The sequence below is a fragment of the Coregonus lavaretus genome (genome assembly GCF_964263955.1).
Source record: "Coregonus lavaretus genome assembly, chromosome: 28".
Taxonomy (NCBI): domain Eukaryota; kingdom Metazoa; phylum Chordata; class Actinopteri; order Salmoniformes; family Salmonidae; genus Coregonus; species Coregonus lavaretus.
Genome location: NC_140015.1, coordinates 16,532,104 through 16,592,709, shown reverse-complemented (window position 1 = coordinate 16,592,709; position 60,606 = coordinate 16,532,104). Strand labels below are relative to the sequence as shown.

At 43.9% G+C, this 60,606-nt stretch overlaps 4 protein-coding genes across 5 annotated transcripts; all 4 read left to right on the top strand.

Moving 5' to 3' along the window:
* Positions 1-11,765: 11,765 nt before the first annotated feature.
* On the top strand, positions 11,766-14,286 carry LOC311104370 (vascular cell adhesion protein 1-like). Its single transcript, XM_084146186.1, has 6 exons — positions 11,766-11,915; positions 12,495-12,761; positions 12,918-13,250; positions 13,371-13,622; positions 13,739-13,786; positions 14,199-14,286. Exons 1-4 carry the CDS (start codon positions 11,864-11,866, stop codon positions 13,619-13,621), a joined length of 903 nt encoding a protein of 300 aa, XP_084002312.1. The 5' UTR covers positions 11,766-11,863; the 3' UTR covers position 13,622; positions 13,739-13,786; positions 14,199-14,286.
* A 412-nt stretch (positions 14,287-14,698) lies between these two features.
* LOC311104369 (hsp90 co-chaperone Cdc37-like) lies at positions 14,699-17,596 on the top strand. The gene is made up of 8 exons (XM_084146185.1): positions 14,699-15,041; positions 15,317-15,598; positions 15,715-15,820; positions 15,922-16,037; positions 16,421-16,543; positions 16,653-16,835; positions 16,961-17,032; positions 17,215-17,596. Exons 1-8 carry the CDS (start codon positions 14,931-14,933, stop codon positions 17,353-17,355), a joined length of 1,134 nt encoding a protein of 377 aa, XP_084002311.1. The 5' UTR covers positions 14,699-14,930; the 3' UTR covers positions 17,356-17,596.
* Positions 17,597-18,293: 697 nt separating this feature from the next.
* Positions 18,294-30,495, top strand: LOC311104368 (non-receptor tyrosine-protein kinase TYK2-like). The gene is made up of 24 exons (XM_084146184.1): positions 18,294-18,387; positions 19,000-19,202; positions 20,749-20,872; positions 21,772-21,904; positions 22,067-22,230; positions 22,445-22,820; positions 22,954-23,139; positions 23,381-23,538; positions 23,609-23,726; positions 23,863-24,046; positions 24,209-24,327; positions 24,567-24,740; positions 25,026-25,113; positions 25,383-25,510; positions 25,741-25,876; positions 26,258-26,409; positions 26,532-26,682; positions 26,788-26,879; positions 27,023-27,215; positions 27,453-27,571; positions 28,907-29,079; positions 29,196-29,313; positions 29,473-29,583; positions 29,674-30,495. Exons 2-24 carry the CDS (start codon positions 19,025-19,027, stop codon positions 29,812-29,814), a joined length of 3,516 nt encoding a protein of 1,171 aa, XP_084002310.1. The 5' UTR covers positions 18,294-18,387; positions 19,000-19,024; the 3' UTR covers positions 29,815-30,495.
* A 2,386-nt stretch (positions 30,496-32,881) lies between these two features.
* Positions 32,882-50,520, top strand: LOC311103938 (ribonucleoprotein PTB-binding 1-like). 2 transcript variants are annotated; one of them, XM_084145569.1, is made up of 14 exons: positions 32,882-33,200; positions 34,865-34,931; positions 35,145-35,614; positions 37,084-37,275; positions 37,389-37,509; positions 38,141-38,241; positions 38,776-38,854; positions 44,261-44,448; positions 44,578-44,662; positions 44,782-44,921; positions 45,395-45,466; positions 47,247-47,390; positions 48,202-48,261; positions 48,374-50,520. In XM_084145569.1, the coding sequence occupies exons 1-14, from the start codon at positions 32,892-32,894 to the stop codon at positions 48,518-48,520; spliced, it is 2,175 nt and encodes a 724-aa protein (XP_084001695.1). In that variant the 5' UTR covers positions 32,882-32,891; the 3' UTR covers positions 48,521-50,520. The 2 variants fall into 2 exon arrangements, with proteins under 2 accessions (XP_084001695.1, XP_084001696.1); XM_084145570.1 differs by lacking the exon at positions 48,202-48,261.
* The last annotated feature ends 10,086 nt before the right edge of the window (positions 50,521-60,606 follow it).

The window sequence follows — 60,606 nt, the reverse complement described above, 5'->3', positions numbered from 1 at the left end:
TAAAATGTAACTTGTGAAAAATATATCAAATATTTCAATAGGCCTTTTGTTTAGAAAAACAATCATATCCTTAGGCCTAATGAATTATAGAAGAGACCTGAAAACGCACTAATGTGTTAATTTCAAAGAATCTATCTCATAAGATTTGTTGTGTGATTTGCAGAACTTTATTTTTCTTGTATGTTGCTCATATGAGGAATCTACAGGATTTCAAAACAGCTGGTCATCATTCTGATCTTGCACAACAGTTCCTTTGCGACGCGCCCCTTGGGATCTCCGTCATCCCCGATGAAACAACGGAAGCCCATTCATTTTCATTGAAGGAAGCGAAGTGGTAGGGGCGAACATTGGGCGACGCGAGCGTGGAGACGGAGCGTGAACAGGGCGGGACCAAAATTGGGGAAAGTCTGTATATCCATAATCTTTGGGAAAGTTGAAATATTGAACTTTTGTCGCTTACGCGACATCGTCTTGCTATTGACCAATCGAATCTCACTATGGTTTCCAGCCCGTACTGGATTGGCTGTTGATAGCACCACCATGAGGGCGATGATTCAGGGTTGCCATGTTCGAAATGTTTGTACAATTGGGCTACTTTGAAAACGATGTCGCGGATGAAAATGTAGCCTATTGGTTGCGGGTTTTTGGGCTACTTCTATGTTACATTGCGGCCGCCATGGCATTTTTCTTAAAAATAACTTACTGTGACCTGCTGCTGCTGAATATCTGGCAGTGGGTGAGTGAGTTATGGGGAGGGGAGGGGAGGGGAGGGCCAGAGGGGTTGTGTGTGTGTTGAGACTGGGCGCAGCAGCTGAGTCACGTGAGTGAGAGTAGCGACAGCAGCACGCACATCTTCACAACTTTTTAGCAGTTGTAGGTAGGCTATTTAGATTGTCATTATGGAGACCTATTTACAACCCTTTTTCTATAAAACATTAACGCGCTAGAACAGAACAGATGCGCATCAAGCAATAACGGCGACAAACCCCAGGAAAACAACTTTAGGCGGTCTAGAGCGCATTAGATAAATTCGCTAGGTGGTTTAAACTGCATTCTAATGTCGATTTTGCTTATGGAAAACCATAGTAAGCGAAGGGTTTTACGCATGCTCAGTGGACATTTTAAATGGAAGTTATGGAACTCCCTCGCGTGCTTCTATTAAGGGGAAAAGACCACAATGAAACTGGCATTACATTTGGAAAATGATATCCTACATTTGTATCTGTTGGCCATCAAGTAGCCTATTAATTTCTATGCCTATGTAGGATACTGTAGCCTACCATTTGATACAATTACTATATCACTGGAGTCATTGCAAATCAATTTGTGACACTTGTGTAGCCTTCCTGGAGTTGGCAAACGGTTTTAATAAATAGCCTATAACGTCAGTTTATTGTTGTTGTAGCCTTGTGTTATTATGTAATTATTAATGGGCATGTTTAGTTAATGAAATGGGAAGTTATCAATTGTGATCATGGTCACAGTTCTATCGCAATTGCCGATCAGCTGTTATTAGAATGCATTAGACTGAAGGTAACAGTCAGTCAGATTAGGATACAGGTAAAAAAAAAAAAATCAGTTCATATCCTTATTATTAAGAATCAGTGATTGAAATGACGACCCCATCCTCACTAGCCTATTCCAGTAGAGCAACAGAAGCACTTCTTACCTCGAAATCGCCTCGCTATTCATGTTGAATAAATTAGTCTGTCAATTTGAACTAAGCAAGCTGCTAAATCGTTCATTTTACATCTTGCCTAGGTTACTTTAGGCTATCTGAAATTAGATGTAGGTCTATCAGGGGATATAGGCTACCTGCATCTAGTTAACCAAACCATGTCAAAATTGAATTACAATCATGAACCCAGATTTTAGTCAGTAGGCCTAGCTTATTGAAATGACAAGTCAATCTCGCAAATAAGCCATTTATAACGGTTTGTAGTCTTAACGTCTGGCACATAATAGTCACAATTGCCAGAAAATTGCCTAACATTACTTTTTTTAAGTGGGTGGTTTGAGCTCTGAATGCTGATTGGCTGAAAGCTGTTGTATATCAGACCATATACCACAGGTATGACAAAAAAATGACTTTTTTGAACAGTGAGAGACAGAATAACAACAAAAAAATCCAGAAAAACGCATGTCAAAAATGTTATAAGTTGATTTGCATTTTAATGAGGGAAATAAGTATTTGACCCCCTTTCAATCAGAAAGATTTCTGGCTCCCAGGTGTCTTTTATAAAGGTAACGAGCTGAGATTAGGAGCACACTCTTAAAGGGAGTGCTCCTAATCTCAGCTTGTTACCTTTATAAAAGACACCTGTCCACAGAAGCAATCAATCAATCAGATTCCAAACTCTCCACCATGGCCAAGACCAAAGAGCTCTCCAAGGATGTCAGGGACAAGATTGTAGACCTACACAAGGCTGGAATGGGCTACAAGACCAACGCCAAGCAGCTTGGTGAGAAGGTGACAACAGTTGGTGCGATTATTCACAAATGGAAGAAACACAAAATAACTGTCAATCTCCCTCTGCCTGGTCCTCCATGCAAGATCTCACCTCGTGGAGTTGCAGTGATCATGAGAACGGTGAGGAATCAGCCCAGAACTACACGGGAGGATCTTGTCAATGATCTCAAGGCAGCTGGGACCATAGTCACCAAGAAAACAATTGGTAACACACTACGCCGTGAAGGACTGAAATCCTGCAGCGCCTGCAAGGTCCCCCTGCTCAAGAAAGCACATATACAGTGGGGAGAACAAGAAATTTGATACACTGCCAATTTTGCAGGTTTTCCTACTTACAAAGCATGTAGAGGTCTGCAATTTTGATCATAGGTACACTTCAACTGTGAGAGACGGAATCTAAAACAAAAATCCAGAAAATCACATTGTATGATTTTTAAGTAATTAATTTGCATTTTATTGCTTGACATAAGTATTTGATCACCTACCAACCAGTAAGAATTCCGGCTCTCACAGACCTGTTAGTTTTTCTTTAAGGTGCCCTCTTGTTCTCCACTCATTACCTGTTTTAACTGCACCTGTTTGAACTCGTTACCTGTATAAAAGACACCTGTCCACACACTCAAACCTCTCCACAATGGCCAAGACCAGAGAGCTGTGTAAGGACATCAGGGATAAAATTGTAGACCTGCACAAGGCTGGGATGGGCTACAGGACAATAGGCAAGCAGCTTGGTGAGAAGGCAACAACTGTTTGCGCAATTATTAGAAAATGGAAGAAGTTCAAGATGACGGTCAATCACCCTCGGTCTGGGGCTCCATGCAAGATCTCACCTCGTGGGGCATCAATGATCATAAGGAAGGTGAGGGATCAGCCCAGAACTACACGGCAGGACCTGGTCAATGACCTGAAGAGAGCTGGGACCACAGTCTCAAAGAAAACCATTAGTAACACACTACGCCGTCATGGATTAAAATCCTGCAGCGCACGCAAGGTCCCCCTGCTCAAGCCAGCGCATGTCCAGGCCCATCTGAAGTTTGCCAATGACCATCTGGATGATCCAGAGGAGGAATGGGAGAAGGTCATGTGGTCTGATGAGACAAAAAAAATAGCTTTTTGGTCTAAACTCCACTCGCCGTGTTTGGAGGAAGAAGAAGGATGAGTACAACCCCAAGAACACCATCCCAACCGTGAAGCATGGAGGTGGAAACATCATTCTTTGGGATGCTTTTCTGCAAAGGGGACAGGACGACTGCACCGTATTGAGGGGAGGATGGATGGGGCCATGTATCGCGAGATCTTGGCCATCAACCGCCTTCCCTCAGTAAGAGCATTGAAGATGGGTCGTGGCTGGGTCTTCCAGCATGACAACGACCCGAAACACACAGCCAGGGCAACTAAGGAGTGGTTCCGTAAGAAGCATCTCAAGGTCCTGGAGTGGCCTAGCCAGTCTCCAGACCTGAACCCAATAGAAAATCTTTGGAGGAGCTGAAAGTCTGTATTGCCCAGCGACAGCCCCGAAACCTGAAGGATCTGGAGAAGGTCTGTATGGAGGAGTGGGCCAAAATCCCTACTGCTGTGTGTGCAAACCTGGTCAAGACCTACAGGAAATGTATGATCTCTGTAATTGCAAACAAAGGTTTCTGTACCAAATATTAAGTTCTGCTTTTCTGATGTATCAAATACTTATGTCATGCAATAAAATGCAAATTAATTACTTAAAAATCATACAATGTGATTTTCTGGATTTTTGTACCTCTACATGCTTTGTAAGTAGGAAGACCTGCAAAATCGGCAGTGTATCAAATTTCTCGTCTGAAGTTTGCCAATGAACATCTGAATGATTCAGAGGATAACTGGGTGAAAGTGTTGTGGTCAGATGAGACCAAAATGGAGCTCTTTGGCATCAACTCAACTTGCCGTGTTTGGAGGAATGCTGCCTATGACCCCAAGAACACCATCCCCACCGTCAAACATGGAGGTGGAAACATTATGCTTTAGGGGTGTTTTTCTGCTAAGGGGACAGGACAACTTCACAGCATCAAAGGAATGAAGGACGGGGCCATGTACCGTCAAATCTTGGGTGAGAACCTCCTTCTCTCAGCCAGGACATTGAAAATGGGTCATGGATGGATATTCCAGCATGACAATGACCAAAACACACGGCCAGTGGCTCAAGAAGAGGCACATTAATGTCCTGGAGTGGCCTAGCCAGTCTCCAGACCTTAATCCCATAGAAAATCTGTGGAGGGAGCTGAAGGTTCGAGTTGCCAAACGTCAGCCTCGAATCCTTCATGACTTGGAGAAGATCTGCAAAGAGGAGTGGGACAAAATCCCTCCTGAGATGTGTGCAAACCTGGTGGCCAACTACAAGAAACGTCTGACCTCTGTGATTGCCAACAAGGGTTTTGCCACCAAGTACTAAGTCATGTTTTGCAGAGGGGTCAAATACTTATTTCCCTCATTAAAATGCAAATCAATTTTTAACATGTGTTTTTCTGGATTTTTTTGTTGTTATTCTGTCTCTCACTGTTGAAATAAACCTACCATTAAAATTATGGACTGATAATTTCTTTTTCTGTGGGCAAACGTACAAAATCAGCAGGCGATCAAACACTTTTTTCCCTCACTGTACTTTTTTGTTGAACTACAGATGTTTGCTGTTCGTATTACCGTGTGAATATTACATTGTTTAAACAACTCAATTACTATTTAATTGTATTTTCTAGGATTGATGATAAACTTTCTGGAAGTCATAGTAAACTTGTTTTTGACTATTTGAAGTCCAAGTCCAATCTCTCCCACTGAATCAATATGTCTCTGATCAAGAAAGATATCTGATCAAGAAAGATCTCTATTGGTGGGTGTGGTAGATTCATTTTGAAGAATAGAAATTGTTTCTCTCGAATTTGGTCCCTAAGAGCAGTGGTTCCCAAACTGTGGGGCGCACCCCCCTTGGGGTCAGCAGGGAGGGTTTTTGAGGAACTCAGTCCAGCTTTCAATTTAAGCTTGAAAGTTGTAATAGTAGAATGCACAAGGTGCAATTTCAAAATTGGGTACTGTATCATCAGTTTCTCTTGTCATGTCAGTCATTTCATAGGTGGTAAAAGTCTGGATGGATATTGTCTTTGTCGGCATAGTAACAACCCCCCACCTCGCGAGTCGCGAACCATATGACCCCAAATTGCTCACTCTCCTCTTGTTGGCAGAAATAACATTTATCATGTTTTAAGCGAATTTACCCAAAATTCTACATATTTTGCCATGGGCAGAGAAAAAAATTGTGCAGTTTTAAAGCAAATTTCCTGCAATTCTACACATTTTGCAATGTCTTAAATGTGTTCATATGATACCTGAGTGAGTCAACAAAATCAATGGAGGCCCCCATGGGCACATATTCTGGCTGTTACGAACCCCGTGGCTTTAAACGTCTAGGGTGGATGGAGAAGAGACCCGTAACATAATTCATGCAAATTAGAATCGTGACATGGAACAGTGAGAACAAAAACTACACGACAACCATAAACTACCGTCAAACATATAAGGTTTATTTTTAAACACACGGTAAAGGTTTAGGAAAAAGGGCTGAGCAGGACCCAAGAAATGAAACAATGGTGTAAAACACCCCTAAACTGATCTTGCCTGCCTCAAGAACCGCTAAGCTACTGCTAATCATACAAAAGTACAGTGGGTGGTCCGCTCAGGTCTAACTAGTGTTTTTAGACAGTTTTCTTCCTAAGGGTAATGTACGCCCAAGGGCAACTTGCTTAAATTCCCCTTTTCCCAGAAACACACAAAGTTACCAAACAGAGTAACCAGCAAATGAGTGAGTACACAAAACACCACAGTATCCATACTCACATACGAAAAGTAGTCTAACAAAGTTACCAAACAGAGTAACCAGCAACTTAGTGAGTAAACAAAACACAGGACACCACAGTATCCATACTCACATACAGAAATCGTCTCCCTAACAACAAACACAACTGACCAGCTTTTAAACAATGGGATGTGTGATTGAAAAACCAGAAACAGTTGGTGCAATGCAGAGGAATATTCACTGATTGGTCCACCTTAGCAATCAGCAGACACCCCAACGACCACCAATCAGGAACATACAGGACACCTGTGATTAGGGCAGAAGGAGAGGAAGAACACAAAAAGACACAGGATACCTGTATCCGTAACACTGGCCATGATAACTACAAGCTGGTTAGCCTGACATACCTACCTAGCTAACATGGGCTAGTTGATCAACTGTACATTTCTGACATGTTATAAATAGCTCTCTAATGTCTGTCAGTGAATGACATAACAAGATAAAAACTTCCCATGCACTACCAAATTTCGAAATTGCACCTTGTGCATTCTACTGTTACAACTCTCAACCACATTAATAAATTGAAAGCCCGACTGATTTTTTTTTATTACCCATGTCAGCTAAGGTTTTATTGCTAGGTTTCTTGCCCCATAGATTTTGATGTAATGTTTAATCACTTAAATATCACATAAATACACATTGGACATGGCAAAATGTATTGAATTGCAAAAAAATTAGCTTTAAAAATGATAAATTGTCTCTGCACCTCATGACAAAATGTGTAGAATTGCAGGAAATAAGCTTTAAACCTGCAAGATTTTCTCTTCGCCAACAAGAGGGGTGTGAACAGTTTGTGTCATGAACAGTGCTTTTGCCCATAGAAATAGACGTGGCGCATGCACAGGGGGGTGCAGGATGTTCCACAATGCTGGAAGGGGTCTGAGTGCAAAAGTTTGGGAACCCCTGCCTTAGAGCACTATCAATATTAAAAGTTTGAATCATTTACTCCATTGTTCCTGACTTGACTGAGTGACACTGTGTCCTTTTTTTTGCAGAATCAATAGGCAAATTTCGCTTACCCTCTGATAGAGAAAAGTATGGCCACTTCAAACGTTCAGTTTTGCATAGTCAAACCAGTTGTCTTGGCCAGCAGAGAGATTGTAATACAAACCAGCAAAAATACTAGCACATATATGTTTATTGACAGACATTGCTTTGTTATGTCAGTGCTATTTTATGGTTGCATGTAATCATTGCCATGTTGCTCACATGTCATGTGGTCTGACCGGTAGGCAGGCCTACACATGCCTCCTCTCCTCTTGTGCTCAACCCTCCCAGAGTGGTGGTGAGATATGGAGACTCAGTCTCAGTCAACTGCAGCACATCATCCACAGACCACGAGGGGATGGGCTGGGAGGCCACATACGGAGGTACAGGTTTAGAACAAGCTGTCAACATTGTCATCTGGACTGTGGATAACCTTACTGATTGGACAATAGAACCTAAATGCTACATGACCCTCACTAACAGCGACCAACCCATAGAAGTGCTTCCAGTCATTCTTTACAGTGAGTATTTTCCTCCTTGTGAATGTGAAAGTTATGTTTCTGTTTAACCGTATATCAGCATTGAGGGTTTTTTACCTTGTTGACCTCCTCTACAGAGACTCCAGACAGCATCTCCATCTCTCCTCTGAACCACTCTGGTCCCATGGTGGAGGGGACAGAGTACCAGCTGCAGTGTGACATACAGAACATCGCTCCTCTACAGAACCTGGTTGTGAAGTGGTACAAAGGGAATCAGACCCCCCAACCTATTCCAGACCTGAAGCTGAGACCCTGGACATCAGAGTGGGGGAGAAAACCACCTTAAATGGCACGGCTACTGGAAGGCCCACTCCTCTGTACAGTTGGCAGTCTTCAGATGTCCAAGAAGCTCTTTTCCCCGCCTCCTCCGAGCTCCCAGGAACCTACACCTGCACTGCCTCCAATCTGATAGGCAAGAACAGCAAGACATTCACTGTGAATCCCAAACCTAAAGGTAGGATCATGTTTCTAATTAGTACCTAGTCTTATCTTTCTCACAAATGCTTCTATTCTCTCCTTCTACCCTTCCCTCTTCCCTTCTCGTTCCCCCCTTCACTCACTCACTAGTGGCATTCATGTTACCCTTTACCTGAATGAGATTGTGTCCATTGGTAAGGGTACATCATCAGGTAACCACAAGTACTTTGTTACTTTGCAATTATTACATTGTAACTACACTGTACATATGAAACTAGCTACCATGGAAATAGGTTTTTCAGTCCACTTAATGTAAAGTGGGACCCAATTTTCCCATACCATGAATATGTGTTACTTTCTTAATATTTCCCAAATAGACTACTCTGAGAAATATCTCCTTTGACAGTATATTTAAATGTCTAATATTGCCAATTTGCTCCTGTTTCTCCAGGCAGTCGTGGAACCACTGCAGGGATAGTACTGGGCGTGCTGGCTTCCTTTGCTCTAGTGTCTGTCAGTGTGTTGCATCACAAACAAATAAACTCTGCTGTTGCTGGGGCTGAGGAGCTTGGGATGGTCAGCTGATCAAACCCTCATTAACCACACCCTCTTCCCACAGGGAACATTCTATGCCATTTTAGGATCGGGCCTGGGCCTGGCCTTGCTGGTCGGGATTGGCTATTTCTTTGTCAAACAGACAGCAGGTCCCAACTCCATCATCTGAGCAGGCCAGAGGAAGAGCAATTCTATCGCCAGTCTGACCAGCAGGACTTCCTCAACAGACACTCTATGAATAATAATGGTTGCTTATTTAATTATTTGTTGTTTTGAATGTGGCTTGTGCTGTGTCTGTGTAAGCATGTGGCGCGACACTACAAAGCATTCATTCACAGGCATGTGTGTCCTGTTTTATTATTTGTTTTATAATCAAGCATACCTGAATGTAGTTTCTCTTCTCACAGCAACTGTGTCTCTGTCACGGAGGTAAAGCGGCTGTGAAAAGAGACTAGCCTGATCGCTGTAGTCTGATGACAGCACCAAGTGACCTTATGTGACTGTACAGTGAGAAATGAGCCATGCAATGCATCACTTCCTATCTAATGCTTTTTTTTAGTTATTGCTCTAAATTGGTGGTACCAGAGCATTTTAACTGATTAAGTTCGCTATTCCAAGAGCCACAGGCAGCATCTCTCCTCATTATCTCTGCCCACACTCTTCCACTTTATTTCTCTCTTTTACCATCACAGCACCCTTGATTCTCAGTATTGTCAGTATGCTTGATGATAGCATTAATCATTGATCTTTCACTTTCTCAACCTATATCTGTGGACCATAGGGAAGCGAACATCCAAACCGTCATGATCCCCATGGACAGTCTCCTGCACACAGGCTCAGGGCTGTGAAGACAGAAAGTCCACTAATGTTTTTTATCTATCTCAGGTGAATAGGCTACACAGTCATATCTCACCATAGCTGGCTCACATGGTACTTTAAGATGTTGCAATACTGTGTGTTACTTGAAACAATGCCCTGAGATGATGATGTTACTTGCCACTTCTTTCTGTTTTGACAAGAGTGCAGTGGCACAGTCCTTCAATCATCACATTCATGCTAGATATTTCAAGGTATGATTACAGTGTAAAGCGCAAGGTATGTTCAGTTCACGTTGCGCAGGGCTGGAATAGCATTGGTGCAGTTGGAAATGGTGCTTGTAAGGTGCACACAACACTATTTGAGTTGCACTATTGTAAATTAGCTTTTTACATGTAATGTTTGTGTATTGTGTCACTAACTAATTATGTGTTTATTGTCCATTTCATTTCAGCACTGAATGTTGTTATATGCTCTCTTTAACAGTCACTTACAGTCATGCTCTACATTATTTAGACATTTTGGTCAGCTTGCTTATGTTTATATGACCTCTGTGATGTATGTGAGGGTTTCCATCTGACTGCTCTTCCGTTCAGACATTTAGTTCTCTCTTCGGAATGCTGATACTGTCAGGCTCAGCATTGAGATTCCGTTTCATGCAGTGTTCTACTGCAACCTATTTAGGTGAGAATGATGCTGTCTTTAATTTCCCTTTTCAATAGGGCTGTAACATTGGTTGAAAGTGTTGAATCGACAATGTAGGTGATGTTTACCATGCATACACAGCATTCACTGTCAAACATCAACCAGCTATACTCATTGAGTTAAAGTTTTGAAATAATCAGTCTTTCACTGTGACATGTTCCTCTACTGTTTTTTGTATGCCATTGTGAACCTTTCTCTCACTGTAGCAGTGACACTTCCATACTAGTCAGTGCAAACTAAGGTCAATGTGAAGCAAAGCATGAAAGTCCATCTGTTATCCTGTCTAAGGTGGCTCATATAAATACTTCCTTTTTCAGAATTGAGTGTGTGTCTTTTTGTGTCACTCGGGTTCTGCTTCATCCTGGTGAAGGGGACTTCTGCCTTGCCAAGAAACACTTTGTGTGTGCAGCCTGACTGTTGCTATAACAACCTGGCTGCAGTGTTGACAATTTGCCAGCACATTTAGTTCTGGAGCAAAAACATTTTATATTATACACACATGATAATTTTCTGAAACAAGTGTACTGTACTGTACTTCCACAGCAAACAGAAATGCACAACATAGCAAAACAAAAGAGAGTAGACATACTGTAGACACTGAGGATTGGCAGCTGTGCCTTCTATAAATACACCCAATAAGCATCCAATTACTGAGCAATGTTTCTGGCACCCCAATCACGGCCGGTGCTGTTGTGCAGTGGTGGTACATTCTGATCACAGCGTGAGGCCTACACACTACATGCCGGACAACTCAAGTCCAACAATCAAACCTGCTGAGTCTTGACAAAGCATGGGGTCTCCAAGCAGCGCGCGTATGGGAATCAAACATGCCTGCAGAAAATAGTAAAACTGCAGTGTGAGTTCTCTCAAACCACTTATGTATATCAAACCACAGTCACCCAGGAACTGTTTAGTTTCAGGCAAGTTAACACAGGTCATTGGGGTTTAATTTCAGATAAAATAACTGAAAATTGTAACTGTAGCACCCTTCTGAAGTCATGGAATTTTATATGGGCATTTTCTAAAAACAGAAAAGAGATGTCATCTGAATAGCTTGGGGTTGTGCTGCTGTAACAATACATGACAGCGAACAGAACTACAGAAGATCTAGGCTGAGATTCTAGGAGTAGGAATACATTTTGGGGTGAAATATATAATGGGTCTGACATATCAACTCTCATTGAACATGAAAATACAGATTCTAACTAAATCACAAATAGATGATTAAAGGAAGAATTTCCCCTGTGGGATGTAGGCCTAATGAGTTACCATTGAGGAGGTCTGGCCTTGATGTCTGTCAAACTTCCTTAGCCCCCTCTTCTCCCCCTCGGGGCCCTGCAGTCAGACACAGACTACGGTATGAGAGCCCTCGTTTGGTGAGGGAGGGCTTTTGTTTGTAATCACAGTTCACTTTGGAGTTGCCAAGCAGGACCAAGTCGGAATTCCACTCGCCTTTCAACTCCGACCATAGTGGACCTCAGCAAAGTCTGCAAAAAGATGGAAAACTACTTTCTAAAATGGATACTAACCTTTTGCATGTTCTGCACTGGTAAGATGTTGTAAGAGACAACATTTTATTATTCATAAGATAGGCTTATTCTCTGTGTTGTGCAATGCTTTTATTTGGAGTCGAGGATAATGGGACATCTGCAGTAGAGGACTTTGTATCAACGAGTTTGTAGTTTGAAGACGTTTTTGGTAATAGAATTGGTCATAAATTGTTTTAAAGCTCTTTGGCAAAATACTCTTATATAATATTGCATATATGAGTGTGTGAATTATTTACCTGTACTTTGTCCACTGAAATTAAACGTGCACCCCAGAGATGATGGCAAAGTGGAACCTGCATCCCACCCAATCTTATATCCACAGTGATACAAACCGAACATAAACACCTGCTAAAGTCACACAATCAAATCACTGCAAGCAACATTATCTTTGTATCTGTAAATGTTATTTTATTGAACAAATATGAATGTTGTGGATAGGCCAGCAATAATATAACTTTCTAATTTTATTATGAGATGATCATGATGATGATGAAAAAGATTGTGACAACGATGATGATGCTGATGAAGACGATGTAATAATGATGATGATGGTGATGATGATATTGTCCATGTCTCAGTGTCAAGTGAAGGATGCTCTCTGGAGATGAAACCCTCCAGGGTGGTGGTGGGGTTTGGGGAGCCTGTGTCTGTCAGCTGTGAGGCGTCTCGCCCGGTGCGTGTCCTAGGCTGGGAGTCAGCCATCGGGTCAGCACACACCCAACAGGACCGTGCTGTCCAATGGAAGGTGGACAGTCTGATCGACTGGATCGAGGAGCCTATCTGCTATGGAGTCTTCTTCACTGCACCCAGACAGTGTGAGGAGAAACTCAACCTCATCCTTTACAGTGAGTCAACCTGGCCTAAATAAAGCTGCCTTAAAGGCAGAGCATGGGTGCTGTACATGCATCAGACCATATTTCATAATGATTCATTATGTTTGTGGCGACTGCTACTACATGTACATGTTGTGCTTGACACACTAACCAGCTGATCTTTCACAGAGACTCCAGACAGCGTCACTATCAGCTCAGCGAACCACACTGGTCCCATGTCGGAGGGGAAAGAGTACCAGCTGCTCTGTGATGTCCAGAACATCGCCCCCGTTCAGTACCTCACCCTGAGGTGGTACAGAGGGCAGACTGAAGTTTACAACCACTCTTTCTCTGACCTGACCCCTGCCTCCCCTGTCCAAGTATCCTCCATCCTCCTGATCACCCCAACCAAAGCTGATAACGGAGCTCAGTACAAGTGTGTGGCTCAGTTGGACTTGGGACCAGAGGGACCACAACCGTCTCCTTCAGTGACATCAGAGCCTCTCAACGTCTCTGTGAACTGTGAGTCTATCCACTCAACCCAACCATTAATAGTTTCATGAGAAACAATGAAATACAATTGTGTTTGTGTATTTGTTTATTTGCAATATCCATCCCTTTCCCTTCTACTTATTTTCTCAGACCCCCCATCCTTCCTCAGTCCTGAGGCTGAGACCCTGCACATTGGAGTGGGGGATGAAATCACATTAAACTGCACGGCTACAGGAAGCCCCAGTCCTGTGTACAGCTGGCAGTCTTCAGATCCCAAAGAGAAGATGGAGGACCAACCTGTTCTTACCTCCTCCACCTTGCTCCCAGGGACCTACACCTGCATTTCCTCTAATAAGATTGGCAAGAAGAGTAAGCAGTTCATCATCAAGACTAAGTCTTAAGGTAGGAGGACACAATGAAGGGAGCATTGTTAAATGCAAACATTTAGTGGACTGAGCTAGCACTCCTTCCCATCACACTTGTTATAGAAGCCATTGTTCTTATTTGATTTTTCTAAGGTATGTAATGTGAGGAGTCTCTTGAAGGTACAAAGGGCCACATTGGAGGTATGTCACTTTAATAACTCTACCTACATGTACATCTTACCTCAATTACCTCGACTAACTGGTGCCCCCGCACATTTACTCTGTGCCAGTACCCCCTGTATATAGCCTCGCTATTGTTATTTTACTGCTGCTCTTTAAATATTTGTTACTTTTATTTTTTTCTATTTTTTTCTATTTTTTTTTAGGTATTCTTTCTTAAAACTGTATTGTTGGTTAAGGGCTTGTAAGTAAGCATTTCACTGTAAGGTCTACACCTGTTGTATTCGGTGCATGTGACAAATACAATTTGATTTGATGTGACTTTTCCCCGCAGTGGAGTGTTGGCTTTAAAAAACAAAAGTCCAAATTTGGGGGATTAGCAGAGGGAAGATATTGTCTGTCTCTAATATCAATTTGCACTGTTTTGTTACAGGTGTCAGAGAGCGTCATCAATGTCAGCCAGACCATCACATAGAAAAAGAAGAATCGCCTTACATTTTTAAAGACTTTGGTCATGTAGTAGTTTATAGTAGCATATTATTGTGTTATGATTGATTCTTGTTGTTATTGCAACATAACGTATACTTTGATGTGTTTAAATATATATGTAGGGTATACGGTTCACTTTCAGAGTGGAGAACCCTAGAACGCGAGGTAGTGTGAATAGTTATACACTCCATGAATAAGCTATCCATTAACTTTATTTTGGAAATCTACATTGTTGTTAATGTTCTTTCTCTCTTTTTTACGTGTCATAATAACACTAATAAAATGACAAATGTAAATGTCTATGGTCAGTTGGTTTTATTATTATCAATGATGGTAGGCTATTATTATTATATCTACAAAATAATATTTATATTTCTTTTAAATTATAAAATACTTATGCCTCACCCACATGCGTTTGCCTTGACGTTCTTCAATGACGAGTTTACGTAGAGACGTGGAAGACGTCTGAACGGAAACTTCCAGGGTTTCCTCCTTAGCTAGCGCTACATTGTTGTTCAGCAATAGTAAATATATTAGCTACCGATATAATTTCTAACAAGGTTTGAAGTTAGCTAGTTACGTTGTAATTGGCTATCATTAGACTCACATCTGTTATTATCACGTTAACGTGCTCTTGCTGCAAGCAAATTTTTAGCCTGCTAGCTAGGTAGCTAGAATGACAAGTAGGATAGACTACAGCGTGTGGGACCACATTGAGGTTTCAGATGATGAAGATGACACGCATCCAAACATCGATACACCCAGCCTTTTCAAATGGAGACACGAGGTAACGTTATGTCGATTAGAGTGATGCATTTGATAGCTAACGTTACTTGGTCTCTGTAAGTTAGCTAGTTATCACATTATTAGCTAGCTTGCTAGGTTTGCAGATGATGTAGCTAGCAAATAGCTAGCTACGTTATGTAAACAGCCTGCTATCGCTGATAAACGCAATGGAAAGTTTACATAACGTTTGTCACAACATTTGGCGTTATGTGTTGTATAGCTAGTTATCCTCGATGAGGTCCCTTTGTCCTGACCCCTCTCCCCACCATCTACTAGGCGCGTGTGGAAAGAATGGAGCAGTTCATAAAGGCTGGTGAGGACCTGGAGAAGGGGCTGGCTGAATCTAAGCGCAAGTTGACTGAAGCACAGAAGAAGACAAAGAATCTGGCCAGTTCAGCCACGGACGATGCCAAAGCCGAGCTGAGCAAGGCACAGGCCGAGGAGAAGAGGCTGAAGAAGGAGGAGCGAGACTGGGAGAAGAAACTGGAGGACCACCGGCGGGAAGAGAAGAAGATGCCATGGAACGTGGACACACTCTGCAAGGAGGGCTTCAGCAAGGTGGGTTTAGTGTGTGGAACCACTGGTGCTCCCTGGCTGCAGGTGATGGTTATTTGCTGATGCCACTTGACTTACCCCACTCACACTCTCTCTGTCCTTCTCTCTGTCTCTCCTAGAGCGTTATGAACGTTAAGCCAGATGTGAAGGAGGAGACCGAGGAGCAGAAAGAGCAGAAACACAAGACCTTTGTGGAGAAGTATGAGAAAGAGATCAAACACTTTGGTGAGAGTCATTACCCCATTCTTTGTTGTCCCCATTCTTTGTTGTCCCCGTTCTTTGTGAGGTGTTGTCATGGCCATGTTCTCTGTTGTCTGTGTTGTCAGGTATGATGAAACGCTGGGACGACAGCCAGAAGTACCTATCAGACAACCCTCACCTGGTGTGTGAGGAGACGGCCAACTACCTAGTCATCATGTGCATTGACCTGGAGGTGGAGGAGGTGAGAGCAGGACCGTAATACTACAAACCTCACCACTAATAACCCATTAGGGCTTTCATCCACTATACATTCCCCCTGAGGACACTCATCAGGGTCATGTTCAGTAGGGCACAAGGTAGCAAAACGTTTTGAAACAAAGCTATAGTGTTTCTTGTTGGACAAGTCCAGGTAGTCCTTCCCTGTTTCAGTAAATTTTCTTACGTTTGGTGCATAATCCTGGTGTAGAGAAGGTTATAAAAGTAGGTCAGTAAGTGATCGTCTGATCCTCTTTATTTGCCCAAAAATACCTCAGTACGAAGTACACATGCAGTTGCCTGTTCTTGATACAGATGAGCATACACAAGGCTTAACGTCAGTGTCCTGTTGATGTTTTCCCCCTGTAGAAGAAAGCTCTGATGGAGCAGGTGGCCCACCAGACCATAGTGATGCAGTTCATCCTGGAGCTGGCTAAGAGCCTAAAGGTGGATCCCCGCGGCTGCTTCCGTCAGTTCTTCGCCAAGATAAAGGTTTGTTTGGTTGTGACTAAGTGTGTCTGTGTGTAAAGGTAATACATTTCCCACTTGCACTCAATAGCAAAGCATATAGACCAACAACGGTTACATTTCCCTCTCTCAGACTGCAGATCAGCAGTATCAGGATGCCTTCAACGATGAGCTGGAGTCCTTTAAGGAGAGGGTGCGCGGCAGGGCCAAGATCCGCATCGAGAGGGCCATGAAGGAGTACGAAGAGGAGGAGAGACAGAAACGCCTGGGGCCCGGAGGACTGGACCCTGCCGAGGTGTATGAGTCCCTACCTGAGGTACAGGACATCTACTGCTGCACCTCCTCCTTCATTTAGCACCATCCTTACATCATAATCATCATCCCTACGTCTGTTTTTGGTTTTGCAAGTTAAAGAAGCCATTTATTTTGTCCTGTTTGTAGGAGATGCAGAAATGTTTTGACGAGAAGGACATTGCCATGTTGCAGACTGTCATCACTAAGCTGGACCCAACGGTAGGTTACAAAACCAAATCCATTGCTGTGTTTCTTATGTTATATTGTCTTCCACATGCTCGGGGCAAGCATATGACAACATACATTGTACTACAAATGTAAAGGCACACTCAATAGTGACATAAAACCTCCTGGAGTTGTTATAAACTGGTGCTCTGAATGTTGTTGTTCCCACCCCTCAGGAGGCTAAGGTCCACATGAAGAGATGCATTGACTCTGGCCTCTGGGTCCCTAACTCACGGGCAGACGAGGGAGACGACAAGGAGGAAGACGCTACTTATGAAGAGCTGAATAAGGAGATGGGCGAACAGAAGATAGAATGATTGACATTAATTGACTTTACGATGATGATATTTTCATCTATGTAGTCATTACTTCTATTGCTACTCCCAATGTTTTGTCATGAATTTGTCCTTAACGCTTTGGAACAATGTAACCTCTCTGTGGTGATGTCCACTCTTTGTGGACAACAATATCACACCAATATCACTTGCTGAATGCTTTTCTTTTTTTAAACATAATTATTGCTTGGGCCTTATTAGTAAAGCTGTATTCTTAAACTTGTGTGTGCCTGTACATAGTCTCTTTGTGTGTGTGTCTGCCTGTACACTGTGTGTTTGTGTGTGTGTGTGTGTGTGTGTTAGCCAGCCAATCTGTTGTCTACCTTGTATCTGTGTGCTTTCAGTTGCTGGGGAACATTGTTTCTCTTTTTTATTCAATAGTCTCACTACAGGTTCTGCATGTATAGGGATACGCACGGCAGGATTTGAGTTCTTGATGTGATAGAATTATACATAGTGCTGTAACGTGATGGTATGTAATGCATACTCTTTTGGTATAGCCTAGTACCTGAGATTGAAATGGGATCATATCAAAATGTGACATATTTTGAATTGCGGTGTACTGGCCCCTTACGAGCTTTTTGCTAATTGGTTTCTCCTTCACTTGACCAGCAGGTGTCGCCTCACATCACCTTTTACGTTGATGGGAGAATCACTTTTATTAGTATTTGCTATTAAAAATAACACTGATGTGGTGTACATGAGTCAGTATAGGGTGTTCTTGAATTTTGATTTATTTGAAACATTGTAAGATCGTTTCACCTGTCTTCCATTGCATAATAATGCTAAGTGCAACATCTATCCTACAAGCCAACTGTAGTACAGCTGGTTCAATGGGGGTGGCCAAACGTGGCTTTCAGTGTTTTCGTCTCGTAGCTGATTTCTCTATCTATGCGCTTCACGGGATTACGTGGGAGTAGGGGAAATACGCATTAGGAAATCATACGAAGACTGGACTTCGGTTCAACCTGCATTGGGTTTTCTAACTACACGTTTTAGAGACGCAACTAAATGGTAAGAAACCTATAGTTTGACAAATGTGCAGTACAATTTACAAATCCCCTTGTTTATTCCAGCATTGGCGGATAAAGCATAGGAAGTGGGCTTTATGTCTCTGGCTTACAATTGTTTACAGTACACGGTAGGCTATATGCCACTATATCCGTAAGAAATCAGTTCGATGACACAGTGATTCATGTATTGGTGAGAATAAATTGTGGAAACATTGGATAAATCATATCCAGATTTTCATGTCATGTTATCGTTTCAATTGCGTCTTTACTGATGTTCATGTGCAATACCCGGAAGGCCTTACTAGAAAATATTCTCCGAATATGGTAATGTTGCTGATAAATTACATGGTAACAAATCTATTTGATCCAGATGTGCTTACTTGCTACAATAAGGCTATGTTTTTTAATGAGATGCCAGAATTCATTGTAATTTCAATACGTTTTTTATATATACAAAACCCATGTATAAAGTATAAAACATATGTCTTTCATTGTTATCTACTTTCCTTTTCAATGAGTGATTCTGCACTGCAAGACACTGTATTGGATTACTGTTTGTGGTAAGTGCTAGATTACAGTGAAATACCTTTCTCTTACTTCCAACCTGTGACAGGTGTAGTGACCCAGCCTGGTCCACGATGTCTCGAAGTGGCCGCTCCAAGAGGACAAGGTCATCCACAGGCCAGTGTGAGCCTCCTCAGGGACCAGGCGTCCATGTCTATCTGTTCTGGACCAAGGGAGGGGAGCGCTATCTGACCCACACAGAGGGCAAGGTGACAGCTGAGGAGCTTTCTATCTCTGCAGCACAGACTGTGGGTAAGAGCAAGTGCCATTTATTTTTCTAATGAAACAGATACAATATTTTGTGCGAGTATTGAGAAGGAATTTAGGGCTCTCAGGTTAGCTGTGTGGTGTTCTGTTTCCTCATGTTTGAGGACATTGGCAGCCTGGCACATAAGGGTGTATGTGGGTTGATGACCCCAGGCATCTGGGTTGCACAGTGCATTCGGAATGTATTCAGAACCCTTCACTTTTTCCACATTTTGTTACGTTCAGCCTTATTCTAAAATGATTTAAATAGTTTATTTTCTTCATCAATCTACACACAATACCCCATAATGACAAATCAAAAACAGGTTTTGAGAAATGTTTGCAAATGTATTACAAATAAAAAAACGGAAATATCACATTTACATAAGGATTCAGACTCTTTACTTTGTTGAAGCACCTTTTGGCAGCGATTACAGCCTCAAGTCTTCTTGGGTATGAGGCTACAGGCTTGGCACACCTGTATTCTTCTCTGCAGATCCTCTCAAGCTCTGTCAGGTTGGATGGGGAGCGTTGCTGAACAGCTATTTTCAGGTCTCTCCAGAGATGTTCGATCGGGTTCAGGTCCGGTCTCTGGATGGGCCACTCAAGGACATTCAGAGACTTGTCCTGAAGCCACTCCTGCGTTGTCTTGGCTGTGTGCTTAGAGTCGTTGTCCTGTTGGAAGATGAACCTTCAACCCAGTCGGAGGTCCTGAGCACTCTGGAGCAGGTTTTCATCAAGGATCTCTCTGTACTTTGCTCCGTTCATCTTTCCGTCGATCCTGACTAGTCTCCCAGTCTCTGCCGCTGAAAAACATCCCCAAAGCATGATGCTGCCACCACCATGCTTCACCGTAGGGATGTTATTTGCCAGGTAATGAGCGGTGCCTGGTTTCCTCCAGACGTGACACTTGGCATTCAGGCCAAAGAGTTCAATTTTGGTTTCATCAGAACAGAGAATCTTGTTTCTCATGGTCTGAGAGTCCTTTAGGTGCCCTTTGGCAAACTCCAAGCGGGTTGACGTGCCTTTTACTGAGGAGTGGCTTCCGTCTGGCCACTCTACCATAAAGGCCTGATTGGTGCTGAAGAGATGGTTATCCTTCTGGAAAGTTCTCCCATTTCCATAGAGGAACTCAAGAGCTCTGTCAGAGTGACCATCGGGTTCTTGGTCACCTCCCTGACCAAGGCCCTTATGAATTTACCACATGTGGACTCCAATCAAGTTGTAGAAACATCTCAAGGATGATCAATGGAAACAAGATGCACCTGAGCTCAATTTTCGAGTCTCATAGAAAAGGGTATGAATACTTATGTAAATTAGGTATTTCTGGGGTTTTTTACATTAGCAAAAATGTTTAAAAACCTGTTTTCACTTTGTCATTATGGGGTATTGTGTGTAGATTGATGAGGAAAATAAACTATTTAATCCACTTTAGAATAAGGCTATAAAGTAACAAAATACGGAAAGGAGTCTGAATACTTTTCGAATGCACTTTATGTCATTGAAAGGGTTTATCCAAGGTGTGTGTAACCTACATATCTGTCCCCCCTAGGTATCACTCCACTGTGCCATGTTCTGTTTTCCCTATATGACCCTGAATCCCACTGCTGGTACAGTCCAAACCATTTCTTCAACCCAGAAGAGAAGACAAGCCTGACACTCCATTATCGCATGAGGTTAGTTAGTGTGTGTGTGTGTGTAAAAAAGGCTGTCCTGCTCCCCTCTCTACCTACATTTCCCACAGTCCCTTCAGTTTCCCTTGAGTCCCGTTAGTTTGGCTGTTCAGCATACCTTCGTTATCCCTCACCCATCATAGCCCTGCCATTCCCAACCAATCAGAGCGATTGGAAAGGCGCATCTGGACACTGCACCCACCCACTCAGGTCAGAGTGTTATCGTTGTCCGAAGAAAGAAGACGCATATTTCTGATGACTATTTTTATTGTGGACAGTAACCTGAATGTGGTGCGTGCATTGCGAAATAACCACAAATCATTTGGAGTAACACAAGTACTATTCCACCAAGATTCACTCCCAGTCAAGATTCATGTTATATTACCAAAAGTGGGTGTGTGCTTAATGTGTGTTTCTCTCTTTATCTATAATTGTTACTATGGTGTGAACGGGAAATACAATTGGCAGTGGTGTAAAGTAACTAAGTAGTCGTGTGTGGCTCAGTTAGTAGAGCATGGCGCTTGCAACGCCAGGGTTGTGTGTTCGATTCCCACTGGGGACCGGAATTGAAAATGTGTGCACTCACTACTGTAAGTCGCTCTGGATAAGAGCGTCTGCTAAATGACTGAAATGAAATGTAATGAAAAGGAAATAAAAACCCTGAAAAGAGAAGCATCAGCATTGTTCTCACCGGACCCAAATCCCAGTCAGCATAATTGTACTAGCAGGTGAGAGCATTCACAGCCGACCGCTCAGACGGGCGAGGGCATACCAGCCAACCGTTTTTATAGTGTGTGTTTGTGTGAAAGAGTGTTAGTATCGGTCTGTATGGGGAGACTATGCACTGTATGCTTTTACGTACAGGCATATTTCTATAGGGGATTTTCTCTTTCTGTTCCCAGGTTTTACTTTCGGAATTGGCATGGGTTGAGTGAGAAGGAGCCGTCAGTGCTGCGATATGACCCACAGTCAGGGACAGGGCACGAGGGTTCACCTCTACTGGAAATGCCCTCCCTGGAATACCTCTTCTCCCAGGTGAGTTTCAGAATGAGGCGTGGTTTATCCCAAATGTGTTTGTATTCATATATTCCTGTGGAAGTGTACATTCACATAACAATCCTGTGTCACACTTACATTTTCATATTGTGAACATGTGTAAGAAAAAGTAATAAGTCATTTCCTTTTTGTTTCTCTTAGGCAAAGTTTGATTTTGTGAATGATGTCGTGCCGATGGAGGATGCTCAGGGAAAGGAAGAATTGAGTCGCTTTAAGAATGAGAGTCTGGGGATGGCTGTGCTGCACCTCTCTCACCAGGCCCTGCACTCAGGCTGCACGCTACAGGAAGTGGCCAAGTCCGTCAGGTAAGCCATGAGTCAGAGTGGATGGGTGCATTGCTTCAGGAAGGGCTTTGACAAGGTTTCAGACATTACAAGGTTTCAGACATTACTGAGGCTGTGTTCAAAATGTCACCTTATTCACTATCAAAAGTAGTGCACTATATAGGGAATCTAGTTCCATTACAAACGCAGCCTTAATGTTTTGTATTACTTCCATATTCCCCTTGTCATACTGTAGCTTCCTGCGCTGCATTCCGAGATCCTTCTCCAAACACATAGCGAGGGACAACTTCCTGACCAAGATCCGTATCCGGCGTGTGTTTGCTGACTTTGTGAGGAACTTCCAGGAGCACACTGTGGACGTAGGACGCCTGGGCTCCCAGGAGGTCATGTATAAATACCTGTCTACTCTGGAGCACCTAGCCCCCCACTTCGGCACTGAGACCTTCCTCGCGGCCCACCTGGAGCTGAGGCAGGACGGGAGCGGCTCCTACCTCACCACCAGCCACGCCCACGGGGCCTCTGACCCTGAGAACTTTGGCCCTCAGGCCACGCATGAAGTCATGGTGTCTGGTACCAAGGGGATTCAGTGGAGGAAGATCACTGTGCAGAAGGTATGTCTGTCTGTCCCATTGGATGTCTATCAGGCTCTTTTGACTTCTAATTAGAACTGTGAGTTTTGCCTTTGTGTGTTTCTCGTAGTATGCCTTCTTTGGGATGTTCTGTAACTTTGTCTATCCATTCTAGGCTCAGGCCAACAGTTACTTTGGGAATGATTACTTAGGGAATCGGAAAAGTGTGAAGCAATCGCTCCTCCAGCAAGAACCCAAATCCTTCGACACATGGACGTCTTTCTGCGACTTCCCTGAAATCTCCCACATCGCCATCACTGGAGCCAACGTCAGCATCATTAAACAGGACAACTTCTCTATGGTTAGAGCACCTGCCTCTCAACTGCTTTCTGTTGGGCCCCAATTTTATCTTGAAATATACACACTTAACTCAAGATTTATACAAAATCCTGAGTCAAGTGTTCAGATCTCAAGTTAGGTTTGGGTGTGTGTGTGAAGTTGCATCTTACTATATGATGTATGTCTATATGGAAGCGGGGTATCTGACTGTGAAATGTGTGTAGGTGGTGTTTTCTGGGGATGATATGTTTATATGTGTGTAGGAGGTTGAAATGATGTCCAGCCTGGAGGCTCTGTCTTTCGTCTCTCTCCTGGACGGGTACTTCCGGCTCACTGCAGACGCACACCACTACCTGTGTCACGAGGTGGCTCCGCCCAGAGTAGTGCTCAGTGCCACCAATGGCCTCCATGGACCAATGAAGTGAGTAACACACACACACACATACACACACTGCCCTGGCTCCCACTACAATTCTGACTGTCTTTTTCAGTGATGACTTTGTGCTGCAGAGACTGAGGAAGGAAGCAGTTGAAGAGGGAGCCTTTCTTGTGCGCTGGAGCGTCCTCGACTACCACCGCATCATATTAGCTGTTCTAAACAAGAGTCAGGTAAAAGTGCCTCCACATCAAACCCTGAAGGATGGGGAACATGGCAAATGTAGGGTAAAAAAATATAAAAGCAATACAATGTCATTAGAAGTTATATATTTGGATGCATGTGTGTGTCTTTGCTGGCCTCCTATAGAATGGACAAGCTGCAATCCACAAGCAGTTCAGGATCCTGCAGAGGGGTTCAGTGTTTTCTCTGGAAGGCTGGGACCGAGAGTTCTCCACTGTCAAGGAGCTCACCGACAGCCTCAAGACCTTTGTGCTCAAGTCTGGCACAGACAATTTCACTGTGAAGAAATGCTGCCTACCCCGACCTGCAGGTTAGTTTTTGTGTGATGTGTGTTTTATAGATGTGCATTGGTGCTGTGCTAACTTAAAACAGCTCAACATATGTACAGAGATGTTATTCTGTAAGGGAGTGTTGTATTGTGTGTCCATGTTTTCCTGTACTGTATTTGAACGAGTGTTTGTGTGTGCTGTAGAACTGTCCAACCTCTTGGTGATGAGGCAGGGTGCGGACCAGTGTGTTCAGCCTGACTCTGTGGCCCTCTGTCTGACTCAGCTGAGGTTCCATCAGATCAAAGAAAAGGAGATCACCCAGGTGAGAGAGAGAGAGCATTCTTCTCTTCTATATATCTCTCTGCCCTCCTTTGTGTATGTTTCACCTGGGTTATATTCAGTAGGGCACACCGTAGCGAAACAATTTGCAACGGTACCTCCCAGTTTCACTTAATTTCAAGACATTTTTCCCTACTGAACACTGATGCACTTCTCTATCTTTGTCCAGGTTGTACCCAGTACTTCTAAAATGTCTGTATGTCTGTTTGTCCCTGTGCTCAGGAGCAGCATCTGGGCCGTGGGACCAGGACCAACATATACTCGGGCATTCTGTTGGTGTGGGGCGGAGCGGAGGATGAGGATGAGGAGGACAAGTGGAACAACAACCTTACTGATTGCAAAGGGATCCGAGTGGTTCTTAAGATCTTGGACCAGAGCCACAAGGACATAGCATTAGTGAGTTACCATTACTGTATCATTGCCAGCTCATTATCCTCTTATAAGCATTTATCGCGTGATGAGTAACCTTACCTGAGACCTGAAGACTTTAGCTCTGTCAAATAATGCCTGGGCTTTAGCTCTGTGCGATAACACCATCCCACGTTCCAATTCAGTTTGCCACTATCACGCAACGGTTTCTTATGGACCTTGTTGTTTCTAAACTACCGTTTTCACCAATTCAACTCTGTTGAATGTGAACCTTTGTTTACAATGTCCTTCCTCTTTCCTGTCCTCTCGTAGGCGTTCTTTGAAACAGCCAGTCTGATGAGCCAAGTATCTCACAGTCACCTGGTCTTTGTACACGGAGTGTCTGTCAAAGGATCTGAGAGTAAGTCACCATGCCACTACTCAACCTCACACTTCCTCATTCAGCTGTGCAACTTCCTTCTTCAGCGCTGACACTTCCCTCTCAGAAGGTGAATTGTATTGGTTGTTTGAATTACAAGGCAACTGTACTGGTGTACAGTACAACCACAAGTCCGACTCTCAGCCAAACCATAGCCCTTTAATTAGACTCAATACATTGACGTTACGGTCATCTGTAACAGTAAGTGGTGTGATCCTTGATAATAATTCTTGTCTTTGACCTGTCTGCAGACATCATGGTGGAGGAGTTTGTGGAGTTTGGGCCTCTGGATGTGTTCCTGCGAAGGGAAAGGGCGCTGGTCACTCCTCAGTGGAAATTTACTGTAGCCAAACAGCTGGCCAGTGCCTTGAGCTACCTCGTAAGTCAGCCTGATACCCTCACATCACAAAAAACTACCATTATTCCTAACTCATTATATGAAACAATTATATTTTAGGGTGTTGGGGTATCCTGTCTTCTGTGATAGCCCCTCCATTTCAAACTCCAAACCCTTGTGTCTATAGTTAATTTATTGCCAACCCTTATCTCCCACTGTTGAGTGTCCTTAATGTACTGTATGTTGTAACCCCTACCACCTGGTTACTGCAGGAGACTAAACAACTGGTACATGGTAACGTCTGTGCCAAAAACATTCTGGTGGCTCGCCGTGGTCTGGAGCAGGGCACCTTTCCCTTCATCAAGCTGAGCGATCCAGGCATCGCCCTCAACGTGCTGTCCAGAGAAGGTTAGTTCCTACCTGACCAATAAAACAGTTAGTTCCTACCAGACCACTTCCATGTTGGGCAACACTACATGACAAATAGAATCTCTCCACAGTGAGTTATTTTATTTTGGCTACTCTTGATTTCCGTCTCTGGTGGTTTTGCTTGCTCTTCATTCTTTTAGATCAGATTGAGTCACAGGAAGCCCTGCGCAAATCACTTCCTGGTTGCTGTGAGGCCCATTTCCTGTTGTCTTGCACTTGTCATCATATTGACACTTTGCACGAAGGCTTTAGAGGTCATGTTGTTTGTGCTGTGAGACCATGTGATTCATGTAGCTACAGAATGTAGTGGTATTATATAGCCGAGCCTGGTCTGAGTTAGGCTGTCTGTGTGCTCTACAGAGCGTGTCGAGCGAATCCCATGGATCGCCCCGGAGTGTGTGCCAAGCGGTGCCCCCATCGGCCGCGCTGCCGACCAGTGGAGCTTTGGTGCCACACTGCTGGAGATCTGCAACAATGGAGATTTGCCCATGAGTGGCAGCACACTCACTGAGGTACCTACAGCCCTATCATCACTGCCCTCCAATTCTCCTCCTCTAATCATAACTAATTTATCTGCCATCCTCTTGCCATGCCTGTGATTCATGCTGACCCCTGACCTCTCTCCTGCCAACAGAAAGAGCGTTTCTACGAGACGCGGAGTCGCCTCACCGAGCCCTCGTCACAGGAACTGGCCAGCTTCATTAGCATGTGTTTGACCTACGAACCCCGGGAGAGGCCGTCCTTCCGCACTGTGCTTCGAGAGCTCACTGAGCTACAGATCAAGAGTATGTCCTCTCCTTTTATTCAGTTTCCTCTTCTGTCTTTAGATTGACCACATTTTAGTGATTGATTACTGTTGCTTTAATATTGCTGTCCTGGTTTCTGATCAGATCCTGACATATCCCCCCTGGAGTCTCTCCCGGACTTTGACCCGAACGTTTTCCTAAAACGCTACTTGAAAAAGATCCGGGACTTAGGAGAGGTGAGTTAATTTCCCCGCAGAACAACATGACTCTTATAAACCTTCTTCTGTTGTACTTTGTGATCTACTAGCTTTATGTAAAACAGTATTCCCTGGCCTCCCTCTAACTGAGAGAATGCTTTGTGCTCTCTCTCTGTCTCCAGGGTCACTTTGGGAAGGTGATGCTCTATGTGTATGACCCAGCCAACGACGGGACAGGGGACTATGTGGCAGTGAAGGCCCTGAAGCATGAGGGAGGCAGCCATCTCCATGAAGGCTGGATGAAGGAGATTGAGATCCTCAAGTCTCTTTACCACAGCAACATAGTCAAGTACAAAGGCTGCTGCTCTGAGCTGGGTGAGTAGCATGTGATCCAGTCAAGCTCACCTGTCTGTCATCCACCTGATGTATATGACCAGCAGTCTCATTTTCATACAATGCTTGTTTATTACGTTTCTTGCTTGGCTCCTTCCTACGTATTACATGTTCATGTGTGGGGGTTTCCAGCATCTGTTCACATATACAGTAAACATGTGTAGGGTAGCATCTGTATGTATGAGTGTAAATGCCTGTTTTGTTGTTGTCTCTCCACAGGAGGGCAGATGGTACAGCTGATTATGGAGTACCTACCCCTGGGCAGCCTCAGAGAGTACCTACTCAAACACCGCCTGGGCGTGGCTCACAGCCTCCTCTTTGCACAGCAGATCTGCCAGGTGAGACAAGAGCACTGCATGGGGGGCTGGTAATATAAAGATATACAGTGCTATGAAAAAGTATTTGCCCCCTTTCTAATTTTCTCTACTTTTGCATATTTGTGATACTGAATGTTATCAGATCTTCAACCAAAACCTAATATTAGATAAAGGGAACGTAAGTGAATAAATAACACTACAATTACATATTTATTTAATAAACAAAGTTATGCAACACCCAATTCTTACTGTGGAATGCAGTGTTTGGTTTTCGCCAGGCATAATGGGACCCATCTCATCCAAAAAGTTGACTCAAGTTTGCCAAAAAGCACCTGGATGATCATCAAGACTCTTGGAAGAACGTTCTATGGACAGATTATTCAAAAGTATAACTTTTTGGACAACATGGTTCCAGTAATGCCTGGCGAAAACCAAACTCTGCATTCCACAGTAAGAATATCATACCAAAGGTCAAGCATGGTGGTGGTGGTGTGATGGTTTGGGGATGCTTTGCTGCCTCAGGACCTGGACGACTTGCCTTACTAGAAGGAACCATGAATTCTGCTCTGTATCAGAGAATTCTACAGGAGAATGTCAGACCATCCGTCTGTGAGCTGAAGCTGAAGCGCAGCTGGGTCATGCAGCAAGACAATGATCCAAAACACACAATCAAGTCTACATGAAAATTGCTAAAAAGCAACAAATTGGACGTTTTGGAATGGCCTAGTCAAAGTCCAGACCTAATCCCAATTGAGATGTTGTGGCAGGACTTGAAACGAGCAGTTCATGCTTGAAAACCCACACGTCACTGAGTTAAAGCAGTTCTGCATGGAAGAGTGGGCCAAAATTCCTCCACAGCGACGTGAGAGACTGATCAACAACTACAGGAAGCATTTGGTTGGAGTCATTGCAGCTAAAGGTGGCACAACCAGTTATTGAGTGTAAGGGGGCAATTACTTTTTCACACAGGGGAATTGGGTGTTGCATAACTTTGTTCATGAAATAAATATGTAATTGTTGTGTTATTTGTTCACTTATGTTCCCTTTATCTAATATTAGGTTTTGCTTGAAGATCTGATAACATTCAGTATCACAAATATGCAAAAGAAGAGAAAATTAGAAAGGGGGCAAATACTTTTTCATAGCACTGTACGTAATCTAGATTCCTTCTAATGTTCTGTTTAGTTCTATGGCTGGTATACTGTTTGGGTTCAATTTGAAGATTTGCTATCCAATATTGGAATATTGTTTTATACAGCAAAGGATGAAAGTACTGTATTTTCTTCTCTAACCACCACTCTCTTTGGCCTTGGCCTCCCTCATCTCTCCTCCTGCTGTTTTTCCTCTCCTTTTAAGGGGATGGATTACCTGCACTCCAGGCGATACATCCACCGGGACTTGGCTGCCCGGAACGTACTGGTGGAAAATGAGCATCTGGTGAAGATTGGGGACTTTGGCTTGACCAAATACATCCCAGAGGGAGATGTTTACTACCGTGTGCGTGAGGATGGAGACAGCCCTGTGTACTGGTGAGTCCTGGAGCCATTGAGCAATTACTTCCCTGCTGGGCTCTTGGCTGCTAATTTAGAGTCCAGATGTGTGCATTAAAAAGGTGTCTTACAGTAACCTTTGACTAATTCTACAGGTATGCGATTGAGTGTCTGAAGGAGAGCAAGTTTTCCTTCTCTTCAGACATTTGGTCCTTTGGCGTGACACTCTATGAGGTCCTGACCCACTGTGACAATCGTCAGAGCCCTCCAGCGGTACGAAACCACACCCTCTGTCTCTCTCAACCAGCTCAGTCTAAATCTGCATGATCCATTTAATCAAGGCCACCAACCCTTTACATAATAGTGATGCAGTCAGTGTGTGGTTTGGTGAGTATTTATTGTGACGTGTGCGTTTGTATGTGTTTTTTATAGAAGTTCATTCAGATGATGGGGAACGTGCAGGGTCAGATGACGGTGATGGTGCTGATCAAGCTGCTGGAGAAACACAATAGGTTGCCCTGCCCCCGAGACTGTCCTCCTGAGGTAAAGCATACAGCTAAACACTCACACAGTCTTCATTATTTCTGTAGGCCAAATGCACCTAGGGAAATGAACATGTCTTGTTTTCAACAGGTGCACATGTTGATGCAGCAGTGTTGGGACTTTGACCCCGCGAGAAGGCCATCTTTCAAATCCCTCATTGAGACCATTGAAGCGATTCGCAAGACATATGAACGGCAACCCAATGTGCAGCTGGCCCAAATTAGCCAATGATAACCTTACTTTTCCACAGGCCAGCTGGCCTTACTCCTGTATACCTCAGCACTTTGCTACATAACTCTACTCTAGAGTCTACACCACACCCTGCATTCTTCTCTACACCACAGTGCCCTCTGTCTGTTTTGAAGGAATATACTGCTCTATGTATTAATAAATGAGAACTCAGATTTTTAGTCATTCTCATCCATTCATTCATATAGATGACCCCTTAGTGATGGCACAAACCTTGTCTTATGTTGATGCGACAGATTATTATTTTTTAGGTGTGAAATTCCCTGAATGGCAGCCATAGTGCTGTCTCGGGAGTAGAAACGGGTCAATGTTCCATGACTGATCCAATTAGGTTCTACATTTTAGCCAGAGTTGGAGGATCCCATTCATATAAAATATTTACTATCCAGAACAGGAGAGGCGCTGTCATTCCACATGATTTGTCATTCATAATGTTCATATGATTAATATAACACTGCAATTGAGGCATGTATATTACCAACAGTTTCTTTATTTCTTTATTGGTGTAAATATAAAACATGTATTGTTTTTTATTGTATCATATCATGTCTTTCCTTATGTTTGTATGTATTACATGTTTGAGTGGGTGAATGCTGAAAATTAAGCATCTGTATCACTCCGATCAATGACTGTTTAATAAATTTGACCAAAGCCCAAAAAATGCAGGATGTGAATTGTTAGTTCATCATTTGTAACACTTTCACCTAATGTAAATGACCCATTTGTGTATTTATTCAGAAAAAGAGGGTTGAGTGCAAAGCAAATCAAATCAAATCAAATTGTATTGGTCACATGCGCCGAATACAACAGGTGCAGACATTACAGTGAAATGCTTACTTACAGCCCTTAACCAACAGTGCATTTATTTTAAACAAAAAAAGTAAGAATAAAACAACAACAAAAAAAAGTGTTGAGAAAAAAAAGAGCAGAAGTAAAACAAAGTGACAGCAGGGAGGCTATATATACAGGGGGGTACCGTTGCAGAGTCAATGTGCGTGGGCACCGGCTAGTTGAGGTAGTTGAGGTAATATGTACATGTGGGTAGAGTTAAAGTGACTATGCATAAATACTTAACAGAGTAGCAGCAGCGTAAAAAGGATGGGGTGGGGGGGCAGTGCAAATAGTCCGGGTAGCCATGATTAGCTGTTCAGGAGTCTTATGGCTTGGGGGTAGAAGCTGCTGAGAAGTCTCTTGGACCTAGACTTGGCACTCCGGTACCGCTTGCCATGCGGTAGCAGAGAGAACAGTCTATGACTAGGGTGGCTGGAGTCTGACAATTTTGAGGGCCTTCCTCTGACACCGCCTGGTATAGAGGTCCTGGATGGCAGGAAGCTTTGCCCCAGTGATGTACTGGGCCGTACGCACTACCCTCTGTAGTGCCTTGCGGTCGGAGGCCAAGCAGTTGCCATACCAGGCGGTGATGCAACCAGTCAGGATGCTCTCGATGGTGCAGCTGTAGAATTTTTTGAGGATCTGAGGACCCATGCCAAATCTTTTTAGTCTCCTGAGGGGGAATAGGCTTTGTCGTGCCCTCTTCACGACTGTCTTGGTGTGTTTGGACCATGATAGTTCGTTGGTGATGTGGACACCAAGGAACTTGAAGCTCTCAACCTGTTCCACTACAGCCCCGTCGATGAGAATGGGGGCGTGCTCAGTCCTATTTTTTTTCCTGTAGTCCACAATCATCTCCTTTGTCTTGGTCACGTTGAGGGAGAGGTTGTTGTCCTGGCACCACACGGCCAGATCTCTGACCTCCTCCCTATAGGCTGTCTCATCGTTGTCGATGATCAGGCCTACCACTGTTGTGTCGTCGGCAAACTTAATGATGGTGTTGGAGTCGTGCCTGGCCATGCAGTCATGGGTGAACAGAGAGTACAGGAGGGGACTGAGCACGCACCCCTGAGGGGCCCCCGTGTTGAGGATCAGTGTGGCAGATGTGTTGTTACCTACCCTTACCACCTGGGGGCGGCCCGTCAGGAAGTCCAGGATCCAGTTGCAGAGGGAGGTGTTTAGTCCCAGGATCCTTAGCTTAGTGATGAGCTTAGAGGGCACTATGGTGTTGAATGCTGAGCTGTAGTCAATGAATAGCATTCTCACGTAGGTGTTCCTCTTGTCCAGGTGGGAAAGGGCAGTGTGGAGTGCGATAGAGATTGCATCATCAGTGGATCTGTTGGGGCGGTATGCAAATTGGAGTGGGTCTAGGGTTTCTGGGATAATGCTGTTGATGTGAGCCATGACCAGCCTTTCAAAGCACTTCATGGCTACAGACGTCAGTGCTACGGGTCGGTAGTCATTTAGGCAGGTTATCTTAGAGTCTTTGGGCACGGGGACTATGGTGGTCTGCTTGAAACATGTTGGTATTACAGACTCAGTCAGGGACATGTTGAAAATGTCAGTGAAGACACTTGCCAGTTGGTCAGCACATGCTCGGAGTACACGTCCTGGTAATCCGTCCGGCCCTGCGGCCCTGTGAATGTTGACCTGCTTAAAAGTCTTACTCACATCGGCTACGGAGAGCGTGATCACATAGTCATCCGGAACAGCTGGTGCTCTCATGCATGCAAAGGGAGGTCCTCTTCTGTTTTTCAACTTCAACAAACTGCCTACTCAGATGTGGTATGATAAACATGCAAAGGTCCAGTGTGCCTTGAGGCGAAAGATAATTAGATTTTAGGCCTATATATTTTCCCAAATAGTTGTTTTTCCAAAATAAAATATATTTTCCTCTGTCAATCAGGGACATACACAGCTGAATGTAATGAAAATACCTCAACTTCAATTGAATCAGAAATTATATAGTGATTTTCTCCATATTTTCATACCGGTAATAAAAGTATATGTACTGGATCATGTGGGTTTGTTGAAGTTGCAGTGGGCGTCACTAGTTTTGATTTATGACAGGCAAGCTACAGTACAACCACCCGTTCATGACGTAGACGTGGTATAAAAAAATGCATCCTCTCGTCCAATTAGAAACCGAGTTGCGCCCATGTGTGTATTGTTTAAACTGCTCAAATCTGACGGTGTTGTCAGTTTCAGAAAACTTCCAAGCAAAAGTAATGGCGGCCGTTAGCGCAGCTGCCAGAGAAGAAAACCCAAATGCAGGGCCCATATTCGCTAGCCGTCCACTTCACGAAAACTATGACCCCGCTGTCGAACACGAGAATTGGGTATCCAGAGACCCCGAACTCGAGCCCAGTGATGGGGATACATCAACACTGGACAACGAGTGTCAGCGAAGGGTCGATGAAGAGTTGACGACGCTTAGCCCTGAAGAGATTGAGAGTCGCTTGGACAGAACTCGTCGAGAGTTTTACAATCGCCGTAAAATCATAATTAAAAACCTGCCATCCGATGTTAGCAATCAGGTAAGTTTGCTAAACTTTTTTAGTTTTCACTAACGTTAGGAAGCTAACGCTGGTCAACTCGGCTAGGGGTGAACGTTCGCTAGTTGGTATAGTAGTAATTTCATCACATGCCAAATCCAGGTTAACCTAATAAATAAATAAAAAATAATTAACTTGCCATGAAATTGAAATCTAGCTATATTACCAGTAATTTAACTGAGTTCGCTGGCTTTTGGTGATGTCTATATCTAGTTAACTAGCTTATCTTAACGTTAGTTTGTTAGCTGCTAGGAAACTATGCTAGCTAACTTGCATGTTCATGATTTGCTACCTAATTGTCGTTCCTAATTATGTCGCGAATATATTTAGGGATTTATGAGGTCTCAAAGTATCTGGTACGTGGTAGGTGATGTTTGGTTGTTAATCACGCCCTGGCTGCAATTGCCCACTCATCATCATCACTACGCGTGGTTGATGGACAGGCAATGCTAGTCGCTAACGTTAGCAACACTTTTTGTTTTGTTTTGACCAGGAATTGTCAGACTATGGATTGACAAACATTGTATGTGAATTGTTCAAAAGTCTGTTGTCGTTAACAGATTTTCAGTTAATTTCCCTAATTGAAACATAAGCTTCATGGCCCTGTAACATTTGCACACAAAAAAAGTTGTTGGAACATGCTTGACTCGTGGGGAACTGTGGCCTGTGCGCGTGTCATTGTTTGCGTGGGTGCATATTGGGAGTTCGAGATTGGAACGTGAGTTGCAGTGACAAAAGGTTGAAGATGTAGAGACAACGTAGCCGCTTTCAGAAAATGCTAGACAGCATTGCGATTAGTTTGTGGAACTGGCAAAGCATTGTTGAACATTTCGCTTTGTTTTTGTTTCATATTAGCAAAGACACCTGTTTGTAAGCAAGACAATCATCCGAAGTTGTTTTGCTCAATAATGATGAGAATGTAGGTACCACAGATGGTGTATAATCAAATCTTGTTGTTGTGGAAAGCGCTTAACAATGTCACACTATCCCCAATTGGAAATTTAAAAAAACGAATCGCAACATGCCTCGACCCCAAATTAATGGAAAAGATGGTCAGTGAATAAAAGTCGACATGTAGATGGAGCAACACAACAGATGGCTTTATCTTAGGGATGTTCACACATCACGTTAGTTTGTCATGTTTTCAAGTGATTGGTGTCTAACACTTCGTTTTAGGCATAATTTATGCCTACAATTCTACAACACACCATTGTATGGTTAAAAGTAGACCTTTAATAATCTGGGCATATCATGTGTATTTTTTAAAAGTGGTCTGTGGTAGTTGAAGAATAACCCATTAATTTCTTGTAATGGTATTAATTTAGCAGTGGAGGGTGCCACTGCTAAATCGTTGCTGCCATGCCAACAAATATGATGAAATCACAAAAATTAAAACTAGACAGGGAGAATCTAAAATAACAAATGTCATGGCATGGGGCCCCCCATTGATTTTGTTATGTTTGAGTCACTCATATGGCATAAGAACACTACATAAGCCCTGGCAAAATGTGTTGAATTGCAGGAAATTCGCTTCAAAACAGCAAAATTGTCTCTGTGGCCATTTAAAAATGATGGCTGGAGAATGCTGCTGAAATAAATCCTAGGGGAAACACTGATTGTAGCTAACCACACTTTCTCCCTTTCAGGAGGTACATGAGCTGTTGAGCAACTATGACTTGAAGTACTGCTTTGTGGACAAATACAAGGGAACAGGTAGGTTAAAAAACAGACTAAAATGTAAATCACAGTAAGACTAATTGGTGTCAGCACTGCAGCAGGCTCTCTCACAGACCTAGGCAAACAGATTCCTCTACTCTCTTCCTACTTTGAGCTTGTCTCGCTCTCCCTCTGTGTGAATGTAACCTTCCACATAGTCCATTACAAGGTCTTAGCTCATGTTCTCTCCCTCTCCCCTTCTCCCCCCAGCCTTCGTCACACTGCTGAACGGGGAGCAGGCACAATGTGCCATCAAAGAGTTCCACCAGCACGTTCTGCGGGAGCGGGAGATCTCTGTGCAGCTGCAGCCCACCGACGCTCTGCTGTGCATCGCCAACCTGCCCCACGCCTTCACCCAGCAGCAGTTTGAGGAGCTGGTGAGACCCTTTGGCAACCTGGAGCGCTGCTTCCTGGTCCACAGCGCCTCCACTGGCCACTCAAAGGGCTATGGCTTCGTCGAGTACATGAAGAAGGACTCTGCAGCCAGGGCCAAGTCTGAGCTGCTGGGGAAGCAGCTGGGCTCCAGGATGCTGTACGTCCACTGGACTGAGGTGGGCTCCCTCACCTACCCCCTGCTGCACTCCAGGTGTCTCTGTGTAGACCGTCTGCCCCCCAGCCTGCTGACCGCCCAGGACCTCCGCAATGCCCTGGCCGACACGCACACACCCATCTTCTGCCAGGTTGGTCACATGCGGGCAAACAGGAACTCCAATGCCCTCTCTCACAAAAACACAATTTTGCTGTTTTAAAGCTAATTTCCTGCAATTCTACACATTTCGCCATTGGGCAGAGAGAACATTGGCAGTTTCAGAGCTAAATTCTTGCAATTATACACTTTGCTATTGCTAATGCCTTGTTCTTATGCTATCTGGGTGACTCAAACATTATAACAAAATCAATGGGGGGCCAATGCCATGACATTTTTGGAATTTTAGATTGTCCCTGACTGTCATTTTTTACTTAGGTGATTTGTTAGTTCTCAAATAACTTATTTAAAAATATATTGCGCCATTATCTTGTCTACGTACTTTATCTGGTTTTAGTCATTTTTAAGTTTACACTGAAAATGTTTTACCATCCTGAATTATTGTTATTATTCTTATAGAAAAACGTTTTTTAATGAATTTAATTTTTTGCAGTGGCGGGCCAAGGTTTAATGGCAGTGCACCACTGCTATGTGCATGTAGTAGAAACACTGCAACTGCTTTTGGTTTACACTGAGCAAGTGTGTTTGACACATCTGTTGAATGTAGTGTTTGAGGTAGCTGTGCTACAAGGTTCAGTTGGTTGTGTTATCATGAAACATGGGGCATCTGTAGTGATGAAAGGGTCTTGGGCAGTTCACATAAAGGAGGTGGATATAGATTGAGTATTTTTCTATGAAGCTGGCTTTCAGCCCTCACCTTTGACCTGCTTTTCCTGTGGCCACTCTGTTTCTATAGCAATGAGCATTGCTGGTTTCTATGGTGACGACCACCTGACTCTCCCAGGTGGTGTCAGTCAGCAGGCCTCTGGCCCTACAGGCCTTTCTGGAATGAGACAGAGCAGTGTCCTTTTGGCACCACACATACACACTCACACAGTCATTCATATACCTATAGGGCACAGTAGTTCGCGGTCTGGCAAAAAGCTGTTGCGTAATAGTGTGAGGTGAGGCAATTTTTAACTATTGGCCAGGTTGGAGATCTGGAATATGAAGCTCATTATTTTTTCATAGCTCACTTGGTCTTGATAAACAAGGGATACATTGTTCATTGCCTTCTTGTAGTTAGACAAACTGGAGAGAATTGATTGGTCATTGCTTTTAAACATTGAGACTCCGGAAGTAGTTGTTCCAAACTGGAGAGAGAATATTCCAGAATGCCTCTGGGCATGATTCAGTTTAATCCCACCTACTATCTCTACCATCTTTTCAAATACTCCTTTCTACTAATTGCTGTAAGAAATGTTTTGTATCATAGTGTGTGTGGATGGTGTTTTTAACACTGTCAAGATGTTTATTACAGCATTCTTCTATATGTGTAAACATATTTAAATGTATAATTAAGTGAATGTAGTTGATTTGGCAGAACCAAGGCTTATAGTCATTAGTTTTGTTTTTGACTGAGTGCAAAAGAAAGCATATTTAACTTCATTTTCCTTTATTCAGTTGGCTCAGGGCCAGGATGGTAGTTTCCGGCGGTTTGCGATGTTGGAGTTCTCCTCGGCAGAGATGGCTGAGCAGGTGCAGAGAGAGGCTGACGGCAGGGCGCTAGGTGGGACCCACATCCGGGTCTCCTTCTGTGCCCCTGGACCCCCGGGAAGGAGCATGCTGGCTGCCCTCATCGCTGCCCAGACCATGGTAAAGACTTCTTGGTTACCTTACCAGACCATATGTTAGAACTATTACTCCCTTATGTTACTTTAGCAAAACATCTGTCCCTGATTGGCTCTCCTCCCCTTCCCCCTCCACAGGCCCTGAACCGAGGGAAAGGTCTCCTCCCTGAGCCCACAGCCATGCAGATCCTCACAGGCCTCAGTAACCCTGCCACCCTCAAGATGCTGCTCAACCCCCTCACCCAGGGCAGGAAACAAGGTGAGTAAGATCACGGCATTTCCTAAAGGAAGAAAATGTATGGTACGAGTCTCTTACCCTGGTTTTAATGCTTTAAAGCAGGGGTGTCACTCATTCATGGCGGGCCTAGTGTCTGCTGGTTTTTGGTTTTTCCTTTCAATTAAGACTTAGGCAACCAGGTGAGGGGAGTTCCTTACTAATTAGTGACTTTAATTCATCAATCAAGTACAAAGGAGGAGTGAAAACATGCAGACACTCTGTGGAATGAGTTTGACACATGCTTTAAAGCTACTATATTTAACTTTTTTGGAGACCTGACCAAATTCACATAGAAATGTGAGTTATACAATTGTCATTCTCATTGAAAGCAAGTTTTAAGAAGTGGGATATATTTTCTATGTGTACCATTTCTATGCTTCCCATTATTTTTTTGTCTTTTACTTTCGGTTTTGTACACTAGCTTCAAATAGCTGAAAATACAATATTTTTTGTTATTGAAAATATATTTCACAGTGGTTTAGATGCCACAATAATTCTCTACACTGCTTGTTTTGTCACAAACTGAAGTTAGGCGAACTATTTGAATTTTAGCAACAAGGTTGCATATTGCACCTTAAATGCATGGTCCTAAGGTCAAATGGTCTCTCTTCAGGTCTCCTTGGTGCTGCTCCCACCATGCCGCTGCTGGCTAACCCTGCCCTCTCCGCTGCTCTGCTCCAGCTCCTCCTCCAGAACCAGGCCCAAGTCCAACAGGTACAGTAGTAACCACAGCTCTCTCTCCTCCAGCTTCCCTCCCCTCTTATGTTGGTTCATTAGTCTCTCCCATCCACACTTCTGCTACTTTATTCTCTCTCCTCCTCTACTATCAGCAAGCCTTTTTGGGGAATCATCTTCTCTGGGCTCAGGTTCTGCACAATAAAGAGAATGGACTACTTCCCTGTGTGAGTGATCACTGCGTGTGTGTGTGGTAGATATAGGTTTGTTGTGAAGTGACTGCTCCCTAAACCAGAGCTGGTATGTGCTCTCCTTTGGGGAAGTGTTTTTCTTTCTGTTGCCTTCTTTTTGAGTGGTGCTTTTCTAGTAATAGTGATGTGCTGCTGGTTTGGTTTTGAAATGTCTTAGTGTGAATTCTGGTGACTGACATAATTTGGGAATGTGACTTGGGTACATATTAGGTTCAGTAAATATCTTGTATGTAGAATGTCTATTTTTGTGTTTTGTGGGTCGCTGAGGCATTGTGTGTAACCCACCCAGCTGTGTCTAACCTCATGTCCTCTCCTCCAACAGGCAGGACTGATGGGGGACAACCTTCTGGCTGCTCTGCCTCTCCAGCAGGGTGTCCATCTGCTGGGAGACCTGCCTCAAGGTTTGGCCTTCCATTCATCTCAATTCAGAATGCTGTATTGGCATGACTAAAGTCTATTTGTATTACCAATACAACTCACTAGTAGCCATTTCTCTAGTTTGGCTTATTTATCAGATACAGTTGAAGTTGGAAGTTTACATATACCTTAGCCAAATACATTTAAACTCAGTTTTTCACAATTCCTGACATTTAATCCTAGTCAAAATTCCCTGTCTTAGGTCAGTTACGATCACCACTTTATTTTAAGAATGTGAAATGTCAGAATAATAGTAGAGAATTATTTATTTCAGCTTTTTATTTCTTTCATCACATTCCCAGTGGGTCAGAAGTTTGCATACACTCATTAGTATTTGGTAGCATTGCCTTTAAATTGTTTAGCTTGGGTCAAATGTTTCGGGTAGCCTTCCACAAGCTTCCCACAATAAGATGGGTAAATTTTGGCCCATTCCTCCTGACAGAGCTGGTGTAACTGAGTCAGGTTTGTAGGCCTCCTTGCTCGCTCACGCTTTTTCAGATCTGCCCACAAATGTTCTATAGGATTGAGGTCAGGGCTTTGTGATGGCCACTCCAATACCTTGACTTTGTTGTCCTTAAGCCATTTTGCCACAACTTTGGAAGTATGCTTGGGGTCATTGTCCATTTGGAAGACCCATTTGCGACCAAGCTTTAACTTCCTGAATGATGTCTTGAGATGTTGCTTCAATATATCCACATAATTTTCCTTCCTCATGATGCCATCTATTTTGTGAAGTGCACCAGTCCCTCATGCAGCAAAGCACCCCCATAGCATGATGCTACCACCCCTGTGCTTCACGGTTGGGATGGTGTTCTTCGGCTTGCAAGTGACACCCTTTTTCCTCCAAACATAATGATGGTAATTATGGCAAAACAGTTCTATTTTTGTTTCATCAGACCAGATTACATTTTTCCAAAAAGTACGATCTTTGTCCCCATGTGCAGTTGCAAACCGTAGTCTGGCTTTTTTATGGCTTTTTTGGAGCAGTGGCTTCTTCTTTGCTGAGCGGCCTTTCAGGTTATGTCGATATTGGACTCATTTTACTGTGGATATAGATACTTTTGTACCTGTTTCCTCCAGCATCTTCACAAGGTCCTTTGCTGTTGTTCTGGGATTGATTTGCACTTTTTGCACCAAAGTACGTTAATCTCTAGGAGACAGAACGCGTCTCCTTCCTGAGCGGTATGACGGCTGCGTGGTCCCATGGTGTTTATACTTGCGTACTATTGTTTGTACTGTTGGAGGTCTACAAATTTTTTTCTGAGGTCTTGGCTGATTTTCTTTTGATTTTTCCCATGATGTCAAGCAAAGAGACACTGAGTTTGAAGGTAGGCCTTTAAATACATGCACAGGTACACCTCCAATTGACTCGAATGATGTCAATTAGCCTATCAGAAGCTTCTAAAGCCATGACATCTTTTTCTGGAATTTTCCAAGCTGTTTAAAGGCACAGTCAACTTAGTGTATGTAAACTTCTGACCCACTGGAATTGTGATACATTGAATTATATGTGAAATAATCTGTCTGTAAACAATAGTTGGAAAAATTACTTGTGTCATGCACAAAGACTTGCCAAAACAATAGTTTGTGAACAAGAAATGTGTGTAGTTTTAATTTTACATTTACATCATTTAGCAGACGCTCTTATCCAGAGCGACTTACAAATTGGTGCATTCAATTTATGATAGCCAGTGGGACAACTACTTTTTTATTTATTTTTTATTGGGTGGGGGAAGGAGGGATAGAAGGATTACTTTTATACTATTCCAGGTATTCCTTAAAGAGGTAGGGTTTCAAGTGTCTCCGGAAGGTGGTCAGTGATTCCGCTGTTGTGGGGGAGCTTGTTCCACCATTGGGGTGCCAGAGCAGCGAATAGCTTTGACTGGGCTGAGCGGGAACTGTGCTTCCGTAGAGGTAGGGGGGCTAGCTGGCCAAAGGTGGATGAACGTAGTGCCCTCGTTTGGGTGTAGGGTCTGATCAGAGCCTGAAGGTAAGGAGGTGCCGTTCCCCTCACAGCTCCGTAGGCAAGTACCATGGTCTTATAGTAGATACAAGCCTCAACTGGAAGCCAGTGGAGTTTGCGGAGGAGCGGGGTGACATGAGAGAACTTGGGAAGGTTGAACACCAGACGGGCTGCAGCGTTCTGGATATGTTGTAGGGGTTTGATGGCACAGGCAGGGAGCCCAGCCAACAGCGAGTTGCAGTAATCCAGACAGATGACAAGTGCCTGGATTAGGACCTGTGCCGCTTTCTGAGTGAGGTAGGGTCGTACACTGCGAATGTGGTAGAGTTTGAACCTGCAGGATCGGGTCACCGCTTTGATGTTAGCGGAGAACGACAGGGTGTTGTCCAGGGTCACGCCAAGGTTCTTTGCACTCTGGAAGGAGGACACAATGGAGTTGTCAACCGTGATGGTGAGATCATGGAGCGGGCAGTCCTTCCCAGGGAGGAAGAGCAGCTCTGTCTTGCTGAGGTTCAGCTTGAGGTGGTGATCCGACATCCACACTGATATGTCTGCCAGACATGCAGAGATGCGATTCGCCACCTGGTTATCAGAAGGGGGAAAGGAGAAAATTAATTGTGTGTCTGCGTAGCAATGATAGGAGAGACCATGTGAGGATATGACAGAGCCAAGTGACTTGGTGTATAGAGAGAATAGGAGAGGGCCTAGGACTGAGCCCTGGGGGACACTAGTGGTGAGAGCACGTGGTGCGGAGACAGGGAGGAGGAGGAGGATTCAGCAGGGAGGTGGCGGCAAAGAGCTTCCTAGGGTTAGAGGCAGAGGCTTGGAATTTAGTGGTAGAAAGTGGCTTTAGCAGCGGAAACAGAGGAAAATAATGTAGAGAGGAGGGAGTGAAAAGATGACAGGTCCGCGGGGAGTCTAGTTTTCCTCCATTTCCGCTCGGCTGCCCGGAGCCCTCTTCTGTGAGCTCGCAATGAGTCGTCAAGCCACGGAGCAGGAGGGGAGGACCGAGCCAGCCGGGAGGATAGGGGACATGGAGAAAAAAGATGCAGAAAGGGAGGAGAGGAGGGATAATGATTTAGCAGAGGGAAGAGATGATAGGATGGAAGAGGAGAGAGTAGCGGGAGAGAGAGCGAAGGTTGCGACGGCACATTACCATCGGCGTAGGGGCAGAGTGAGTAGTGTTGGAGGAGAGCGAGAGAGAAAAGGATACAAAGTAGTGGTCGGAGACTTGGAGGGGAGTTGCAGTGAGATTAGTAGAAGAACAGCATCTAGTAAATATGAGGTCAACCGTATTGCCTGCCTTGTGAGTAGGGGGGGAGGGTGAGGTCAAAAGAGGAAAGGAGGCAGAGAAATGAGTCAGAACTGTGAGGGGTGAGCCATCCTCAGGAAAGGAACTTATCAAGGCGTCAAGCTCATTGATGAACTCTCCAAGGGAACCTGGAGGGCGATTTTAAATGACAAGGATGTTAAGCTTGAATGGGCTAGTGACTGTGACAGCATGGAATTCAAATGAGGAGATAGACAGATGGGTCAGGGGAAAAAGAGAGAATGTCCACTTGGGAAAGATGAGGATTCCTGCGCCACCACTGCGCTGACCAGATGCTCTCGGGGTATACGAGAACACATGATCAGACGAGGAAAGAGCAGTAGGAGTAGCAGTGTTTTCTGTGGTAATCCATGTTTCCGTCAGCGCCAAGAAGTCGAGGGACTGGAGGGTAGCATAGGCTGAGATGAACTCTGCCTTGTTGGCCGCAGAACGGCAGTTCCAGAGGCTGCCGGAGACCTGGAACTCCATGTGGGTCATGCGCGCAGGGACCACCAGATTTGTGGCAGCAGCCACGCGGTGTGAAGCGTTTGTATGGCCTGTGCAGAGAGGAGAGAACAGGGATAGACAGACACATAGTTGACCGGCTACAGAGAAGGCTACAATAATGCAAAGGAGATAGGAATGAAATGAACTAAACATCTGGGAAAGCGAGAGAGCGGGGCCTCCCTCACTTGCGTTTCACTGAAACACTCAAATATAACTCTCCCAACTTCCACTTTAGAAATTATAATTGTTGTGAACTACAGCGGTTCAATGTTTTCTAGGAATAGACTCTAACTTAGTTTATTCAGCTAACTAACTTGGTACAGTATTCTTCCGTGAAAACCGCCCAGGGCACCGTATCCTATGACGCAATAGCTAACTAGCGTGCTAGCTTCCAATAACACGGTTTAGCACCAATACTCGGTTACAACAAACTACCAATAGTGTGTTAACATGCTAAACAGATAATTTGTGTCCGTGTCTAACGTTGTGCAAAGTTTTGACAGTTTGAGAGAGTACGTCGTCAACTTAATCAGCCAGTTAGTTAGCTAGCTAGAATAGTTAGCATATTAGCTAGCCATTGCTCTCTGTCAACAAACCAACCCCTCCTCCCACGGTATGAAACACACAGAGCCAAGCTAACGTTAACTAGTCACCCATGTCTTGAATTCCTTTTGAACGACTCTGGTTACCAGTATGTAAAAATAAATGTAGGTTATAACTTACCCTTAGTAGCTACTGTTAGGTAGTTGCGTGTAAAGCTAGCCACTGAATCGATTTAGCCAGTTCGCATCTGTCCCAACGGAGAGAAAGCGTCTCCAAACATTACAGCTAGGTCGTTCCAGCTATTGTTTAGTTAGCTATCCAGGTAGCAACAAGCTAGCTACATTTCGAGTACAGTAGCTACTAACTACCTAACATTAACGCTTCAGATAATGAGGTTAGAAAAACAGCTGAATGGTAGGTAGCTAGCTGGCATAATTACAGGTACTCTTAAGCGTGAAAGTGACATTGGAAACCACTATCCACAGTTGCTAATATTTACCAGTAGCTACCCGCTAGCTAGCTAGCTTTATTGGTCCAGGTAGTGGGTTAGCTAGCCTCGTGCTTCACCGAATACAATAACTACCTACAATACCTACCTACAATCTAAATACATGGTTTAAGCTTTACTCGACACCATATAAAGAAGCTAAGCTTAAATTTACATTTACATCATTTAGCAGACGCTCTTATCCAGAGCGACTTAGAAATTGGTGCATTCAAACCTCCCGCTTAGAGAAACACAACCTCACCCCATCGTGTCCATCAATGACTCCAACCTAAGTGTGTGTAAACTTCCGACTTCAACTGTACATACAGCAATGCTCTATTTTGATGCTGAGCATGTGAATGCTATTCTAGTCCTGCTGGTCTGTTAGTGATGTTTACATTACAGCTTCTTTACACATGTGAATTTGGGCAGTACGTATTACATTTAGGTTATTTACTGTGTTTGTCACTAGTGTTGTATTGATATTGCCTTGATTGATTTTCAGTGAAATCTCAGGGCCCTCTACAGTGTCTTGATGAGGTGTTTCTTATATTAATAAGGTGTTTGTTTCCTGTCCCCAGGCGGTGTGGTTCCATCCCTGGGCCTCCAGTCAGACACTATGGGCCCCATTAACCCCCACTCTATGGGTCGCCCCCTGGGCAGAGAGTCTCCCACCAGCTTCTCCCAGAACCCCTCCCCCACCCTCCAGGGCATGTCCATGTCCCACCTGGGTGGAGTGATGGGGGCAGAGGGGCTTACAGCACCTGGGGTATGACGATGCTTTAAAATGCTTCGTATACTTTTCTAATGTTGTCCCTAACAGCAGGGATGCTCAAGTCATCGACTAGCGCCTCTTTACATGACATTTAATCAGGGTACTTGATGTTATCTCCCATAGGTGTCCATACTAGGACACCCTCCCAAAGATGTGAATCTTCCCCAGAACCCTTTCTTCAATGTCCACAGCCTGTTCCCATCCTCAGGTGAGCCGCCCCTCCTACTGTCTGCAGCCTGTGGAGTCTGGCTCTGCTTTCTGATTCCTTCCCAGTACTGACCCATAGGGTTTGTTTGACCTTTTCAATTCCTGCCATCCTTCACTCAGGCGCCAACTGCAGACCCCACCCTTACAGGAAGAGGCCAGCGCTAGGCAACTCATCCAACCAGCGCACACAGAGCATCCACTCTAACTACAGCCTGCGCTACCAGGAGTCCTACACCCCAGACTACCCCCCAATACACCAGGTAGGTCCCCCTTATCCTCTAACCTTTACTGTCCAGCCCTACTGCTTGGCCAGGTTAATCTGGATGGTGTTGTGATAGAATGCCTGGTCATTGATGTTTCATTGATATCAGAGGACACTGCTGCCTTGGTTAAGGTCATTGTGGCCACAGGTGGGTTTTCTAACTCCGTGGTTGCCCAGTGGTCAGTACATGGACTTTTCTAGTGTGTCATGCAGGTGTGATGGAACACAGTGGGCCTGCTTATCACACCACTTCCTCCCCGTCTGGCTACACTGTCCTCACAATGGCTTGAACCTAGGGTCCTCTGCCTCGCAAACACGTGACTGCCCGCTTAACAACGTACTAGCCAGATGCGGCACCAAAAAGCTTGAATTTGTGCAGACTTTTTGAAGCTGTGGAGTAAACGTATGGTACGATCTTAACTTAGTTACATGAGCAGCAGGTTTAATGGCGTTTGGCTCCTCTCTCCCCAGGATCCTCTGGCCCATCTATATGAACAGCAGGAGGCTCTGGACACTGGATCTCTGGCAGGGTTCGGACAGCAGGTAAGAGACACTATACCATCTCCTCTTCACATCCAGCCTTCAAACTGTGGCATCTCTTGCCTTTTCAATCTCCACTCCCCTTTTGTAGTCTTTTTTTTATATACATACAGTTGATGTCGGAAGTTTACGTACACCTTTGCCAAATACATTTAAACTCAGTTTTTCACAATTCCTGACATTTAATCCTAGTACAAATTCCCTGTCTTAAGTCAGTTAGGATCACCACTTTATTTTAAGAATGTGAAATGTCAGAATAATAGTAGAGAATGATTTATTTCAGCTTTTATTTCTTTCATCACATTCCCAGTGGGTTAGAAGTTTGCATACACTCCATTAGTATTTGGTAGCATTGCCTTTAAATTGTTTCACTTGGGTCAAACGTTTCGGGTAGCCTTCCACAAGCTTCCCACAATAAGATGGGTGAATTTTGGCCCATTCCTCCTGACAGAGCTGGTGTAACTGAGTCAGGTTTGTAGGCCTCCTTGCTCGCACATGCTTTTTCAGATCTGCCCACAAATGTTCTATAGGATTGAGGTCAGGGCTTTGTGATGGCCACTCCAATACCTTGACTTTGTTGTCCTTAAGCCATTTTGCCACAACTTTGGAAGTTTGCTTGGGGTCATTGTCCATTTGGAAGACCCATTTACGACCAAGCTTTAACTTCCTGACTGATGTCTTGATGTTGCTTCAATATATCCACATAATTTTCCTTCCTCATGATGCCATCTATTTTGTGAAGTGCACCAGTCCCTCCTGCAGCAAAGCACCCCCACAGCATGATGCTGCCACCTCCGTGCTTCACGGTTGGGATGGTGTTCTTCGGCTTGCAAGCTCCTCCCCCCCCCCCCCCCCTCTTTCCTCCAAACATAACGATGGTCATTATGGCCAAAGAGTTCTATTTTTGTTTCATCAGACCAGAGGATATTTCTCCAAAAAGTACGATATTTGTCCCCATTTGCAGTTGCAAACCGTAGTCTGGCTTTTTTATGGCTGTTTTGGAGCAGTGGCTTCTTCCTTGCTGAGTGGCCTTTCAGGTTATGTCGATAAAGGACTTGTTTTACTGTGGATATAGATACTTTTCCTCCAGCATCTTCACAAGGTCCTTTGCTGTTCTGGGATTGATTTGCACTTTCCGCACCAAAGTACATTCATCTCCAGGAGACAGAACGTGTCTCCTTCCTGAGCGGTATGACGGCTACGTGGTCCCATGGTGTTTATACTTGTGTACTATTGTTTGTACAGATGAATGTGGTTCCTTCAGGCATTTGCAAATTGCTCCAAAGGATGAACCAGACTTGTGGAGGTCTACCATTTTTTTTCTGAGGTCTTGGCTGATTTCTTTTGATTTTCCCATGATGTCAAGCAAAGAGGCACTGCGTTTGAAGGTAGGCCTTGAAATACATCCACAGGTACACCTCCAATTGACTCAAATGATGTCAATTAGCCTATCAGAAGCTTCTAAAGCCATGACATCATTTTCTGGAATTTTCCAAGCTGTTTAAAGGCACAGTCAACTTAGTGTATGTAAACTTCTGACCCACTGGAATTGTGATACATTGAATTATAAGTGAAATAATCTGTCTGTAAACAATAGTTGGAAAAATTACTTGTCATGCACAAAGTAGATGTCCTAACCGACTTGCCAAAACTATAGTTTGTTAACAAGACATTTGTGGAGTGTTTGAAAAATGAGTTTTTACTAACGCCAACCTAAGTGTATGTAAACTTCCAACTTCAACTGTACATGCAGCATAGAATAACATAATGAACGTCTCTGTAGCTGTTTGGCCACCCCGGCTATAGTGAGCAGGCCTCCTCCCACTACAGTTACCCCCCCAGCCCGCCCTCGTCTTCCTACTACAGCTTGGTGGCACCTGGCCCCGGCAGCCTCCCCGGCAGCTTCCCCTCCAGCCATCTCAACAAGGTAGGCCCACACTGACTCCCGCCCCCACTGCTGCTAAGACATGCACTCTCTGCTTCTTCCCAATGTAATAAACATATTGAATTGCCTGTGTGCTGAAGCTGCCAGCAGAAAGTACCGCCGCAGTTCTGCATTAGCCGACGCTACAGTACATTGTCACCTTGGGTGTTTATTTCTGATGTATTGATTGGCAGAGCTGAGCAGGAAGGATATGAGTGTTGCTTAATGTGTCTGATCAAAGAAGAAAGGCTGACCTCTGTTATTTATACTTAGTGGAGATGACTTCTCAGCATGTAGAAGATGGATGTATTGACATCTGTTGGCTAGCCTAGCACCCATCATGTTGGGGACAATGTATTATGAAACACAGTTGGGCTGAAACTGAAAATGTTAAGCGAAATTATTGGCTTCTAAATCTGCGTGTCCTTGGTCCACTCGAACGGAAGCGGACAACACATTTTCCGATATGCTTATAGCTGCGCATTTTAGCATAACCACAGTAGCCATGCTGGCAGAACAATGACAAATAAAATGGTGGCGACGTGTCCTGCAGAGATTTCATAGTTGAACCCTGTGAAGGCATATGCGTATGGGAGCGAATGTTCGATATTGCATCATTTTGTTTGAGCGGCCTGCACTAAAGTTTAAGGTATAAATCAGGCTTTACTATGCCTGCCTGTTCTTCTTTAGTTTTGCACTCACAAAGACCCAAGCCTCCTGTCTTTACTGGAAATAAAATGTACATATTGTGCCTTTTTAGATGAGACTAATGCTTTGTGGTTCTGTTTTGGGTTGATCACTGAACACTGTTCAGGCTGTGGGCATGCCTCCTGTGAGCCACTCTAACACATACCCATCTGGTCTGGGGATGAAGGTTAGTGCATCTCTTAGTCATTGTCTGTTTGTCTGCCATTTCCTGTTCTGTCCCCATTTTTGACAATGGCATTGCATTGACAGTGATTGTATGATGTTTCTGCCCCCTCCAGTCTCCCATTGGTGGTCACAAGCGTCTGTTCAACCGTCTGATCCCGTCGCCAGAGCCCAGCCCAGAAGGGGGCTACGTGGGACAACACTCCCAGGGCCTGGGGGGCCACTATGCTGACTCCTACCTGAAACGCAAGCGTATCTTCTAATGTAAACCAATCAAAGCGTCCTGTATGAGTTGCCAATTAACAGCCAGGATGTGGCTCAGGGCTCCATTTTCCCCCGGAACTCCTCCAATCAGCATTTAGGTTTGGGCTTGGCGGTCCTGTGGTCTCTCACTTGTGTTCCTGCCAGCGACCCCAAGAGAGCGCTGGGGGGGCAGCCTGTCGCTAATCAGGACATAACAATGCGTGCCAGTGTATGGGAGTTTTGATGTGTTTTTTTGGTAAATATATGATTTCAGTGTGTTTGTAAATTAAGTTTTAACCTTTTTGATTTTTATTGTCTTCTTTTTCCCCCCATCAGGAAATCCTTTTGTTTAAAAACTGGGAGTTATCTTGTACTATAAGAAAATTGTAAAATCTAATTACAGGTCTTCTTTTTTTCGCTGCGTATTCCCTTCATTGGTTGAACACTTTCATTTTTTAAAAATAATAATATATATTATTTTTTTGCATTTAGGTTTTTTTCTTCCTGTTGTGATTGTGTCAACTGGTTTCTATTTTTAAAAGTTTTTCCTCCCGATATTTTCGTATATAGTTCATTAGTTTGTTTGACAGGATGGTGTTTTTCCCACTCCTTCCTCCCACAGGGGTTATGTACTGGTGTAATACTGACTGTCTGGACAGGATTCAGGCATTCTTTACTTGGATTCATGTAGTACTCTGTGTAGTAGTACTCTGTGTAGCAGTACTGTCTTTGTCTGTCTTTTGTCCTTTGGAAAAATTGTCACCTTACTGAAAAACTAGTCTGGAATATGCTGTTTTCAACCCTATACGCTTCCACCCCTCCATCTTGTTTAGGGAGCCCATTCTCTACACTGAATGTTTAGTGTTGGACTTGGAGGGCACGGGTGGGTCACAATTCTCCAGGTTTGTTGAATTTCTGCTCTGTTCTCACCTGTTTTTGTTTTTTTTCCAATCTGTTCTCTGTGCAGAATTTTGTATATTCTGTGTTTGACGTGAGCTCGTTGTCTGCGGAGTTAGTATTTCCATTTCAACCACCACCGCACCTGATTGCTCTTGTTCATTCGGTGGAGAGGGGATGGTTGCTGTGCCTTTTCCAGACTTTTATTATCTGCATATTATAATAGCTATCAGGGACACCTGTGGCCTCTGTCCACCCAGAGCCTAAACATTTAATTAACTGTACAATCATTTATTAATGATCCATGGCTAGGCTGGCTCCCTTGTGGCTGTCCCTCCCCTGTAGACCAGCAGGGGGGACTGTTTATCCTCAGGGGGGCTAAACTGAAATGATATCAACCTTGGCAGTTTCACACACTGACTGTTGACAAAATGAAACAGGTTTTAGAATTACCATACAGTTTTCCAGTCCAGGAGAAGCCAGTCTGGATGACAGGCTATGCCTGTGCTCACTGTTAAGTTCTATCTGAAGTGTTACTATGCTGGAGTGTCCAGTGACTCTTAACAACAGGTGTTTCTCGGTCTGCCTCGGACGGTTTGCATGGAAATTAAGTTTATGATTGGTCAGTGATGAGCGAGTTCTGAGTCTGAAGAATAATCTGGTTGATATTTTGATTGTGATAACAATTACCTCTTGACTTCTGATGGGAACTGCAATTACACTTGAGCCTTAATAGTCATTTTCCCTGTCATCTCATCCTCCCCTCTGGGCTTTTTGACTACATTTACCCCCGTTTTTGTTTTGTTTTATTTGCTGTGTACATACTTTAAAGCGTGATCATTTCCTCTGAGTCCTAAACTATTTTCTCAATCATATCTTTGGCCTCTGGTCTGTTGTATTAAGATTGAAACTTGCTGCTCAATATTTTTTGTGTATGTTTTTTAGTGACTATTCCCAAGTGCAGCCACCTGTCTGGTAGATTGCCCCATGTTCTGTATAGACCAAGAGGTGCTGCTGTATATGTATTCAGATTGCTTTCGTTGTTTTTCCTCATACCTGTTGTCTGTCATCTGTACCGCCATGTCTTGTGATGTTTTGGAGCAAGTAAATGTTATTTAATTCATATTTTTGTGGTCTCCATTTATTTACATGGTCAATACGGTTGCAATGTTTTTTTTAGACAGCACTTCTGTTACGTTTTGAAGCTCGTTAACTCAGGAAAACACTGACTTGTGAAGTTTGATTGCCATGGATGCAGCCACCACACCTGAGCCCCCTGCCTCCTCTCATAAGTGAGGAACACAGATCAAACTCCTCAATAAATGATTGTTGCTCCTATAGCCCCCCAATATTGTGTTCATGATAGATGTATATACAGTGGGGAGAACAAGTATTTGATACACTGCCGATTTTGCAGGTTTTCCTACTTACAAAGCATGTAGTAGAGGTCTGTAATTTTTATCATAGGTACACTTCAACTGTGAGAGACGGAATCTAAAACAATCCAAAAAACCACTGTATGATTTAAGTAATTCATTTGAATTTTATTGCATGACAAGTATTTGATCACCTACCAACCAGTAAGAATTCCGGCTCTCGCAGACCTGTTTGTTTTTCTCTAAGAAACCCTCCTGTTCTCCACTCATTACCTGTATTAACTGCACCTGTTTGAACTCGTTACCTGTATAAAAGACACCTGTCCACACACTCAATCACAGACTCCAACCTCTCCACAATGGCCAAGACCAGAGCTGTGTAAGGACATCAGGGATAACATTGTAGACCTGCACAAGGCTGGGATGGGCTACAGGACAATAGGCAAGCAGCTTGGTGAGAAGGCAACAACTGTTGACGCAATTATTAGAAAATGGAAGAAGTTCAAGATGACGGTCAATCACCCTCGGTCTGGGGCTCCATGCAAGATCTCACCTCGTGGGGCATCAATGATCATGAGGAAGGTGAGGGATCAGCCCAGAACTACACGGCAGGACCTGGTCAATGACCTGAAGAGAGCTGGGACCACAGTCTCAAAGAACCATTAGTATCACACTATGCCGTCATGGATTAAAATCCTGCAGCGCACGCAAGGTCCCCCTGCTCAAGCCAGTGCATGTCCAGGCCCGTCTGAAGTTTGCCAATGACCATCTGGATGATCCAGAGGAGGAATGGGAGAAGGTCATGTGGTCTGATGAGATAAAAATAGAGCTTTTTGGTCTAAACTCCACTTGCTGTGTTTGGAGGAAGAAGAAGGATGAGTACAACCCCAAGAACACCATCCCAACCGTGAAGCATGGAGGTGGAAACGTTCTTTGGGGATGCTTTTCTGCAAAGGGGACAGGACGACTGCACCGTATTGAGGGGAGGATGGATGGGGCCATGTATCGCGAGATCTTGGCCAACAACCTCCTTCCCTCAGTAAGAGCATTGAAGATGGGTCGTGGCTGGGTCTTCCAGCATGACAACGACCCGAAACACACAGCCAGGGCAACTAAGGAGTGGCTCCGTAAGAAGCATCTCAAGGTCCTGGAGTGGCCTAGCCAGTCTCCAGACCTGAACCCAATAGAAAATCTATGGAGGGAGCTGAAAGTCCCGAAACCTGAAGGATCTGGAGAAGGTCTGTATGGAGGAGTGGGCCAAAATCCCTGTTGCAGTGTGTGCAAACCTGGTCAAGACCTACAGGAAACGTATGATCTCTGTAATTGCAAACAAAGGTTTCTGTACCAAATATTAAGTTCTACTTTTCTGATGTATCAAATACTTATGTTATGCAATAAAATGCAAATTAATTACTTAAAAATCATACAATGTGATTTTCTGGATTTTTGTTTTAGATTCCGTCTCTCACAGTTGAAGTGTACCAATGATACAAATTACAGACCTCTACATGCTTTGTAAGTAGGAAAACCTGCAAAATCGGCAGTGTATCAAATACTTGTTCTCCCCACTGTACATCTATCTCAATACCTCCATAATCCTTATCCCATCAAGTGAATACATTTGGAGTCCTGTACACATGCAAATAGGTTATATTATCTGGCTAAATGCAACCCCATAAAATTGCAATTACCAGTTTTTAGTTGGCATACAAACCTGCACTATTTTGGTTGTAGGTCTACCCTATGCACAATAACTGCTTTTCAATAGGCTTTCATAAAGTGCCAATTCTGCTATTCATAAACTGACATTTTCATTGGCTGCCTTGAAACCATTGTAGTGGTAAATCAATGATACAACAGATGGCTTCAGAATACAGATACAGTGAGGGAAAAAAGTATTTGATCCCCTGCTGATGTTGTACGTTTGCCCACTGACAAAGACATGATCAGTCTATAATTTTAATGGTATGTTTATTTGAACAGTGAGAGACAGAATAACAATATAAAAATCCAGAAAAACGCATGTCAAAAATGTTATAAATTGATTTGCATTTTAATGAGGGAAATAAGTATTTGACCCCTCTGCAAAACATGACTTAGTACTTGGTGGCAAAACCCTTGTTGGCAATCACAGTGGTCAGACGTTTCTTGTAGTTGTCCACCAGGTTTGCACACATCTCAGGAGGGATATTGTCCCACTCCTCTTTACAGATCTTCTCCAAGTCATTAAGGTTTCGAGCCTGACGTTTGGCAACTCGAACCTTCAGCTCCCTCCACAGATTTTCTATGGGATTAAGGTCTGGAGACTGGCTAGGCCACTCCAGGACCTTAATGTGCTTCTTCTTGAGCCACTCCTTTGTTGCCTTGGCCGTGTGTTTTGGGTCATTGTCATGCTGGAATACCCATCCACAACCCATTTTCTATGCCCTGGCTGAGGGTAGGAGGTTCTCACCCAAGATTTGACAGTGCATGGCCCCGTCCATCGTCCCTTTGATGCGGTGAAGTTGTCCTGTCCCCTTAACAGAAAAACACCCCCAAAGCATAATGTTTCCACCTCTATGATTGACGGTGGGGATGGTGTTCTTGGGGTCATAGGCAGCATTCCTCCTCCTCCAAACACGGCGAGTTGAGTTGATGCCAAAGAGCTCAATTTTGGTCTCACACTTTCACCCAGTTCTCCTCTGAATCATTCAGATGTTCATTGTCAAACTTAAGACGGCCCTGTATATGTGCTTTCTTGAGCAGGGGGACCTTGCGGGCGCTGCAGGATTTCAGTCCTTCATGGCGTAGTGTGTTACCAATTGTTTTCTTGGTGACGATGGCCCCAGCTGCCTTGAGATCATTGACAAGATCCTCCCGTGTAGTTCTGGGCTGATTCCTCACCGTTCTCATGATCACTGCAACTCCACGAGGTGAGATCTTGCATGGAGCCCCAGGCCGATGGAGATTGACAGTCTTTTGTGTTTCTTCCATTTGCGAATAATCGCACCAACTGTTGTCACCTTCTCACCAAGCTGCTTGGCGATGGACTTGTAGCCCATTCCAGCCTTGTGTAGGTCTACAATCTTGTCCCTGACATCCTTGGAGAGCTCTTTGGTCTTGGCCATGGTAGAGAGTTTGGAATCTGATTGATTGATTGCTTCTGTGGACAGGTGTCTTTTATACAGGAAACAAGCTGAGATTAGGAGCATTCCCTTTAAGAGTGTGCTCCTAATCTCAGCTCGTTACCTGTATAAAAGACACCTGGGAGCCAGAAATCTTTCTGATTGAGAGGGGTTCAAATACTTATTTCCCTCATTAAAATGCAAATAAATTTGTAACATTTTTTATATGCGTTTTTCTGGATTTTTTTGTTGTTATTCTGTCTCTCACTGTTCAAATAAACCTACCAATGAAATTATAGACTGATCATTTCTTTGTCAGTGGGCAAACATACAAAATCAGCAGGGGATCAAATACTTTTTTCCCTCACTGTACAAACTGACCAAGTATGGCTTCTGTCATGTAGGCTGCATAGGACGGCTGTTAGCGGAGAGGATTGTTATGTTTGCTTTGTTTCTGTGTCTGTTGTGCCTTGGGCCACAAAGCATCTCTCCCACATGCACAATTCAGTCCTGGAGTTGCACAGACATGGAGGAAGATGTCAGAATATACTTTAGACTCGGTGAACCCGGCTCTGGCCATTGAGACTGGCTGACTGCAGCCCCCCAAAGCCTTGGCTGTCTTCGTTGTGTCAACTCCAAAGGTTGAAATTTAAAGATTACTCTTATCAATAAACACAAACCCAGTGTGATTTATCTCAGTGGCGAGGAGGATAAATGTCAATACGATGAAATGGAGAGATCCCTATGGAGAGACTGACATGAGTGTGGAAATGTGAACTATCTTATTCGTTTTGTCCAGTTCTCCGTCTGAATAGTCAGAGGGTAATAGGAGGGGTGGGAAAGTTATACCTAGTGTTCAGGGTACATTGTATTGTGGACATCAGGGTTGTGTCCAGTAGGGAGAAAACAGTACTACTACCAGGAGACAGTTACAGCCAACCAAAGTCACCTTGTAGCCTGATTACAGGATAAAGGAGGACCGGCCTCTTCAGTCCCCCTTGTCTCTTACAGCAGAAAAAGAGCTGATGAGGTTAAGGGCACCAGCACTGGGATACTTGTGAAAACCGCAGGGTTGGGTTAGGGCACACTGTGGCGTAACGTTTTACTGTTGGTGCCCTTCAACCCCTCAGCTCCTCTACTGTAAGAAACAAGGGGGACTGAAGAGGCCGGTCCTCCTTTATCCTGTAATCAGGCTACAAGGTGACTTTGGTTGGCTGTTACTGTCTCCTGGTCACAACCGCTAGAAGCAGCAGCTATTGACTGGGGCACTGAGGTGTGACAAATTAGATGCCATGTAGAGGAAAAGTGTGTTACATTTCGGCAGCAGACGTTGGTTGAACACCATTGTCATATGGTTTAAATGGAACATTCATATCAATTTTATGACAAAGGAAACATGTTACCATAGAAATGGAACAGTGCTCAGATGGTTACATCATTTTAGCATGTTGGAAACAATAAATCTGCACACCTCCATTTTGTATTTGTATATTTGTTGTTGATACTTTTAGTGCCCCATATCTCTCTTGTGGTGCCTGCTTCCTGAACCAGAGAGCTCTGGGGAAACCACCAAACGCAGCTCAGTGGACGGTGTGTCAGACACATTTAGATTTCTGCCTTTCATATTTCCACCCACGCAGTCACCCTGTACACAGTTGCCGTTGAATGCTGCAGAAACCTGTGATTTTCCAAAATACAGGAGAGAGGGAGATAGAAGCGCTACGAAGAGCAGAGGACTGCACCATAAATATCAGCAGTAGAGAGAACAATGTGTTCCCTGTGCTACACTTACAGACATGAAGTGTGCCTATTCTGCAGGATAAATTCTGTTTAGAATAATTTATTTATGAAGCAATAGTGAAATGACAATTGAACACTCAATCAACCAGAGACTTTTAGGGGGTTTACAAATCATACTCTTAAAATCCTTTTCAAATAATGAAGCCGTTTTTAGCATGAATTCCTCTTGAACCACCCTTTCCACTACATGGCTTGCTTTGCTGACTGTATAAAAGCTTTGCTAAGCCATGTGAAAAATGTAAGACTGCCTGCTATGTTTTATTAATCAGGAATCTCTATGTGGTGGTCAATAGGTCAAGCTCAACTGGTTCCAAAGTTAAAAGAAAAGAAAAAAGCAATTGCTTTGCCATGCACTCTCAATTTCAGTGGTGCAACATCAATGGTGTCCAATGCCCATGTTCCATACAGAAGCAGTATCAGCATCATTTTCTAATTGTGTTTGAAACAGAAGCCATGGCAGTGGATGGGGAGATGGGAGAGCGGCAGTGAGGAAATTGGACAGCCTTGTGGATGGGTCGGCTACTGGATCTTGCTCTCAGATATCCTCTCCAGCCGCTCAACCTCATCAATATGGTCTTAAGAAGCTCCTAAATCTACTTATCTGGCCTTTAAAGTCATAGATGTTGCTCAGCTGGTCCCCAAAGTAAACCACAGTCTCCTCAAGGTTTCCCATTCCTAATACATTACGTCACGCCATATCTCTTTCTTTCTCTCCTCGGTCCTGTAACACAAACACACACAAAGAGAGAGCCACTGCAGTGCAGGTTCAAATGGAGTTTAGAGTAGGACACAGGTAGGTAACGGACTCCTAGCCAATATGAACACACTGTACCATCACCACTGCAGAGAAAGAAAAAGAACATTTCTAGGTTTGTATCAAACCACATAATACAGATGTCATCAGATACCCCGCTGGAGGAAAATACATCTAGTACATTCTTGAGCATGGCTGTATTCACATGGTGGCCATTCTATGACACCATAGGCATATGAGCATGTATGCACTTTATTCCACCACCCATTGTCCTACAGTACAAATTAACGACCACATAATTACTGACACACACACACATGATCGCAACACACACAACATATACACAAACTGATTGGCCAGGCCAGACTATTCTTCACTGTCAGAAAAGTGGTGTGGATTAATATTTCATGGGCCTCCCTAAGAGAAGAGAGGAGCTCCAATTCCCAGAATTCCCTGGTGCTTATACTACACTACATTACACCACACTACATTACACTACACTACAGCTTGGGACAGAGGCCAGACAGACACTGAGGGCTTTTCTTGGCATGATATAAACAGAGGAGTCTTTCATGTGTTGGTGATGCATCAAAGAGCGAGAGAGAGGGTGCGCTCCTTTACCGGAATCATCTTAATATCAATATTCCAAAACATCAAATACCCAGCAGGCACAGGTTTATGTTGAGCACTCTTGCTCTCTAACTTCCTCTCTCTCTCTCTCTATCTCTCTCTCTCTCTCTCTCACACACATAGACACACACACACTATATTCAGAGGACTAATGAGAGATTTCTACAGGGGGCTAAATGTGAATAGCCTCCATGGTATTTTACCAGCAGAATGTAATGTAGTTTACTAAAGTTCAATCAGTAAGGCTGGCCTGAATGGATCGTCACTTTTCATTAATCTAGTAAACACATATAATTCACATTGCTTCCTATCTCTGTCATCAGCATAGCAGGTATTTATTTATAAGGTAGTGTCTATAACGTTACCTCATCAGTATAGCCGGTATTCATAGGGTAGTGTTTATAATGGTACCTCATTAGCACATCCGGTATTTATATGGTAGCGTTTATAATGTTACCTCATCAGCGTAGCATGTATCTATAGTAGTGTTTATAATGTTACCTCATCAGCATAGCAGGTATTTACACTGAGTATACAAAACATTAAGGGGGTAGGGTGCAACTCAGTATTAGGAAGGTGTTCCTAATGTTTGGTATAATCAGTGTCATAATATTTGATTTACATTTGTTTAAGTTGTCCTACTAATGTGAATTCAACAAAGAATATCACCATGTCACTGGATTTAGGTTAAAAGTTGAGTGAAAAAAAGAGAAATGCCTTTATGTTAATGACTTTTGGCAAATTCAACAAGTTTTCAGTTTTGATTCAACGTAATCACATAGATTTTTTGGGTTGAAATGACGTGGAAACAACGTTGTTTCAACCAGTGGGATACCCCCCCTACTCCGTTGCGCACATGCAGGTCTGTAGGCTATATCTACTTTGCAGCTGCACTATGGTGCATGTCAGAATTAGGTGCTGGAGAAAACCTACAACCTGATAAATAATATAGCGGTTGAGGAGAAGGGCTGCAGCAGGGATTGAACCAGAAACCTTGAGGTTATAGGCAGCAAGTGTTCTTCTCAGAAACCCCAAAGTGAACAGGGCAACACCGCCACCTCAAAGGCGTGAGAGGAGACCGTCACATGTTGTCTGCAGGGGACTTAGCCAGTTTGGCCTTGGTTATGATTTGGAGAATGCATTTAAATGATAAATTGTGAATATACAGGGTTCCATTCTTTTTGTGTTAAAGGCCCAATGCAGCTGTTTTTATCTCAACATCAAATCATTTCTGGGGGGAAATTAAGTACCTTACTGTTCTTTTTTTCAATTAAAATTGACTGATTGACTGATTAAAATAAACAAAAATTGCTTCTTAGCAAAGACCAATTTCTCAAGCAAGAATTCTGCTAGGACTGTCTGGGAGTGGTCTGAGTAAGGGGCCTAATTGGACGAGCCTAATGGTAGGGAAATGTAAACTGAAAACGGACTGTTATTGGCAGCGAGGTTTGAAACAATTTTTTATTGATCTATTAACTTATACTGCAGGCCAAAACTTAATCTCAACAAAACAGGCTGAAATTTCAGGTGGTCTTTTCAAACAGCTCTGACACTAAACTGCATTTTCATATTTTTCACAATTTCACAGTACTATTCCAACCTCATAGTGTGGAAATACACTATATATACAAAAGTATGTGGACATTCTTTCAAATTAGTGGATTCTGCTATTTCAGCCACACCCGTTGCTGACAGGTGTATAAAATCGAGCACACAGCCATGCAATCTCCATAGACAAACATTGGCAGTAGAATGGCCTTACTGAAGTGTTTAGTGACTTTCAACGTGGCTGCCACCATTCCAACAAGTCAGTTCGTCAAATTCCGGCCCTGCTAGAGCTGCCCCGGTCAACTGTAAGTGATGTTACTGTGAAGTGGAAACGTCTAGGAGCAACAGTGGTAGGCCACACAAGCTCACAGAATGGGACCGCCGAGTGCTGAAGCGCATAAAAATCGTCTGTCTTCGGTTGCAACACTCACTACCAAGTTCCAAACTGCCTCTGGAAGCAACGTCAGCACAAGAACTGTTCGTCGGGAACTTCATGAAATGGGTTTCCATGGCCAAGCAGCCGCACACAAGCCTAAGATCACCATGCGCAATGCCAAGCGTCGGCTGGAGTGGTGTAATGCTCGCCGCCATTGGACTCTGGAGCAGTGGAAACGCATTCTCTGGAGTGATAATCACGCATCACCATCTGGCAGTCCGACGGACGAATCTGGGTTTGGCGGATGCCAGGAGAACGCTACCTGCCCCAATGCATAGTGCCAACTGTAAAGTTTGGTTGGAGGAATAATGGTCTGGGGCTGTTTTTCGTAGTTCAGGCTAGGTCCCTTAGTTCTAGTGAAGGGAAATCTTAACGCTACAGCATACAATGACATTCTAGACCAGGGGTGTCAAACGTCCGGCCCGCGGGCCGAATCAGGCCCGCAAACGGGTTTAATCCGGCCCGCGAGATGATAAAAAATAAATAAAAAAATTGTAAAGTATAAAAATGCGCTGCAATTTTTCAATAAAATAAACTGCTGTTCCAATTGCGTCCACTGTATGGCGCAATAGCAATTGTGTTAAGCAAGCAAACTGTTTATACCGGGGCAGAGCAAGTAGGTCAAGCACGTGCAGCCAATGAGCTACTTTGTTTTGCCCGCGATATTTATTACGGCTTCTACTTTTAACATTATGTGCTTTGGCACCCTCATATGTCTCTGTCAAAAAAGAGAAAAGTGGACGCAGAGTGCAGAGTGTTCCAAGAAAAATGGTCATCCTCCTATTTATTCACGGAATTGAATGGGAAAGCTGTATGTTTGGTGTGTTCAGAGCATGTTGCAGTGCTGAAAGAATATAACCTTCGTCGCCACTATGTGAGTCTTCATGCCGACAAATATGACAACTTTCAAGGACAGCGGAGATGAGAGAAGGTGAATGAACTGTTGGCGGGTCTGAAGAAACAGCAGTCTGTGTTTACTCACAGCCAAGACATCAGTGACGCTGCAGTGAAAGCTAGCTACCTCATTGCTAATGAAATCGCAGTGGCTTCAAAACCATTTAGTGAGGGTGAATTTGTAAAAACATGCATGATGAAAGCAGCGGAGATTGTGTGCCCTGAAAAGCGGCAGGCTTTTGCAAATATCAGCCTGACAAGAAACACAGTTGCAGACAGGATTTCCGATCTTTCAGTGGATTTGGACAGCCAGTTGAAGCAAAAAGTAAAGTCATTTATTGCGTTTTCGGTTGCAATTGATGAAAGCACGGACATTACAGATGTTGCACAACTGGCCATTTTCATCCGCGGAGTTGATGACACATTGACCGTCACCGAGGAGTTCGTGGAGTTGGTGCCGATGACAGATACAACGACAGCAGCTGATATTTTTACCGCACTCGTCGGCGCGCTGGACAGGGTCAGAGTGGACTGGTCCCGCGCTGTCAGCCTGGCTACAGATGGTGCGCCCTCAATGATCGGGAAAAAAGCAGGCGTTGTGACAAAGTTCAGAGAGAAAGTGCAATCTGCAAATGGAGGACGTGATTTTTTGACTTTTCACTGTATT

What these genes read in the sequence shown, in the direction of transcription:
- LOC311104369 (XM_084146185.1), top strand. Translation starts at nt 14,931, where the DNA reads ATGACAAGTAGGATAGACTACAGCGTGTGGGACCACATTGAGGTTTCA. An exon ending in TGTATGAGTCCCTACCTGAG is followed by an intron (nt 16,836 to 16,960) that starts GTACAGGACATC and finishes TCCTGTTTGTAG; the next exon opens with GAGATGCAGAAATGTTTTGA. An exon ending in TCACTAAGCTGGACCCAACG is followed by an intron (nt 17,033 to 17,214) that starts GTAGGTTACAAA and finishes CCCACCCCTCAG; the next exon opens with GAGGCTAAGGTCCACATGAA.
- LOC311103938 (XM_084145569.1), top strand. Translation starts at nt 32,892, where the DNA reads ATGGCGGCCGTTAGCGCAGCTGCCAGAGAAGAAAACCCAAATGCAGGG. An exon ending in TGGCAGGGTTCGGACAGCAG is followed by an intron (nt 45,467 to 47,246) that starts GTAAGAGACACT and finishes ACGTCTCTGTAG; the next exon opens with CTGTTTGGCCACCCCGGCTA. An exon ending in CATCTGGTCTGGGGATGAAG is followed by an intron (nt 48,262 to 48,373) that starts GTTAGTGCATCT and finishes TGCCCCCTCCAG; the next exon opens with TCTCCCATTGGTGGTCACAA.
- LOC311104370 (XM_084146186.1), top strand. Translation starts at nt 11,864, where the DNA reads ATGGAAAACTACTTTCTAAAATGGATACTAACCTTTTGCATGTTCTGC. An exon ending in CTTTTGCATGTTCTGCACTG is followed by an intron (nt 11,916 to 12,494) that starts GTAAGATGTTGT and finishes TCCATGTCTCAG; the next exon opens with TGTCAAGTGAAGGATGCTCT. An exon ending in ACTCAACCTCATCCTTTACA is followed by an intron (nt 12,762 to 12,917) that starts GTGAGTCAACCT and finishes GATCTTTCACAG; the next exon opens with AGACTCCAGACAGCGTCACT.
- LOC311104368 (XM_084146184.1), top strand. Translation starts at nt 19,025, where the DNA reads ATGTCTCGAAGTGGCCGCTCCAAGAGGACAAGGTCATCCACAGGCCAG. An exon ending in TGGAATACCTCTTCTCCCAG is followed by an intron (nt 21,905 to 22,066) that starts GTGAGTTTCAGA and finishes TGTTTCTCTTAG; the next exon opens with GCAAAGTTTGATTTTGTGAA. An exon ending in GGCCTCCATGGACCAATGAA is followed by an intron (nt 23,539 to 23,608) that starts GTGAGTAACACA and finishes TGTCTTTTTCAG; the next exon opens with TGATGACTTTGTGCTGCAGA.